At 32.9% G+C, this 66099-nt stretch overlaps 3 protein-coding genes across 3 annotated transcripts; all 3 read left to right on the top strand.

Annotated features, from left to right (window-relative positions):
- The first annotated feature begins 31667 nt into the window (after positions 1-31667).
- On the top strand, positions 31668-49560 carry LOC106713762 (ras-related and estrogen-regulated growth inhibitor-like protein). The gene is made up of 7 exons (XM_014506620.2): positions 31668-31880; positions 40740-40833; positions 42318-42374; positions 42613-42713; positions 46331-46519; positions 48438-48615; positions 48900-49560. Exons 2-7 carry the CDS (start codon positions 40761-40763, stop codon positions 49001-49003), a joined length of 702 nt encoding a protein of 233 aa, XP_014362106.1. The 5' UTR covers positions 31668-31880; positions 40740-40760; the 3' UTR covers positions 49004-49560.
- A 3902-nt stretch (positions 49561-53462) lies between these two features.
- LOC106713790 (class E basic helix-loop-helix protein 22) lies at positions 53463-55872 on the top strand. Its single transcript, XM_014506651.2, has 4 exons — positions 53463-53746; positions 55010-55106; positions 55290-55429; positions 55657-55872. Exons 1-4 carry the CDS (start codon positions 53547-53549, stop codon positions 55796-55798), a joined length of 579 nt encoding a protein of 192 aa, XP_014362137.2. The 5' UTR covers positions 53463-53546; the 3' UTR covers positions 55799-55872.
- Positions 55873-62681: 6809 nt separating this feature from the next.
- LOC106713839 lies at positions 62682-65706 on the top strand. The gene is made up of 2 exons (XM_014506722.2): positions 62682-63229; positions 63463-65706. Exon 2 carries the CDS (start codon positions 63467-63469, stop codon positions 65642-65644), a length of 2178 nt encoding a protein of 725 aa, XP_014362208.2. The 5' UTR covers positions 62682-63229; positions 63463-63466; the 3' UTR covers positions 65645-65706.
- The last annotated feature ends 393 nt before the right edge of the window (positions 65707-66099 follow it).

Below are 66099 nucleotides of genomic sequence, written 5' to 3'. Positions count from 1 at the left end.
TTACTAGAGTATCATGGATGCGGGTGGCACAGGACCGATCATCGTGGCGATCTTTGGGGGAGGCTTATGCCCAGCAGTGGGCGTTACGAGGCTGAATGGATGGATGGATGGATGGATGGATGGAATAGTACAACAATAATAAAATAACATGAAATCAAAATATCAAATTATCCGCCATTTTCCGAAATCGAATATTATAAATGAATGTACCGCACAATAATATAATATATATAAGTGGCAACTGTCACAATAGAATAACTTTACCATACATATTATATCTATTGCAAGATTTTACTATAAACAATACAATAATTTATACGTAACAATTCAGTGTTTTTACGTAAAGTCTTTACATTTGTTTTGCTTATTAATTAATGGTGAGTTAGAATACCGTCTAATTTTATTCCTGGAAAATAAACCAATAAATGAAGGACGCTTCGCACCTCAGAGAAAATTTTCCGACCACTTGTTTGTTTGTCTAAGGCCTGGTCGTATCCACTGCTTGGAACTCTATTTTAGGCTTATTTATGAAATCAAAGACATAAATTTCGCATACTTATGGAAAATTTAATGATCATCATTATGTCATATTCACTAAATTAGACTAGGTGTATGCGTAATACGTAAAAGCTGTATTAATAAATATAATGCAATGTCTACATTTACATAGAGCGTCGGTGGCTCAGGGGTTAAGCACTTGACTTGCAATCGCAGGTCCTGGGTTCGAATCCCGCCATGTACCAATGTGTTTTTCGATTTTCGATTTACATATGTACATTTATCCGACGTTCTTACGGTGAAGGAAAACATCGTGATGCAACCTGCACATATCTGAGAAGAAATTCAATGATATGTGTGAAGTCAACCAACCCGCACTTGGCCAGCGTGGTTGACTATGGCCTAGTCACCCCTAACTTGGGGTAGGCTCCGAGCCCCTCGATGGGGACGTATAGTGAGCTGATGATGATGATGATGAAGGTCTACATTTAATGTATATACGATAAATTGAATTTACATTAAGAGAAAATTTTATGTAATTAATGTAATATAACTTCATTGGCAGATAAATTTGCGACGTGGAAGGAATATTATCATTATTTCTTAACCATTAATTGTTATTGAACTGGAAATTTCAATGTCCCAAATAAATCAAATGCTGCTTAAATTTATTATTTAGTCATTTGTACGGTCTTTGATTTGTAAGATGTCTTCAATTATAATCTAGGTACCTATACGTTTTTCGTGGGTTATGTCACAATATTGGGTTATACGCGACAAACGTTATTATTAGAAGTTTCCGTTGAAACATACGTAAACTTTAATATTTATAAATGAACTTACCGCATCATTAATTCCTAAAATTAAGAACAGTACAGTTCAATAACAACCACCGACAGCCAAAATTAATATTTTGAAATTTATAAAATAAATAAAAGACGCCTGTAAGCGTTTTAAATACCAAGATTTATTTTTCGATTTCATTCTAACCTCATATCGTAAAACAACTCTAATAAAAATTTGTAATCATTGATGTTAATGCGTGTGGAGTGATTTGCGGTGAGCAGTGTTGAGTATTTCATAGATTTAATTTATTTAATAAGCTCAGTGTGGCGCCAAAAAATAATTTCGTATCGAATGTTAATCGAACGCATCCACCTAATATTATCTTAATTACACAGAACGAATGAACCCGAAAGTATATTTTAAACGTTTGAATCAGATTGTTTTTCTTAATTTTAACTCTTACATACTTCATTTCCATTGCCAAAACATAGTAGTATATTCACAGAACCAATTGTTAAAATCATCGTGAAATATCCTAACGATGTGGAATATTTTTCGGATACAAAAAAATAAATGCCCAACCAAAGAAAATACTACATACCTAATGAAATTTCAGAACAGAATATGGTAAACGACACCACATGTTCCCCGTATTTGTATAATATTTAATTCTCGGAAACAAAACCTGAGCGGTTTATTATTTCTTTAAATTTTACAAGCAGTCAATGTTTTTGTTGTACATTTTTGTATTTTGGCTAAAGAAAAGTCAATATACTCATGAAATAAATTTAATTAGATAATATATCAGGTGTTTTGCCGTACGAGTGCACGTGCATTATTCAATTGTAAAAAGCTGTTTACGATACGGAGACATCGACCCCACGCAGCTTTTCGTACATAAATCATCCATTTAAGCACCTATTTGCCTCAAACTCGGCTGAGAGTCGACGGACTGCTGCGAATCCTGTAGGAGGATCATTTGTTTGACATTAATCGAGTTTTCAAACTGGGCCATCAATCTCACATAATGTGTCCCAGAAACAAAAAAGTTTTCGGTACATCGACAAGCGAACAATTATTTAAAAAAGTGATGATTTCAAAACAAACATTCATTAGTGGTTTTTGAAAGAGTAAATCACTTGAAACATCGATCGATATATTTGTTGGTTTCAATTTAGTCAATGTGATTTGGAAGGAAACACACAAGCAAGCGATCTCTGTTGTTAGTTACAATAAGTTTCAGTTTCAGATATGGTATCAACCCATAATTGACCCATGAAGAAAAGATGAGTGGAATTGAACGGGAAGGAATTTTGTTATAAGAAATCGTTAACATAACTATGAAGAATTATTAGCAGTTAATTGATCCGATGGATAAGTTTTTATCATATATGTACGGTTGACTATTAATAAATATTAATGTCATGAGTGTTATTGATCAGACTGCCACATTTTCAGACTGCAAAATTTTCCTATAAACCTTCAAAGCCTCTGTAAATTTAAGATGTTTACTTGACAAATAGGTGAATTTTTTATCGTCTGCTCGACTGAAATAAATATTTAAAATAATCAAGGTACACTCTCGGCCTTTGGGTTGACCTAGAGACGTCATGTAATTTAAGATTGGTGATTTGCTACGATACAGTCGCATGCATCATCACTAGCGAAGAAATTGATCTGACTGGCTTTAAAATGAAAGAGTGAATGACTAATAATCTTCTATTTTTCTAACGGAACTACGGGTTTTGTACAATGTTGGCATCAATTGTGTGTTTCATATTTCAAGGTGCATAGTGATTGTCATTGGCCTAGTGGTATCACATGGTATGTGATATTTATGCCATGGAAACGGTATGCCCCAAATGAACAAGGACCAGGTTATTATCATTTAATATTTCTTTATAATAATCAGTATTAATTTCTTTGAATTTTCTTCAGTGTTTTTTTTTTACTTTATTTAATAAATTCCTTAATCCGTTGTCATAGTTGTACTCGTATTAATGTTGAAAAGAAACATAAAATTAAAATAGTTTTCTAATTTAATAATTGAAATTCAAAAATAAATAAGACAAACTTTAAACGTCTTTAAGAAATTGTCGTTATAATTTTACAACAAAAAAAGTGGCACGTTTTATAAACACTTTATTAAAAAGGGTTCTGAACGGTCAGAGATCGCTTGCAGGGTTCAACAACCGTCCCCGAATCCTTAATACAAGGCGCCTGCCAGTCGTGGCGGTTATACAATTAACAATTTGTAGAACAAACCCATGTTCAGTAATGAATTCACAGTCCTTTGTCCGACTGTATAGACCCATCTCTAAAACATACCGCATAGAAGTCATAGCAAACGATTATGATATCTCAAAAATAAAGTTTTTGGTTTTTAAAATAGTATTATTTGGCTGTATTTCAATCTAATACTGATAGATTCCTCTCACTATTGCGTATTTAGTTGATTTCATATAAGAAAAAAGCGTTGATTATTACGTACGCAACTACTTACCCGCTGTTTATGTGGTCGTTGGATTGTTTAAGAAATCGTGTTGCTTGCGAATTGCGGCGATAAACAGTTGCGTAAAAATAAAGTTTCATGCCGCACCGCCTCCTCTACGAGGCGAGGTTACGGTCATGATTAAACTAAGAGTTCGTTCCAACGTACATATTTTTAATAGCATGTATTTTTTGGCTATGATATTTGAGCTTAGCAGTTTGAGAAAATAGCTGTTAGCAGCTAGTACTGATTCGATTTCTAAGAGGAAACAGAAATATTGTTTTAAATAATAAAATGTTACTTCGAGTTTGTACTACGAGTTCAGTCTTTTTGACCTTTAAAGCTTCAGTTTACACACGCTCACACACGAACTTTAGAGTCTTGAATTGATACTAATATTAGTTCCATTTATGTAAATAAAAGATAAGGATTTTGTATCAAAAATAAATTAGGAATATGCTTGTACATAAGAGGCTTTCACTCTATTTTTATCCTTAACCATGTAAAAATAAAATGAACCCCGAATTGTGAGACCCTCGAGAACTTAAAAATCCGTCGTCTCTTTTGATAAAAAGATTTACTTATTTCTGACTTGCTGTACTATAGTTACAGGTTATTTTTTATATTTACTTCACTACGTATTATTGAAGTTGTATATTTTATTTATATAATTTGACAAACACAAGATTAAAAAGAGATGTCGATAAAAACATTCGTATTTACATTGATATGTTTGTGTACAAGTATTGTTATATTTTATACTGGATAAAAGAGGGATTGAGGGGAGGAATTTGTGTACGCAGCTGCCTCTGACAGCTAGTTTTCCGCTTCTATAAAACTGTTATTGAAATATTTTAACTAGAAACTACTGTGTAATATTATTTTTATGGCATCACGTTTTATTTTCTAGGAAAACGATTACCATATTCATCGTAACAATATTAAATTATACAAATAATACGTAACACGGACACAATCACATTAGAATGTATTTTTTGCCAGTAACATTTTCTGTTTGAAGAAACTGACATAAAATGCTTTATAATGTTATTTCAACAGTACGAGTATACGATAAAAATGATCAGCCACTAGAAAAGAGCCACATAAGAAAAGCCAGCAATTATTAATTTAAATTGTATCCAGAAAAGTTTATCCTACAACAATAAGTAATACGAATGCAACTCTGCTGTTGAAGATGTTTATCTGTTAAAAATCATTATGTGAGATACTCGTTTATATAAAAAAAATTGCTGTGCGCTCTATGTACAGAGTAACACAAAATTTGAAGTTTATTGCTTTTAAAATTGATCTTTTACTTCATAAAATACAGATACACAGACGTTCGATTCATCAAACGGTCATTTCTTGTCAGATATCGTTTAGCTATTATTATATGTTACTAGCTGTTGCCCGCGACTCCGACCGCGCGCAATTAAAAAATGGGGGGGGGGGTTATGAAAAATAGATGTTGGCCGATTCTCAGACCTACTGAATATGCTCACAAAATTTCATGAGAATCGGTCAAGCCGTTTCGGAGGAGTACAGGAACGAAAACTGTGACACGAGAATTTTATATATTAGATTCAGTCTTGTTTAAGCTTATTAAATTTTAAGATATTACATGAAGGGTGCTGATATAATTTGTACGCTTCATTCTTTATTATTCTTCAGACGTATTTGTTAGTGATGCAACGGATGTCTGTTTCGGTGCGGAAGTTCCGCGTGCTTTTCAACATCCGTTTCTGCTTCTGTTTCCGCAACTTTTATAACGGAGATAAAACGGAACTTTACGACGGCTGAGAGATCCAAATGCGCGGCGTGAGACGGGCAATCCGTGCGCGGCCTTTCGGCACTTGTCGCATTTGTTTGTTTACGTACTATTTTGTGAATTTAAGCGCGTAATATTTTCTGCTGCTGTTGGAAACAATCAGTTTCTCTTGCTGGAGTAAACTGTCTAGTTGTTGTCCATATAAAATTTGACAACTGGCAAAATGTGACTATTTTATACTTACGAGTTATTAAATGTACTTTTGAATAAGTGATAACCATGTAATATATCATCATCATTATATACATAGTTAGAAATATATTTGTCGTTTGTCAACACGAGTGGTTTGGCGAACTTTAATTTGTAAATAGTGTAATTTTGTTTTCTGAAAATAAATAAAAAAAAACGCGTATTTTAATTTATTGCAGCGCAGTAAAAATACATACATTGAAGGCTAAAAGACACCGATATCCAATGCCTTAATAAATTAAAAACGAATACAAACTGTTTTTACCGAAAAAAATATTTTTGTAAATATGTTTTTTATTATTATTTACACTTCTGTTTCCGCATCCGCATCCGTTTCCGTTTCTGCTAAAATTTCTTTTTGACATCTGTTTCCGTTTCTGGTTCCGGTAAGACACTTCCGTTGCATCTCTAGTATTTGTTGTGTTATATAAAATATTCTCGTATTTTAAAGATATTAAATTTGAAAAAGCTCTCAGGGTCGTTTTCACGAGACATTTTTTTCACGTTACGTACATTTAGCGCGACTGAAGGTTGTTTGACAATATTATTAGCGGTAAGAGAAAACGCATTCATTGTTTTTCTTTACAATATTTCCGCGAATGGTTTTCAGTGAGTCAGTGTACTGCGCCGTACACTCATACTTCTAAGAGCCATTAATAAACAGTATAGATATTTTTCTGTGAAATGTGAAACTCGTTATAACATTTCCATCTAAAATCAATAATAAATTAATAAATACATGACAATTGTAATTGTTTAATGTAACCTTAAATACAGTGTAAACTCTTTATAACGTTATCCTTAAGTGAGCCCAACTTGGTTGGTTTGCGTTAAAACCCACATATTGAAACACTCTTTATAGCGATACGCCATTCCCTATTACGTAGAAATGTGTTCATATTTGTAGACAGTAAATATTTATTATCGGTATTATTGTTTATGTTATATTATCTTGTTAATTTGGTTATTTTTTGTTCACTCCATATAACGATAACTCTCTATAACGACAAAAAATGCTCAGTCCCTTGAGTTTCGATATAAAGAGTTTACACTGTATATACGCTCATGAAGAAAGTTTTTAACCACTTTTACACTGTCATTGCGTCAACAACAAAGAAAGTTAGATATATAGAAATTGCCCATACATACATATATGTATAGGAAAGAAGTTAAATCAATGATATACGGATAAAATGATCTTATAATTCACGTACAAAAATTATTGGTAGTAAATCCATGTTCTATAAGTTTAAATAGCTAGTAAACATATTTTTGTTGCAAATATTTGTAACCTTTTGAAAGAGATTACATAAATTTGAAATAATTTGACAAATCAACAGTTCTTGTTATAAAAAAAAATTACGACTTTTGTATAATAAAAATGCGTATATAAAACTCCAGTATAACAAGGTTGAAACAATAAAAGAATTAAAGGAAACGCCTACGTCGTGACTATAAGTAATAAAACACCCTATATAATATAACAACACGGAAGTTATATACAGTCTGAATTAAAATCACTTATCCTTGAATGTGACTTTGATATTAAATGTGCGAATCAAAACATACTATAGTATGGCCATGTGTTCGCGACTCGGTTTATGAATGAACACGTAGAAGCAAGGTCCTTCTCGCAGACTGATCAAGGTAGACGCAGCATTGGCGCGTTTTTTTGTAAACATCCTATAAAGGTTAATCATAAATAGTAAAAGTCCGCTGTCTAAGTAATAGTCATAGTTAGATATTTTAATCGTAAATTTCCGTGGCAGATCATTTTGTAACATTATAAGATTATTAATATTACTTTAAGTGCAACTGCAGTTAAACAAAGAATATCTTGCCTTTTCTAAGAAAACTTCTAAACTAATATTCTTGCGTCGCAAGTCTAGCGTTGCGCGCGCTCTGTACAAACAATGTGTAATTGTCGCAAGTCGTCTATTCGATCAGTGCAGGCGTAGCTAAGAAGATTTTTCTCACGATATCGTTGATAAACAGGTTGCGATCGACTGGTTTTGGAGACAAAGGAAAAACACGGCGACGCGTGTCGGTGTAAAAACCTCTATGACATATAGTATTTAAAATGTCGCTTAGCGACTAATATCTCAAGATTTCGAAGATTTACGTTGCCTTTTGAATGGCCTTAAAGTATTGCGTTGCAGTCTGTCTATCTCAAATGTAGATAAGCGCTGTGACTCATTTTTTATTATTCGCAATGCATATTTTTCAGCTAAATGCGTGTCAAAGTGTCAGGCCCAAATGATCGTATCTGCAGCGTAAATATTGTTTGTTTTAAAACCTACGTCATAAACACTTATTATTTATTATTATAACTGTTGGGTGAACATCCTGTTTTTTGATCGAAATAAAATAGCTTCTCGATCTCGATGAAATTTGGCATAGAGGTAGAGCATAGTCTGGAAGAACACATAAGCTACTTATTAAGTTTTTTAATTACGCGTCTACGGAGTCGAGGATGACAGCTAGTGTACAATTAACTTATATACCTTAAAAGAAAGCCATTTCAATTTCCTATAAAATGGTTTTATTTCAAAAGTCTAAGTATATTGGTTTATAAGAAGACATTGCGATTTTAGACTATGAATATAAGTGTATAAATATTTTACGAATAAAAACTTCAATATTCCATAAATTAATTAAAGAAGCGGATGTCGCGTCTTATTAAAATAATCATCTAAAATTTTTCCACTTCCCTGTCACACTATCAATCCGTCATAAAGAGACGTACTAAAATAAATCTTTTTTCATCATGACTCAAACGTCTTTCTATCAAACATCATTACGAAATCCAGTTGCTAAGAGCAATTTATAATATAACTGGAAGAAAAATTAAGAAATATTTAATAAATTTTATATAAAAATTTAGTTTATTATTCATTATTTGATTACTGCTACTCTTGCTCAAATAATGCCTAAACAAAAAGGTCGTTTCGATGAACCACAAATTTTATTTAAAACGATCTTATTTTATGAACATTTTATATATGAGTTTCTATAACAATTTGTAGGCGGATTGTAAACAAGTAAATAATACACCTACTCTTTGAACTTTAGTAATTTCTATAAAATACCAAATCCTATACAGTCGTCCAGAGTTGGGAATGACTCCTACACACACATATAAACTAAAAGACTTATTAAATACACTCCACCGGAAGCAACTTCCCACTTCCTCATAATTTAAAAGTCTTAACGTTACTGGGAAATATAAATAAGAATTGCAATCCGTTCTCGTGCCTGGATTGTAAATTTATTACACAATAAAACTGTATCTTGTTGCCCAAGAGACACGTGGCGTAACTTCATTGAATATCACAATATAAAAACAATAGTGAAAAGATCAAAGACCTTTACACGATGAAGAAATTCTGTTTTTATTATTTTGTTACGAATCTACTTTTTGCAAAAATTTACGACATAAGTTAGTTAAGATCTAATGGAAATGTTATTTATATTTTGCATGATACAGTAAACGTTTTGAAGTGTGTATTCCAAAGTATAAATTAATTTAAACATAATATAATATATATGTCGGAAACAGTGTATATAGCTTAGAGAATAAAACATGGTAAAAGAAATATGGTTTATAAGGAGAAAATTTCTTTTAACCACTTTTTACTTTCTGACATTTTTTGGGAAGCCGTGAAATTTAAAAATTAACCAATGAAGTTTTATTATTATCAGTATTAATTGTACACTAGATAAATTTTATTCATAAAGTTTTTGAGTGCAAATTATGTAATTCCATCACAAGAGAATGCGGTCAGCGCGGACACCTATTCTCTCCGGAGTCCATCTGTAACCTCGTTTGCGGTGAAATGATTACATAACGTCGAAATATAATTCCGAATGGACACCACGAAGCATTTGTTTCCATTGCATATTTTAATTTTATGGAAGACCTATATTTCTTTGTAAATTTATTTTTGCATTAACACCTCTAAGTGGGACATTTGGGTTTTTATTTACAAGAATACTATCGGACATAAGATAGAAGAATGAGGTTAGGGTTAATGAACTTGCGTGCGACGAGCCATTTGAGGGTTTTTTGACATCGTACTTTAATTGGCTACAGGTATGTACTTACGTAAACGAAACTTATTTTAATTCTTTACGACAGGCGCCGGACAATACTTAATACTGATGAAAATGGAACAATAAACTAACAAAATTAATTAACTTTTGATGCATTTACGGAAATCTTTTTGATAAATAACATGAAGTAAATAGGGCGGGATAACGACTTACTTGGCGCTGTCTCTTGCGTGTTATTAAATGACACATGTATACGTATAATTTTGTATGTGTAATATCATAATGCTCATAAATAGTTCTGAACACTTGCAAACAATCAATGAAAAAACAACTGTCATGTTATTTATTTTAATTCTACTGATTCCGTTCAAACAACGTAGAAACAAAATAGCATCTTCCTTGTGTTGAACGGAGCAAAAGATCAACCACTATTTCTATGCCCTTAATTTTTTTATAGCTATGAAAAATTTTGCAAACTTACCATGAACCAGTGGTTCTCAAACATAGGAAAATTTGCATTTTTATAGCTTTTTAAGTGGATCTCAATGTATGTAGTTATAAGTAACATTTGAGACAGTAAATTCCCTTGCTCAATATTCTACTTTTATACGTGCACAATACATAAATTTTGCTTACTGAAGCATACTTTATTGTTATAGCAGATATTTCCTAGAATGCGATTATAAGTTAACGGAACATGAATAAATCGCATTCTTGTTTTTTAAATTAGTAAATATTACAAATTGTAAGTGTCAAGGTAAGTATTAAAATTCTTCAAAGGAACAGAACTGCAATTGAAAAAATATTTAGTTTTTTTATTGCTATGTCCAAGGCAAAAGATGGCGCAGTTACATTCAATGTCTGTTTTGAATCGTTCATGTATCTAAACATTCTTTTGACCTTTAGTATACAGACATTTTGACGGAATTCGTTTCTTTAGAAACATTCCTTGGCCGAGCTAATACGGAAGTAGCAAAAAAGGGTCAAAGTATTTCGTCTCTAGGACAACAAAGCACCATCGGACCCAAATTTAAAAGGTTTGGAAGAATTATATTTTTTCTACAAGTTCCTTTAGGTAGTATCAACATTGTAATATATGTTAACCGAGATTCGCTATGTTTTACTGTGACATAAATCGCTAAAGTAGTTTCTGAGATAGCCAAAATAAAGACAATTGTTACTTTATAGTAGATATTATATCTACAATTAGTAGGTCTTAAATAATTTCAGTTACTCAGTTACGGAACGAAGCTACCAGGTGGAAAACAAAGAACTTATCATCTATATACAAGGTGTCTCAAAAGAAATTTCACATTTAAAACTGCATTTTAAAAAAAAGTAAGGAGTTTCTTGAAAAAATGTTTATTACTTCTTAAAATACATTGTCTGGGAATTTATTTTTAAAAAATCACATCGTCCAAATGTAAACCGTTACGTTCACGGCATTCGTTTAATCGGAAACTAAAATTGCCTATGACGGCTCGACAGGTATGACATACGGTGACTTTAGGCGAATGTAGGGTGTCTGATGTTTTTGCTTTGGGTTAGTTTCACTCCAGTAGCGGCAATTTTGCTTGTTAACATATCCAGTAAGATGAAAATGAGCTTCTTCCGAAAAAATTATGTTGTTAAACGTTGGAAAACGCTCAATCATCTGGTTTACGAAGTCAAGCCTCTGACCAGCATCCTGAGGCTTTAATTCTTGCACCAACTGAATTTTGTACGGGTGTAGTTTTAAATCTTGATGCAAAATGCGGCATAATGATGATCTGTGCACATTTAAGGCCACAGCACGCTTCCGAATCGAAAGGTTCGGATCGTCCAGAATAGACTCGGCGACACTGTCTACGTTTTGGACCGTTCTCGAAGATCGTGGACGCCCGGATTTTGGTTTGTCCAGTGTTGAACCAGTCTCTTCAAACTTCTCGACCCATTTTGCAATGAGTCGAGTGCTTGGCGCATTATTTAAGTGACGAAAATGTCGAATGTTACAGAATTTTCTACGCGCTACAGTCGCTGAATTAACGTTTTTATAAAACTCACGTACGCACAACGCACGGTCCTCTCCCCAGAAACGCTCCATACCGATTAAATTCCCAAGAGCCAGACTACCGATTGTCACCCTCCCCGCGCCCCTCTGAATAGTTGCGTTCACGCAATGACCAAACCTAATGTGAACTTTCTTTTGAGACACCCTGTATATAAAAGAAAGTCATGTTAGTTACACTATTTATAACTCAAGAACGGCTGAATCGATTTGACTGAAAATTGGTGGGCAGGTAGCTTAGAACCAGGAATAGGACATAGGATAATTTTTACCCCGTTTTCTTTTTTTTTTATTCCGCGCGGACGGAGTCGCGGGTAAAAGCTAGTAAAGAAATAAATCAAATATTGTCATTTCTAGTACAATATATTAGGTCCTTACATATGAAATTGGCGTTTTTCGTACTGGCCACTTTAATCACGAATTTCTCCTCTTTGGTAAGGAATTCCAAATTCAAATTTGTACAGCTATAGACTCATGTATTTGTGGTTCGATGACCGTCATTCATTTGTTTTTTTTCTTCTGTTTTTTTCTGTTTGCGTCACTCATTTCACAAAATGGAAAACTTAAAATATCGCATTATTTACGAGTACGAGTTCCGCCGTGCCACTAGTGCTGCGGAAACGACTCGAAGGGTGAATGATGTGTATGGCGGTCGTGTTGCAAAAGAAAACACAGTTCGTTTTTGGTTCCAACGTTTTCGTTCTGGAAATTTCGATCTGCAGAACGAGCCCCGTGGACGGCCTGAGACTCAAGTTGATAATGAAGAGTTGAAGGCTATTGTGGAAGCGGATCCATCGCAAACCACGTCCGAGTTAGCTGCAGGCTGCGATGTTAGTGATAAAACTGTTTTAATTCACTTGAAGCAAATTGGGAAGATTAAAAAGCTTGAAAGGTGGGTACCTCACGAATTGACTGAAGCAAACCGGCAAACGCGCGTCGACTGTTGCGTTACATTACTAAACCGGCACAATAATGAAGGTATTTTAAACCGAATCATTACCTGTGATGAAAAATGGGTTCTTTACGATAATCGGAAGCGCTCAGCGCAATGGTTGGATCCTGGCCAGCCAGCCAAATCCTGCCCCAAGCGAAAATTAGCCCCAAAAAAGTTACTTGTAAGCGTTTGGTGGACTAGTGCCGGTATTGTTCATTACAGTTTTCTCAAATCTGGCCAGACTATTACGGCTGATGTCTATTGTCAGCAATTGCAAACCATGATGGAAAAGCTAGCGGCTAAACAACCTAGGCTGGTCAATCGCTCCACGCCACTGCTGCTTCACGACAACGCTAGACCACACACTGCGCAACAGACGGCTACTAAATTAGACGAGCTTCAATTGGAAAGTCTAAGACATCCTCCGTACTCCCCGGACCTTGCTCCAACAGATTACCATTTTTTTCGAAATTTGGATAACTTCTTGCAAGGGAAAAAATTCAACTCCGATGGGGCAGTCCAAATCGCCTTCAAAGATTTTATTGATTCCCGTCCGACTGGTTTTTTTAGTAAAGGGATCAATGAACTACCTATGAGATGGCAAAAGTGCATAGAAAATAATGGTTCATACTTTGATTAATTAAATATATTATATTAAAAAATATTCGACTTTTTGTTCCTCCCATACAAAACGCCAATTTCATATGTAAGGACCTAATATTTGTTTGTATTGACAGTTACCGCGATGACATGAACTGTCAGTCTACAATGATCGAAGGGCCCTTTGAATGAGAGCCAGAAAATGTCACCGAAATCATCGCTTTCTCACCGCGAAGGCTGTTTACATAACTTCATCTGCTAAGAGCATTCAACTATTATCATATGGTTACCTATTAATAAGCGTCAGAGCGTTTAAAATTAAAATTAAATTTATTTTTGCCGATGTCTACGTTAAAAATAAATGAAAACAGGAAACACTTCGCAAGATCAATCATATTCCAAGAAATAGTTCTATATTTAAATTAGTCAATGAATCCGACACAATATTAGACATCTATACACTTTCTCATCAAGGTCTATGATTGAAATGTAATAAATGGAGGGTAAGCGCGACAGTTATTGGTTGTGCGTTAAAATCAAACCAACGACTTAGAACGTTTTTAAACGTATTTAAACTCTGAATTACCAGTCTGCAGAGTAGATAATGCGTATCTAATAGTAGATACTTTAGTTACCTAGGTATAGATAAAATAAACAAGTCTATAAATTGTTTTTAATGTCAAATTATTTCTAATAAAGTTTCTCATTAATTTTCATCGAGCTTTTGATTTTGATCTAAAAGTTAAATATTAAGCAATACTACACTTGTATAAAGAAAGACAGGTGGTAAAGGTTAGTTAACGTTTAGAATCACAACTGAAATTATGACAACTATATTTTGCGAATTATAATCACATTCTTAAATATTTAGAGTACATTGATTAAATTAGGTCTTGTTTTTTATTTTTCCTTCGTATAAACAGTGGTCGTAAGCCCGACGTTTAATTACTAATATATCTGTTAACACCCGATCTGTCTGTTGTTTTAAATCAACATATGTTAATACGAGTGTTGTTCAGGTTTCAATAAAACAAAGTTTAAATAAAATATTACAAGGCAATGCCTTCAACACTATAATTATTTATTACTTAGTACAATGTTGGATAAAAGCCAGAACTCAGATACATTGATTGTTAATATGTTGTGTCAGTGCAATAACTATGTGATTTACTGTTTGATATTTCTTTAAAAATGTCCACTGTTCTTAGTCATTTTATTGAGCTAATAAACCAGCAAATAGCAATAGTTTTTGATGCTGTTAAGGAAATAAACTGCTACTTTTTACAGTTAAAACTTTAGTTTCCAAACAAATCTGTGTTTAAAAACATAAGCGTATCGGTATAGGAAGTTGATAAGTACAACAGTAAAATAAACATTGTGAAGTCTGTTATTATTTAATAGAAATAATCATCATCAGTAAACATTAAAAGTTTCAAAATACCAAAATATCGAGTACGTCCGAGTACATTTTTCCTCGAATATTAAATATCTATGAATCATTTTTTACTACTCAATGAGAAAATTTAACTTGTGCTACGTCATGATTTAACGATAGATGGTATTCGATCGATCAATCAATATGCTTGTCATTCTAATATAATGAAAAATTATTTTAATGTATTTCGTTAAAAACCGGATTCGACCGGAAACTGTAATGTACAGTTTCAACATGCCTACTGAGTGATTAGAAGGTGGGTTTCTACTGACATAGGGTGCACGAAAAAATGTCTTGAATAGTTTCTAATAGAATTGAATGGATATTATGATGTGTTTTCAAACAAGTGGTTCATTTTGTTTGCAAACAATTGAAGAAGCGTTGTATGGATCTTTATATTAAATTAACAACTACGAGTCAGCATTTAATGAACAAATCAGTTTATACTGAATATTATATTTATAATTCCAGCTACACGAAACAACAAATAATTACATTGTATCTCTTATGTTGACTGCAGGTTAATTTCGACGCAGTAAATCTTTAAATAACACTAGCTATTGTTTTAATATATTAAACGTACTTTGTAAATTACAACTAAAATTACGTCATAATAAAAAGGCGTAAAATAAAAATTCAGTTTAACTTATTTCATGACATGACATTCCTTTGTGCTACAAAGATTAGTACATTGTTGGGATAGACATTATAATTATAATGTTATTTCACTGAAACTGTTATATTTGAATGATTTTAACAATCGAATACAAAAAAATACATTTAGGTATCTTCAAACGAAGCTTACGACTTAACATCATTCCACTTATTTTTATAACGGTATTCAAAAAATCTACTAAAAATAGACAAAATGGATAAAGCAACACCAAACATCCATCGTCGCCACATATTTAGACTAATACCTGCGCTTAGTTGAAATGATAACTACAATAAATCGTAGACGAGGCGCCGCGTCGAGGAAAAGAAATAGTCAAATCTCGAAACGTCTGAGACCGGTGAGAAACATTCGGCTTCATTATATGGAGGAAGCTTTTTTAGATACTATATATACATTAGTGATGCAACGGAAGTGTCTTACCGGAACCAGAAACGGAAACAGATGTCAAAAATAATTTTTAGCAGAAACGGAAACGGAAACGGATGCGGAAACAGAAGTGTAAATAATAATAAAAAACATATTTACAAAAATATTTTTTTCGGTAAAAACAGTTTGTATTCGTTTTTAGTTCATTAAGGCATTGGATATCGGTGTCCTTTAGCCTTCAATGTATGTATTTTTACTGCGCTGCAATAAGTTAAAATACGCGTTTTTTTTTTTAATTTATTTTCAGAAAACAAAATTACAGATTAAAATTCGTCAACCACTCGTGTTGACAAACGACAAATATATTTCTAACTATATAATGATGATGATATATTACATGGTTATCACTTATTCAAAAGTACATTTAATAACTCGTAAGTATGAAATAGTCACATTTTGCCAGTTGTCAAATTTTATATGGACAACAACTAGACAGTTTACTCCAGCAAGAGAAACTGATTGTTTCAAACAGCAGCAGAAAATATTACGCGCTTAAATTCATAAAATAGTACGTAAACAAACAAACGCGATAAGTGCCGAAAGGCCGCGCACGGACTGGGCGTCTCGCGCCGCGCATTTGGATCTCTCAGCCGTCGTAAAGTTCCGTTTTATCTCCGTTATAAAAGTTGCGGAAACAGAAACAGAAACGGATGTTGAAAAGGGTGCGGAACTTCCGCACTTGCGGAAACGGAAACAGACATCCGTTGCATCACTAATATACATATACATCGAAATAGTTTTATTAAGACATAACATTGAAAAATAATTTTTGCTTGCACTCTTACCGATTAGCATTTGATAACGTCCTGATTTTTGTAAATAAATAAGTTGTTTTTAAAAACATTTTTATTTAAAATTTAAAATTCAATTATACTCGTATAATTTTATTTTGTAAATCGTTATATGATAACAACAATTGTATATTATTAGGTGCCAAATAGGCATTGCCAAGAGCATTGTCGATTACACAACTACACAGTACACGAGTAGAGTGTGTAAAATCACGGCTGTAAAGCGTCGGGGCGGATTCCACAGCGCGTTACCCGAGACTTGGCGTTGAGCCAACTGCAGCGGATGCCATTCGCTCTCAAGAATTTGATCGCGACGCCTGACGCCTGACGCCGAGTCGATCGGCGCCTCGCACCAACATTAGATCCGTTTATAGTGTTGTAATATTTAAAATATGTATCATGATTTAAAAAAAAATGTTTATGGTCGTTTAGAAGCTCTATCAAAACACATTGGTTAGATAATTTTTAATTATGTTTAAAATTGAGAAAATAATTACGATTATAAAATAAATATCTTATAAAAATGATAATTATTCGCATTTTTAATGTACAAAGCTTACTATAACCATATTTTAATTTCAATTCAAATATTATAAAACTGAAGTTGAATGTAAACAGACATTTTAGCAGTTGTAATGTTTTACAGTTGTTTTGATGCGGAGCTGCAAAGTTGCATTATGACGTCGGTTAGATATTTACGAGTGAACAATCTGTGCAGTTCACAAAACTCAACACTTTCTGTACAGGGGTCATTGACACTTATATGAGATCCTTCATATGCATTTCGATAAGTTAAACTGGATCATATCGAGTTCATAAAAGAATGGAATCTAGATTTAGAGTAATAATTCTAACCTGATAACTCTGTCACCTATATTTAGAAATGTCTGTTTCTCCGTTGTAGATCATTTCCCTCATTACAGGCTATTTTAATACATCTTCATATTTTTTTTTCAGTTATTCAGCCAATGAATAAAAATTATGTTTAATTAGTATCTTAGATTAATTAATTTTCATTTATAAACTAAAAACGATTTCAACAATTTGATACAAACAGTAAACAACTCGTCCTTCGAAAATCAACAACAAATATTTCAGCCACAAAGTGAAAGCTACGCACATTTTCCTGGTTGTCTACAGTGTTTGCACTGGTGACAAATGTGTTGGGTGACGGATAGCGGGTGCGACCTGCCTTAACCCGTCGACAGCGCGTCGTGACGGCCCCAATGCGCTTTATGTACACGAGGATATCTACAGCTTATAATCACTTCGCAAATGTCATCAGCACGTAAACATCGCACAAGGTCTCTACAAAAACACAAAGTATCTATTAATGGAAATATATTTACAAAGTTTAAAAGATTTAATATAAGATTGCCTTTCTCTGGTTTCGTTTAAAACTGTAAAAAATTATTAGACATCGAATAGACACTGCCTAGGTTGATACTAGATTATTAGTTTTTTGATATTGCATTATTTCAAAACGGTTCACTAGCTTCAGAATTCACAGTGCATAGACGACTAAATAAATATTTTCTCTTCATCCAAGTGTATAAGTAAAAAGATAACAATTAAAGAAGTATGAAACTGTACTTTTTAATTTTTGTATCTACTTAGTAAACATTGAAATATAAGTAGTGTGAATAACAAGGCGTATAATAATATGCAAACGTTATGCGGATACGACAAAAAAATAAGAGGTTATGATAACAGAACGTGACATTAGCTATTTACATTGAGCCCGGTTAAATGCAGGCCGGAGGTCGAATGCAGACATTCTTCTACATATCGCATTACCGACAATTAGCAGTATGAAAGACATCTGTTCAGCTCTGAGCCAACAATAAGAGATCACAATCTCACGATGCTACTTACTGACACTATTATATCATGATGTATGCAACATAAGAAAATAATGTAGACGAGAAGAGAAAGACACCCGACACTGAACTTACTATACACGAGTTGAACCTTTTTAATGCGAACTTGTATGAAAAACATTTCCTAATTCCTACATTTTCTAGTGAATGACATCCCTATGAGTGAGCATTTTCCTTATACAAAAAACATGCAAACGGGAAGTCCGTCGCAAAAACTCAATAACAACAATTATCTCGATTTTCTTTCCAGGTAACTTTTTCCAATTAGTCGTAAACTTCAGATATTAGCAATGTTTTTAATTATATATTGTTATTACCTTTCTAGTCGGATTTACATACAGAAATAAATTTTATTTTATTTTATGTTATTACCTTTATACATTATACAATCTTATTTTATGGTTAAATAAGTTATGCTGTTCATGGATAGTATTTATTTCGGTGAATTAACATTTCATAACAATTTAAATATGAAAATGTACGAGTTGTAACTTGAGAAAACGTTTTTAAAATCAGTTTAGTGGTTTCAAAGACTTCCATTAATACTCACGTTTTTCTTTATATAACTATAGTTAACAGGATACCAACTCTACCGTTATTATTCCAATCTGCATAACGTCGCAATAAAATCGATAAGATTTCTGCACTTCGCGCTGCGGTCTATTCTATTCAAAACAAGATGTTTCATAAACCGATAAAAGCTCTCAACCGATCATAACAACTTGCGATTAACCTTTGATGTTTTATTCTATCGCCAAGTGGCCGCGTTTACACATCTGTTTCTCGAAACGGCGAAAAACACAAAGTACACGTGATCTATCGAATTAATACAAAACCCAATCGAGTAAGTTCTACTATTATAGGCCTCTACTTGTAACGAACTACTTAATTTCAATCCAAAAGATGATTCTGTCAACTATATTATTTAACGTACGGAATTCGAACCTGTGAGACTGAAAGTTAACGATGTAACTTTCATTTTTCAACATACAAGTTTACTTTTATTTAGAAATGTATTCTACATTTATAGAAATGATGTCACTCAATAATTTTGTGGATTTTCCAGATGAGAGAATGTCTCTTATAACTATTAAAACGATAAAGGCCTATCACAAGTTAAACACTAATACAGAATTTACTGCACAAAAAAGGCTCTTAATCTCAATAACTATATCTACTAAAGTCGTAGATCTATAGTCGATTGTAAACCAAATCATATTTTATAAGTTACTGACGCATGTTCGTAAACGCTTGTCGATTTGTACGCGTATGCGTAAGGTGTGAACATCATCGACAACAAGTGTGGAGTGAACAGCTTGGCCTTTGTCGAGGCCGCGGCTGACCTGGATTGCGCCTGGGCCGGTGTACACAAATATGACTCATTGTTTCAGTGCGCAGCACTAACGTCTCCCTCGCCCCGTCTACCTCTCCTCTGTCCCTGTAACCTCTACTACGAGTCTAAACTCGTGCGCGTATTATGTTACCGCGTTCTAGATTAATTGCCTCACTCTCACTCGTTTAAGGATTACTTAAACAGAACCTTAATGTAGTTTTCTCAAACTATGTCTACTTTATGTGACGTAACAACTCTTAACGACTCTTAGTTTTTCATTTCATTCTTTTTTTTAAAAAAAACTTAAGTACGACTTTCCGACGCCGTATTTTCCGGAACTAGAAAGAGATAAGATTCATAAATTACTCCTTTATTACTCGATTGTTCAAAAGGCTATGCATGATTATGTAATGCTTCGCGGATCGTTTCCAAAAGTGACTATATGGATAAATTAAAAAAAAGTATTTCAAATTTATTTAGATTAGAAAACGTGGGCGTATTTAGTAGAGTCTATAGCCATAGATTTAATATATGTAATTGCTGAATTGAATAATACAAATAAACAGGCCTGTGTTTCGTCACGAAAGCTCACGTGACTGTGAACACGTGAAGCCAGGCGGCGGTATCATCTGCATTTGCATCAGGAATGCATGTGACCGTCAAACGCACGTGCGAATAGATAGCCCCTTTCTATTTCATAACGTTCCATCACGTAATATCGAACATGCGAATTGTTAAGTCACATTGTATTACGTCCTCGAGAACATAAGAACAATACATTAACGGGATAAAAATCGTAAACAAGCAACAATTTTCTATGATATTTACTTTATATGTTCATTTTAAAACCATTCTGTCTGTACGCCAATGTCATATCCGAAAAAAAAAATGAGTTGAATAATCCCTTCGTTGTCGATTCAGCCTTTTGTCATATTGCAGTTGAAGTACAAAACTGCATACGTTAAACATGTTCTCCTGTAGGTTGGGATAACATAGTTATAATTAGTTCGTTGCTCGTAACTTCGTCAGCGTGGACTTAAAGATATGTCATGTAATAATAGCCTGTCTCTCTAGCAAACATCAGCTACCTACCATTAAAAGTCCTGTCACAATTGGTCCAGCCATTTTGAAAATTACCCGGAACAAACACAGACTTGCGGCGAAACAGACCCAGACAAAAAACTAAATAAATTATTTTTCTTTAGAAGTAACGCAAATACATCACATGCAAAATATGATTTTTTATGTTACAGTACAACCATTTATATTTATTGTATCGATAAGCAAAAATATCTCTTAACAAATAATAACTAGAAATATTGTAAACAGAAACAAACTGCACGAGGCTTCAAACTATGACGCAGCTTCTAGTATCTTCTATTCAATTATAACTCTGTAGCAATCAATATAACGGAAATTTCTGTTGTAACGAAGCGCCGGGCGAGGGGTGCAGAGCAACGAGTTATTAGACAAGACACGTGCTTTAATTACTGCGCTCCCAATCAAAAACTGTTTATACGCGACAAGGATTTATTATTTCGAGTAGATAAAGAATTTTATTATTACTATATATAGAACATATAAATAAGCCTTTATACATTCTAACCCTTTAAAATTTTTATTTATTTATTACTATTTTATTACTGAAAATTGTTTTTGGTAATTTCGTTTAATTAATAAATTAAAATTTAAAAAGATTTTGAAAAATAAATATTTTAATGTAATCGAAGATAAAAAACAAACCTTCATTTGTTTGCCCAATTACCAAGTCAGCGTTAACAAGATACATATATGTACTTAAAATCGTAAAACCAGAAGGTCACAACTGCTATTAAAACTCTTACCTAAAATTTAAATCAATAAAAAAACATTACTGTAAATACATTAGATCATACAAACATAATTTTTGTATTAGAACGGTAGGTTTCCATAAAAACATTCCCTTATTCCCGGTAGACTTTCTTGTACGTTGTAATGAGGTTGGAATATTCCAATGTAATTTAGTCCAGATGAAATAAAGACAACAATAATAAAAGTATATAACAGTAATAAACAACGAAAATAAACTTATGATCATGACTCTAATCAGTTGCTAAAACATGACAATAAATAATTATTATTAATAACATTTTTTCATACATTTGTTTCGGTAGTGCTAACGGTAAAATAAGTGTCCAACATTATGTCGAATTGTTCTTTTTTTATGTTCTCTCGGTTCTTCTTCACGCCTTATAAGATAAATCGAGAAATTATGACATTTAGTTAGATATTATAAATGCATAATTTTCTCTGGGTTCAAACCAGAAAATTGAAGCACTAACGGAAGATGACTGTTGAAATATAGCTATTGTTTTGCTTCGATTAGTGGGCGATGTTTTGACCGAGATTAAACCGACAATTAGCGGTGAATGACACAGCCACGTGTACATGTTTACAAAGCAACCATTCTTTGTTCTATTCAGACGTTACAATGTTCGTATTAACAGTAGGAGCTTAACCTTAATCAACAGACAATGTGAACGTGCCGAGAATGTTCACTTTTGTTTTAATAGTAAAAAGAATCTTGTATATAACGAGATCTCATGACAAATAGACACTTACATAATTTTATTATTACACACAATTAAAAGGAATACTATCACTGACGAAGCGACATTAAAAACCCTGAATGATTTTGTCTAATCTTTATGTATCGTAAATTAGTTCCATGAGTATTTTCTATTTTTAATTTTATAATGACTAGACTAAAATTCGCACCGTAAAAAGTCTTTTTACAACTTTCCGAAACTTTTTACTTCGTTGTACAATTTAAGTGTTATTCCAGTCTATTAGTTTTTTAATAAATCAAATAAATATTAATGCAAATACTTTTAGTAAAATTGTTTGCCTAAAGCTTCTCTAAAGTCGTCAACACCGTGTCCCATTTCCGTGGAAACCTTTGGAGTGTGTAGACATGGCACAGAAACTCATCGCTGCAGGGTCTTTGAACCCCGACTGGAATCCGACAATTTAGAATGCTAATATGCTAACGGAAATCGGGTTGGATTCATCAAAGGTCGGATATAGGGTGCGGTTTGCTGTGAGGTTCTTGACCGATGTACATATACGGTTCAGTACAGCTTAAAGGCGCCGAAGAATTAAGGCCTGAGGATCAAGTCGTCACTGAAAAAGTCATCAGTGGAATGACCCGTGCCGGTGGCGCCTCGCTGTACCATTCCGAAGCTTCAACGAATTGACTGCATTAAAAATACACACGCACTTTTGTACAAATGTTCCATAAATAAATTGTTTGAGACACTCCGTACAATTAATGCGTGTTTTGGGACGATTAACTTCGTGCCGATTTCGTTTCAAATTGAATCAAGTAAAGTGTAGATTTGACTGCGAGCGATGTAACACGCGATTAAACACGCGGACTTATCTCTGACATCCTTAATAATTGACGTCATACCGTATTATATTATTTAGTGAATACAACAAATTAGTATGAAATATTAAATGTTTTGAACGTAAAATTATTAACTAATTTATATTCAGAGCATTTTGTAAATAACTTAAGTCTCTAATTTACTACTAAAAATTATTTGCCCCATTTTTTTGCCCCAGTTTTATAGCTTTTTTTTGACTTGTCTCAAAGAAATCTGAATTTTTAAATCGTACGACATTTTCACGGTAAGGTTATAAAATTAAAAAAAATATATAATAAAAGTAATGAGACTTGTAACTTGTGAAATACAAAAAAATACATTGCGATTCAACAAAGTTCACTGTATGCTAATTGCACTCTATAAAAACAAAATAAAATTTTAATAAAGCTCTGTATGTTTTACACAAGTTCCTTTGTTAGAGGAATTTTCTCTGTGTAACATTTCTCCGAGTTGAGCGTTCATTCATTCATCAATTTGCTTTCTTTGGCGAATACATTTCAGCTCATAATTATCGCATTAGTTGCAACAGAGTGTCGCATACCTGGAAGACATTAGTCACGGGCGAATCACAAATGACTCGCTGAATCACAACTCGGTTAAAAGAAGTGGGCGAGATGCAATACCGCTTTATTTTTATAACTTGTGATACAATTTAGGTAGCTAATATTAGATCTTTTAAATACGTCCATGGCATTTATTTGTATTATTCACAAGTAACATTGAAAGGGATTTCCTTAATTGTTGGTGGCGTGCGCACGCGCACTATTAAAATACCGACGGTGAGAAACATCACTGTTATCTGTCTAGTCAATACTAAGGATTAACTCTTCAATGCCGAGTTTCAAAATACTCTGTATCAAAGGACGTCTGTCAATCGTGGAGATATTTGCTTTCAAACAATTTTAATCAACCAAAAATAAATAGTTTTTTATTCTCATATAGAAGACAAATATGAATGTGGAAATGTGTACGAATAAATTTGTTTTCTACTGGATATTGATTTTAATAACGTTTTCAAACTATATGAAGTACATATATACATATACTGGTAGTTATGAGCTACGCCGTCCGTAACTAAGTTATTCAATGTGTGCTTCCTAATCACGGCCATGTTCCATCGCTCCGAGCAAAATTATATTATGCAATAGGAGAACATCCTGTTTTCCAGGTCACAAACAAATATTAGATTTGTGTTATAATTTAACTACGTAACATTAATAAGTTAGGGTTGAGTTTTTCAACTCTCTAAACATAATGTAAAGAACCAAAATTTTCTTAATACTAGCTATAGCCCGCGATTCCGTCCACGCGGAATTAAAAAAAAAACTTAATATGTTGCTTATGTGTTCTTCCAGACTATATTCTACATCTATGCCAAATTTTAAATCTCAAAATCGGTTCAGCCGTTCCGGAGATATCTTCAAACTAACATCCATCCATACATCTAAACTTTCGCATCTATATCTATTCTATCTATATATGTAAAAGAAAGTTGTGTTAGTTACACTATTTATAACTCAAGAACGGCTGAATCGATTTGACTGAAAATTGGTGGGCAGGTAGCTTAGAACCAGGAAACGGACATAGGATAATTTTTACCCCGTTTTCTATTTTTTATTCCGCGCGGACGGAGTCGCGGGTAAAAGCTAGTTTATAATATTAGTGGGATAAAAATCTTTTAATACTTTTATATTGTGTTGATTGACAACGAAAAAGAGTACTGCCAAACAAAATGTTTAAAATTGGGCCAATCAAAAGAGCATTAATCCAGTTTTCAACGTAATTTCAAACCAAAAACCCACATCCCTTTTTTAACGTAAAAGGAATTCACTCGTTTTCGATTTTCAAAGTTTATTTTAAAATAACAATATGCATCGTTAAAAGATGCAATCACTGAGCCATCATATTTCTTTCATGATGTTGTTTGCTTTTATTTCTCATCGAAATCAGCACCAACATTGTATTTATGACGAGCATTCAAGGTCACGTCGACAAGAAACCGCATGTAAACCGAACAAAGATGTTATAAATAAACAAAACTGATTAAATTAATAGAAATTTATGTTTTAAATTTGTTATAAATTAATTTTAAAATCAGAACAGAATGAACCTAACAAACTATATTTCCTTCAAATATAATCTGAGATACCATTTCCAAACACAGTTACCGAGTTATTTACGGCATTGAAACAAATAAATTGCTGTTTAATTAGACGTGTATGGAAACATAATTTAATTTAAAATTTCGAAATTATTAAATGACATACCTTTAATTATAATAACAAACACGTAGGATTAGCGACTCCGATAAATTATTTTGTATTAGTTCCGTGTTTCAAATCTGCAGAATCTTGTTCCAATTTCTTCTCATTAGTAAGTTTTTTTTTCAAATATAGCACTAATATGTTGAATATGTCTACTCAAAGTACTATAATAGCGCATTCGTACAGGCACTTATCACGCCGCCGTGTTAAAACTCTGCGTTGACAGCTCTCGAGCGATAAAGGCTCTAAAACCAGTCCTCTTACCGTCTTCCAGTTCTCAAAATTCAATACTACTTGATAAAAAAGCGTCACGTTTTGAAAACACTGCCGAATTTGAATTGAAAATTTGCATTAGTTCTCTTTGAACTATTTTTAGCGCGCGTTTAAAAAGCGCCTGTGCAAATGGGGGCTTAGGCCATTTTTATTTTTTATATAAATCACTATTTTGGTTCTATATATTCAATAGTTTTTATTATATTGCCCTGACAGTAAGCAAGACGTAAGTGCACTAGAAATAGCTTATTGAGTGCCCCTCAATATCGCGCTTCCACTTGACTTTGAGACGTGACTACGTACATATAAACTACGATTTAAATATATGAATAAATTTGAATTTAATTCAAACACTATATCAGACTTTATGTCCACGGTGTACAGTACAATATTTCTGACAATATTCAAACTATACGTTAAACACTGACAACATATTCACTGCAGTGTCATTGAATTCGAATTAAAGTTCATGGACAATGAAAGCAAAGAATGTATACAGGGTGATCACCTTTCAAATTGCATGAACTATAATATTTTAACAAACTAACTTTTAGAGTTATTTACTTCACTTAATCTGCATTTATTCTTCGTACTAACGTATTAATAGTTTGTATAATATTTCCTCAGCAATGCAAACTTAATTGAATATAGATTTATTCTATGGATCGCATATTTGTGAAAGGCATCGTATTTTAAAGTAACTACCTACACTCAATATTGCAAACAAAAATTCCATGCTTCGATTGGAGACAAATTGTGTATTAGGTTCCTTACCCAGTAACACGGTCAAGTGATAATAAACAACCTTTATTACTTTTAAGAGCAATCTGACGTCGCGACGGCGGTTAGTTGGATAATAAATAACCGAATGTAGAAATCCAGGATACGGCAGTTTATGTCCCGGGGGCGCGACACGCAATCTGTCCGCTGCTGGCGCAATTCGTTACCGAAACCGTGTCGTGTAATTGTTGATTGTGTGCTCTTAGCGAACGTCTTTATTAGGCCAGAACTATAATAAAATTGACATGTAATAATAGTACAGATAACACGAAGATGAACTGATTTTTCCCCCTTTTCATTTTATGTATTATAGAAAAAGGAAATAGACTTTTTCTTTGCACTTGGTAGGCAAGCCATTACCGACGCCTATTGGACAATCAATCAGGTGAATGAACAGTTTCGTACTATCTAGAAAAGAAAACATTAAAAAAAGAAAAGTAAAAATGTGTTTTTTTTTTTAAATTGAAATAAAAAAAACTGAAAGCTACGCTAAAAATTATATTTATCCAATTATCCGAACCACTTATACCCGTACGTAGTTGACTAAGGAAATTTATTTATTTCACGGTCATGATTCTTTTTATGTTTGAATTAGCGAAAAATAACATCGCAAATTGCTCATGAACGATTCCAATAGTCAAAACAGTTCAAAGTAATAAATACATTGATGACGGAAGTAAAAATATTTGTTGGATAACGCGATTGAGAATATAAACAAGTTTTCAGAAGTTTGTTACGTTCGTTCAAAAACTGAAATTTGTAAAAATTATCGCGAATATAATATTTATTAATTGGAAGCAATCTGACGTGAGTTAGTTCTTTTCCAACTGTTATTTTACTCGGTAAGATAATAAAAACAAACAATGAAACCAAATTTCTAAGAGCCTTGAAGCCAAATGTTACCATTTTAATACGCGTGGTAATTTTAACCGCTCAGATTGTTTTCGTTCTAAAGAAATTTATTAATAAAAAAACGCAATCTAAGCGTACATCTTTATTTTGAGCGTTACTTGATATAAAAATGCATATTAGTTATGTTATTAAAGTAAATAATGTAAATTGTTTTTACGAAAATTGTTCTACTCTAGTATGTTAATGATATGAAAACTTATTCCCCTGGCCTCTTAAAGTCAAGGCAAAGTACGATAATAATAATATACCAGATAATTTGATCTTTGAGCTCATGTTTCATTCAAATATTTCATGACCTTTTGCTTTGCTTTTTTAAAATATTTCAACATTAAAAAGAACAGATTATTTTTCTTAATATATAAATTAAAATAAAATGTATGTTATTTTTATCTTAAGATACGTAGGATGCGGAGGACTCTATAAACTTAGGAAGGCATTGGGGAAAGCCTATGTCCAGCAGTGGGCAGACAAAAGCTGATGATGATGATATTTAAAGTTAAAAATCTATTATTTTAGGTATCCAGTCTATATCGTAAAATTGTTGTCACCTAGTTAATAAAATAAATAAAATATATTTGTATATGTATAAGATGCAAAATCATCTTCCCAATATTGTAAATGTGAAAGTTTAGATAGACGGATGGATGGATGTTTGTTAGAAGGTATCTCCGTAACGGCTCAAAGGATCTTGATGAAATTCGGAACAGATGTAGGATATAGTCTGAAAGAACAAATAGGCTAATTATTAAGTTTTTTTTTAATTCTGCGCGGACGGAACTCCGGGCGACACGACAGCTAGTAATGTATAAAGTGAAATAAACAGGAATGATCAAAAGGCTAAAACTAACTTATTGTTAACGAAAACTGTATCGTAGCAAGGACAAAGCTCGTGTTACGATTGACGTCGTAGCATCGCTACGACGCTACAGTGCCTCATTGTCGCTACGACTCGTAGCTCCTTCCACATTGTGTCATACACAAAGGGGAGTCTATGAAAAAAGATGCGAGTGTTTACCATATTTTTATTTACTTACGAAAATTTAATATTCATGTGTAAATATTGAGCTAATAAGTTGTTTTATAACTTAGACAGTACAGATTTATGATGTTTTATACAATTGAAATGTCATAATTTTAAAAAATTATCGAATAAAGAGTTAAAAATAATATATATAAATATAAAGAATTTTATTTAACAGATATTCTCGAAGTCAATTTTAAGCTTTAATTGTTATAGGGATTTTACCTACCTTTAGTGAACTTACAAAAATATTAGATTTCAGACGATATTATTTGTCTACAATACACCACAAAGAGTTATAAACAACGGATCAACGGGGGTTAAGATACTAGAACAGTTCTGTATTAACGATACTCGTATATCTTTTTTTATGAAAAAAAAACAACACGATAAAGGAAGACGACGTCTAAAATATAGTTATTCTTATAGGTCGTAGACCTCTTCTGTAATATAAATTATCATACTTTATATTTGAAAATTATATTTTATGTAAAAAAATGCTAAAACTTTATTTTTTATTATTTTTGTAATCCAATTCGAAAAAGCAGAAAGTTCTTAATTCGTCTGTATTATTTGTTATATATCTTTATTGCTTTTAAGTATCGGTGTTCAATAGTCAGGATTTCTTTCATATTCTTGATTTTAATCCAATTAAAAGATAATTTTAAATAACATTAAATTGAGTGATTGATGCTTCTGTTTTTTTAATGAAATCTGTCATATTTAGGTTATCCAATTCTATGAAATAGTCCCGAAATAACACTTTTGTATCCAATTATGCTGATTTTTATAAGCAGGGAAAAAAGAAAAAAAGCTTCAAGTAAAATTCATGTTGTGTTTATAACTTACGTAAGTTCCACTACATTGCACATATACTCATTCAATATGTTCAGTTCCTAAGGTTGCAGTATGTTAAAATAACTTGACCTTTAATACAATACGAACTCTACAAATCCAGTTGAACTGCGCTGCTTCCGAGGAAATTGGCTTAGAAGTAAATCGCAGACTGAACTTATGGTTTCCTGGTAATATGGGCTATTTTAAGGAGTTTTCCCGATTTAATTCCGCGCGGACGGAGTCGCGGGCGACAGCTAGTTTATAAATAAATGAATTCGAAAAATAAATTCTGTGCGTGTTTCCAGAATTCACAAATTTATATTTATACATTTTTTGTCCTGTAAAAGATCTATAAAGCATCGATTCCCTAGACAGAGCGTACAAAGAGCATTTTCTTAAGTTCAATCAATAGGTATTTTTATTCAAAGGAAATAGGAATCCCACATCCGGACCGATGCTACTTTAATTTGTCTACCCCAAAAACAATGGCAATGTCTTTGATGTACAATCGTTTCCCACCCACAATCTGATTCTAGTATTATTGTTTATTCGCGGTATGTGGGGCACGTACTAATTTTCTCTTGTCATATAACTCTCAATAGTTATTATTATGAGACCTGTTTTGAGCGTCAGCGGCTCTGTGTTTAAGCACCGAAGTTATTATTTACAGATCCAGGTTCCAAATACAAATGTGTTTTTTGACTTTTTAATTTCTTATGTTCTTAAGGTGAATGAAAATATCCTGCAACCTGTACATATCTGCAAAGAAATTCAAATATGGTTGATTAAGGCCTAGTCAACCTTGACTAGTGTAGGCTCCGGTCACCTCTGTGGGGATGTACAAATGAGCTGATGATGATCTATTTACTATAATCAGAAATAACACATCGTCCGTACACAACAGCGACAAATGTCAGAGTGAGTCGGTGTATATGCGAACGGAGTTGTGTATGAGTTATACTCGTGTGTTGTTCACAGATGCGTTTCCCGGAAGCTGTCATTTACCGTCTGTTCTATTGAAAGGTAGGCGGAGGTGCGTCGCCTTCAACTTGGCTTATTTACACGACATTGAAAATTGTTGATTGTTTCTGAATGTGAATGCCAATGAATATATAAGTACATGACACGTTTCAACGAATACTTTTACATCTGTATATACGGCGAATTTTGGTAATGTCAATATGTGACTCATCAGCATTTGTACCTAGTCAATAAGAGATTGGTTATAAAATAGCAGTCCCAAATTAAATTATTAACTGTTAGACATATTATGTTTGAGTTATCTCTATTTATAATAAATTATAAAGTCGTATGTTTTTGTAATCCACAAGATTTTAAGCACTTGACGCGACACATTTGGCAATCCTTGCAAAAGGTCATCGCCCTGCAGTGAAAGTCTTTCAGTTTACATCGATGACATAATTCATGGATTTCTCATTTAAATTCAACTTTCAGAGGCTTACAGTAAGCCATTGAACGAAATACTCTAGTTCACAGAACAATTACGTAACCGATAATTGGTTTATATAAACGCGTAAATTTCAATGTTTAGATTATCGTCATGTAATAGAAGTGTTAAATGATTATAATATACATTTGAGATATGATTTCTAAGCGTCATAAAAAAGAAGAATGTAATCAAGAATCTGCCAAAACCCATAAAAATCATTTAGGAAAATCAATGTTTATTACATGTGAACAATTGCATCCTTGATCTGATTTTTTTTTCGTACAAGCATTGTGAGGCTCTGTGCCGTTGTTAAAGATAAAACAAAACACAAGACATGTAATTTCGTTCGCATTCCAGAGAGCTTGTGCTAATTTCTTAATGTCGAGACATTAATAAGAACATCAACGATAATCATGGTCTTAACAAACTTATTTATACCAAAATGAGGTCTGTACACAGCACTACCAAATACGGAGTTCAAAAGTATACGAGGGTTTGTAAAGTCGGTCATCGGACGATGAAATTGAAAGAATCTGGTCAGCTGTGTCTCGCTGCACGCCTGTCAGAGATCAACGCTCCCATTGTGTCGGAGTAAGTAGTGGCAAAGAAAATTAGGCTCTGGATTCCACTGATATTTTCGTGAAAACGAAAAACGCTCGCGGGGCGGGCGGCCGTTGCTAGCTACGCGCGTATATATAGAAGTGCACAGCTGCGCGCCGCCCAGTCGTCCGTCGAAGCTCCACGGGATAACACGACCAACTCGCTGTGAGCATTCTGTCGACATCAAATTAACCAATTGTTTATCAGGAACAGTATTTAATAGCAGTGATAGTTTTCATTCATAGTGTACAGTGACCAGTACGCCAATAGTGTCTAAGAACTGACCGGCTTCCTATCAACCTACCAACTTTGAACCCGGTTTCTCTAACCATATTGTGTCACAATCAGGTGAGTTTGAATAATATGAAATTTCATTGTTTTTCATATTTATTTTCTATCTGTATTTTGAATTAGCTTGTATTTTTATGAAAAGATGAAGGAAAAACTAGAAAAAGTTTACACATTACTCATGTGTACATTGATCTTAATATTACAACGAGTCTTTTGTTTGACAGCGCAACGATATGTTGTTTTTGATTTTTGGAAATGTAACATTCACACGTAAAAAATATTTCAGGTAAAAATATTCACATTGTATTTGTTTTTCATATTAACCAAAAAGTAATAAGTTGTGAATATCTCTTATCATATTGTTTTGGTGATTTCGACCATTTTCAAAGGTAGATATTTATACACCTTAGAGGTATTGGTTTCTACGTAGAGCATTGTGTTCAGAACATTTTTCATACATTTAAATTTGATATTTTGTTTTAAAGCAATATTCTAAATTATAAATTATTTTAGATAAAAAAAAATTATAAACAACAATACTAATGCTACGAGCATTTGCTACGCATATTTACATGAGTTGCAGCGATGAAATACTAGTAAATAGTTGTGTGCTCCATTTCTTTGCGATAAACCAGTCTTTTGTTACATTAAATAATATTTGCTTAACATTGAATTGGTTAAAAATATAAAGTGGTTGTTGTATTAATGTAGCACTTTATGTTTACTCCTACCTAACTGCCTTTAGAAAGCATAAGGAAACATCCTGAAATCACCTTTTAAAGATTTTATTAAACATAAGTACTATTAAAAAGTAAATAAACATTGTAAGTACTAAAGTAAAAAAAATGAAATAAGGTTTAAAAAATTATTATTTATTCCAGTCTGTATTTATAAGTTTAAAGGTAATGCTTTAAAACTGAATAATTTAATTTTCGTAAAATGAAAAATATTTTTCTGACACGTGCCGACGTTTAACCTTCAAACGCAATAATCGATATTGCACATTTGTTGTTGAACTTTGACTTCTGGAAGATATAAATTTTATGAAGCACTAGGTTTTGACTGCGACTGCATCGGAATTAAAAAAAATAAAAATTAAGCAGTCTACACACTATAACAAATTGTAATATATCTCTGTACTAAACTTCATCCCGGTCCGTTCAGCCGTTATGTTATAATATTAGTAAAATGTATGATGTACAAACATATGAGTCAGTTCTCTCGTACGCAATATTATGATGTAGAATCTCAGAGAAAGCTACAAAGATTTACAGACGCAATATGATATAAACAATCAAAGCAAACTCCAGCCTAAATCTGTTGTAGACTGCTCGGACCATGAGTACACAATGTCTGGCTTTGTTATACAATTTCTTCGTCTTGCTTTTAGTTTGACGCATTTTTATTAGTTTAATTAAGCCAAGAATACCTTCGTATATATTCAATTTCAATTCATATACAGAGCAGTGTGGTTTTACCGTCAACATTTTCAATAACATCCGTTGCGATTAATGAGTTCCGAATTCAAAAATTAGAACATAAGCTGAGTCGTCGGTCAGGTATAGTTTATTTAAACAAACAAGCGATTCAAAACTGCCACATGATTCGGCGACGAATTTAAACGCCGAGAACATATTTTCTCAAGTTTAAGCAAAACTTGTTGCTCCAATTAATTTAATATTTACTTAGCAGTACCTTAGTATTTATTACTGCCACTTAATCTAATTAATAAATGCTATGCTAATTAATAAATATTTTCAAAATCCTTTATCATACAGGAACTATTCTAAAAAGACTCTAGGTTAACAAAACGTTTAAATATAGATCGTTAGCATTTAAAATTAATATATATTTGTATTATGCGGTAACCAAATACCGCGGCATTTTCCTAGCGCTGGCATTAGTACAGCGTAGGCACCCCGCTGCCCATACATTTCCATTATCAACGTAAAGCGCGGACAGAATAAACTCCCCAGCCACTTGTACTGATAAATAGCCGTCAAGTACTTTTCCAGGCACGTTAATGGAGTGATTAAGCTTACCAGACATGGTAGAAATAATTTAAAATAAAAACATTGAAACAGAATTGAATTGAAAGTTCTCTGTTGCCAAAGAAGGCGGAAATAAAACGTGTTATCTTGACTTATATGCTAATCATAAATTGCAAAATTTTAATTTCATACATATACCATTTGACTCTTTAAATATTACATAGTGTCCATTGCATAGTATACAAGTAAAATATAAGTATGAACACCTCTATTACAATTTAATTTATAATCACATCTAATAAGACGGGATTGTAAACATCTCTTGATTAGGAATTCTTATCCACAAGCGATAAAGAACGCAGTGTATCGAAGCCAAGGATCTTGACATTGCCAACCACATGATGAGTTACAGCTCTCATCGGTTGTAAAATGACGTAACGTAACCTACGCGACTACTCCACAAGTGTTCGTTGTGTGCAAAATATTTGAAACATGTTTCATTACAACAGATAACGTTTAATTTTTTTAATTTTAATTAAGTATTTACAAATCGATTTCAGCTTTACAAATCAATTAAGACTACTCTAATTAAATTATAATAAGAATTACAAATTAATAAAAATTTGCTACGTAAGGAATTTGCCACGTTCCATAATAGTTTAGAACGATAAGCATTTCAATATCGGTTACGTAACAGACTCAATAAATTATTGAGAAATATTCACGCGTACAATCGAAACAAAAACCAAGAGTTCTCTTTTATAACAGTGAAATAGTACTCCGTCTGTGGAATTTGTCGATAAAGTTATTTTTAAAAGTATCGCCTCTAAGAATATCAGTTGATTTGATTTATGAGTAATGCCGCGACTTCGTAATGATTTTAGACTTCCATTGATGATATCAATCACAAATCAAATCATTCGCTTTTAAAGCTTCTTTCATCTTTTTTTATTTCTGTTAAAATTGTTATATTGCGTAAATCTTTTTGTATCAAATGAACTCCGTCCATTTTGTGATGCAAGTTAAAAATATTTCAACATCGTCCCGTGTGGCTTGTGCAGATTATTTTTGCCACTAGAGATTCACTATCCTATTCCATAATAATACTAATAAACTTTATTTATTAACAATCAATTTATTTCCGTTTAAAATAAAGTATATTTTATTGAAAAAATAGCATTGTATCGATTAAATTCATCTTCATAAATACACCAGTTTGCAAAAATAATTTTGGATTGATCTCGCTATGTATATCTAAATAAAATGCATATCACTGATGTATTTTTAAGAATGTTCAAGTTGGAACAGTTTTATGTATCCTCTATTTGTTCGACTCAAGCAGAAGTAAGCAAACGTCTAAGTATCTGTAACTCAGTCACAATTGATGGGTACAAATTGTTTTTATACAGAAATACATTCTGTTTCGTATCGATCGGAAAATTTTCAATGAATTTCACAGTCGACTTTGCAGTACGCCCACTCCGTTAGTTTATATTCTATCCAGTCAGTTCATTAAAATAACTGCGGGCATGTTTTGTATAACACTACTTTATAGTAGCCTACTTTTTATTGAAAACTTTGTAATCTGAAAACAGTGAGGTAGACAGAACTAAGTTGGAGAAATTGAAGAGAATTTGAAATACCCATGGTACAAAATTACTATGGAGATAGAATGTTAAAAAAACGAGTTCCATATTTACTAAACAGTTTACCTGAGGACATAAGACGTGAGCCTAAACTTGGTAAATTTAAACAATTATTAAAAAAACACTTGTTAAATTCATTGTAACCATTTAAGTAATGTAAAGCGAGTGACCTGCAGTCAAACTGCGTAAGCAGTTTTGCGGGGCATGTAATATTTGAAAGTATAACTGTGTAAGTGTAAATTTTCCAAAATAAATAAATAAAATAAAATAAACGATGTGTAAAATTATATGATTTCGATTGGCTAAGAATTGTTTGCTCGTATTTATATGTATTATTATGCTTATTGTTTGTTATAAGAAGAGCCGCTAAGGGCCGTTAAGGGCTTTCTTTAGTGTGCAAGTAGTGACTGTTAAACATATAGGCAGTATGACTGATTAGAGGTTTCTTCAGAAATGTACCACAGGGCAGTAACTACAACCGTTACTCTACAAGGTTACATTTTTATTACCCATATAAAAATGAAAACGACCAAAGGTATTAGGGATTTCAAATAGAGTTATGTAAAAATAACGCGGTTACACATTAAAGCGGAGACCTTGAACAGTGTTTAGAAAAAAAAATTAAAACACTTCCGCATGAGCAGTCCGCAGACACTTAAACTTTTAAAATACTTTTTTATTTGAAATTCCGCGATAATTTTTAAAACTTCAATAGACTTACATCGTCACGGTGTTTATTTTATCTTGTTCATAAAGCGCCACCTAGCCTTTTCGTTTGCCTTTAAATCAATGTTTAAAATAATAGTAAAAAATCACAAATAAATTTAAAATTCAGTTGAAAATCAGAGTGTACATATTTTCTCTGGTCATTTCAAAAATTTTTTTCGCTTGCAAAGAGTTCAATTGGTTAAATATAGAATTGAAAAACAAACTTAAGTAGGTTCCAGCGTTTTAAGATCTATATTTGCTTAAAGCTATGCGGAAATGGAACCAACAAAGCTTGCGCTGGGATTCCGGCCGTAAGACGGCAATAGAGGTCAATGCACTTCACTAGTTAGCAGCTACTAATGCCCGAAACACATGTTATAACATTGGCTTATAAAAAATGTTGGCTAATAAAAATTGAATTTAAAAATAACCCGATACTAAATTATAAAATCGGTATGTTAAGGATATAGGTGAAATAAAACCTTATTATCCTGTGAATATAAACAATTTTAAAACTATACTTTTATAAAAAAACAAGAACACGAAATTAAAAATAATTTGTTGATTTACATTCTCTATATTTTTATAGGTGCAATAAAATCTGTAACATGGCTTTCGCTTAAATGAAGTCGAAACATGTGGTGAGAAATTCGCGAATTGCCTCCGTGGTTTTTGTGTTGAAAACATAACGTAAAAATTGTTTATATAGGCGAAGGACGACAAAAAAACGATACGACACTACACGAGATTGCAGTCGAAAGTCCTCATTAGCCCAATATCTCAGCCTAACCTCACATGACTCGGCCAAACATTGTGCAATCAAAACTGGGTTAAACCGTATTGTTAGGTCCAAATCTAGGTCAAGTTTACAACCTTAAAATCGACCTACATCTCCTTGTAAATCTTTCATGTATATTCTAATTTTTATCGGGAATCCACCGGCCCTTAGTCACAACATCGTGTCTTTGACCTACTCTTCTAAAAGGTTACTTCTACACTCAGTGTTGTGGATTCCGAATGAATAATGGATACATAAATACTCAATCAAAAAGAACAAGATACAAACCCATGGAAAAGACTTGTGTTTATAATAATTATTTAAATTTAGTTTGATACTGTTAACATTGAACTTTTGTTTGTCTGATCGTGAAACAAAGGTTCCGAGGCGTGATGGAACGCAGGGCCGGTATCGCGACACTGAAAAAGTATTATAGGTCAAGCTCAGGTGTATATTTGAAACTTTATTCTTTTAATACCTGTTAACTGTTTTAACCTCGGCTATATTAATAACTTTATATTTTTATGTATCCACGTATAAAGATTGATAGCAACGTCTGAGTTTATTGAGTTGATTTGAAACAAAAAAAAATATTAATAAATTGAATTAAAAAAAGGCTGAAACAAAGACTTGAATATGTTTAGTTTATATCTATGAGAGTAAAATAACATAACACTTGCAACCGTATTCCATTTGTGATAGGCAGAGATTACAAAATAATTACATTTAATATTATTATTTTGATATTTCTGACGTATAAACAATAACATACATAATTATGTGCTTACATATCAACTTTATCACCTAATATGTTAGACGTAGCTGCATTTATCTTATCAACATATAAAGTTATAAGTATATAACAGATATTATTTCACGTCTATAAATAAACAAGTTGACCGATGTCATGTTTGAACCATGGACGAATATTTTTTGCTATAGTTAATAGTGCAAAAATCCTATTACCTTCGTATTAGATTATTAAACTTACTCTTTCTAATTATGATTGTTTAATTTGTGCACAATCCTAGTCTTTTACATATAACATCTTAAGTCTTTATTTCATGCATTCTAGTTTTCAATGTTGGCTGTATCTTTATTATGATGACGATCAGACCGGTCTTAATCAAGTAAAATAATGCTCAATAAATAGAAATGTATGGAAACAATAAATTTTAGACTATTATATTTTTTTTTACCCATGCATTCATAAGTCGGATTCTATGTCGAGTATGAGTCAAGATTAGTATTTATAATATATAACGTATACGTAGCGTACCGTCAACAAAATAATCAACCTGATCCATAGGCTACGTCACAACCTTGCAATAATCGATATGTTGACATTAGCGTAGCGATATCAAGGTCCGTATACTCAAGCAACAATCTTCGGACCTTGATTGCATGGGAAACACTCGGTGTAGACAGACGGCGTCGCAAGGGCACGTCCTCGAAGCGAGCTTCCGATACTTACGGTCTCTAAGGATCGACAGTCAATATAGCTAAGCCTTATAAGATTGCACAACTAATACCAGACCTTGTATCAGATGGAATCGATTAAGTGCCTCTTATTTCTCGAATTTCCTTGTAATTTGTAAATTTTTCTTTTAATTATGATTTAGTGACCGAAATTTAAAATATACTTGATGATGTTTACATTTAATATTAATAATTTAAATGGAAATGATGTTAATTTGTCTACGTTTACAAAACACAGTATTTATATTTTGGCTGCCACAATCAGTGCGATCAAATGGTCACACTAAGGGGCTTCCTTAGTCTACACTAAGGCTTCTTTAGTGTAGTTTCGTATGGGAAATCTGCACTAAGGTACTGCTTAAGTTACCATTTAATGATTTAGAATGTGACAGTTATTGTATTATATATATATATATAGTTAGTTATAGTTTAGCTTTTTGTCGCAATAAAAAAATATCTCAAATTAAAATTCTATATATTCAAAAATCTTCGTATTTGATGGGACGTCACCGACACTTTTTATAAGCCGCATTCAGATGCCACCAAAATATATTTATATTGGCGCCAAACGTAAATAAATCCCTGTTCCGTCGGGCGCGACAATTACGCAGTGGCTGAACATTAGGGATCCGTGAGCAATAAAATTGAGAAAAAAAAATTGATTTGAAACAAGAGAAATATTCTAATACTCCACATTAAAAAGAAAATAAATTATCTTCAAAGTTGTGTGTTGGCGATATTAATGTACAGGGTTTTTAACACCTTCTATTTCCTTTATTACAAAAATATCGTGTTTGAAAATAACGCAGCAAACGTTATATAAAAAAGAATATAATTTTTTTAGTGTTGTTTTTAAAATATTTTTCTTCATCACATGCAAACAAGATTTTGGCGGCGCATGCTTTGCACCGTTTTAAGTTTATTATTTATTTTTCCAGTAAACAATCTGCTTTATTTCTTTACTTAAAAAGACATCTTCATACAGTCAAACATGTACTTTTGCCAAAATTTTTTTTTGCATTTTTATTCCTTTTTAAACGAGAACAAAAAGAGAGCAAATTTTTAAAATGAGCTGCTAAACTCAGCACTTAACTATAGTTCATGATTTTCGATAACTATTGCTCTCTTGAGATCGGTTAAATTACTTAATTTATTAAAAATATCAAATAAAAACAACGCGGAAAAGCAAAAATAGTTCGAGATCGAATATTGATTTTGACGGTTAAATTTTGACCTAGAAAGGTTAAAGAGAGCGAAACATCAAGTACTTTGCCCATAAAGTACTTGTGAATAAAAGAAACTCGTAGTGCTTCCGAATTGTTCGTATGAAGAGAGTAAATTAGTCACATATAGGGTTATTCAACCTCAGGTCAATCCTGTGCTGACGCAAGACGGCCATATTCAATTAATACTCCGCATGACCTTATATGTCATTCAATACAATCGCGTATTGTTTTGTCGCTAACGTCTATTTTTATTACAAATAAAATTTTTCTTTCCACATATAAAAAAGAACATACACAAGAACTAACATTCTCTGTGGCTATTGGTGACTACACTAGTTAAAATTATTTTAAAAAGAAACTCGTCAAAATTTCATTCAACGCTGCTGTAAGAAAATATTTTAACGAATTCTTGTTTAAAATTTTCTTCTACATTATTTTAGTCTTGGCATGTAGTCGCATATTTGAAATACCTACCCATTTGTTACGATGCACCTAAAGTCATTCACAGTTTCATCCGTCACTTCTTGTTGTAAAATTACTTTAGTGTTCACAAAAATAGTAAATTAGACTGTCCGGTGACGCTCGCAGTTCGTTCATAAAGGGATGTTGACGTCATACAAATCCAATTGCACCCAATAAACGGAAGTCATGACTGCCAAAACCACCGTCTTCATTGTGATTTAATTCTTCAAATGTAATTAAATGGCTAATTGCAACCACATGTGTGGAAAGCTCATGGAAATTACACCCGAAATATACAAAATTGATTATCACATTACCGTTATAAAACAGTGTTAACTGCTTTATGAAATAAAGTCAATCGAGATCGCCACACCACGCTTATAAATTTTATTTCTAACAGACAGTGAAATATACAAAAAGAAACAAACAATATCAGCCACGGTCCAAAGAAAAACGGATAAACAACCTATGAAATATATCTCGAATTGACTATCGCATTTCCGTCATAAACCATTTTTATTATATTAAATAAAATAATCTAGGCGGCATCGGCACGTGTTGGTGTATAAATTATTCCAGGCAGGTAGCGAGATAAAAAAAAACTCCAATAAGTTTTATCGTTCCAGAGTCAAGCATAAATCAGAAGCATGAGGGACGAGCGCGCCGGGCCGCCGCGTGTTCGCATCGCCGTCATCGGGAGCTCTCGCGTCGGAAAGTCAGGTGAGACACATCACAAACGAAATAACTAACACTTATCTCCCATTCACTATAATTACTACCACATTTACTTCACATTGTGCTGCGTTAAGAATTGTTAACTTTTGACGTCATCACAATTAGAAGAATTGCGTATTTTTACTATTTTATTGTCTCGCTAATTTATGTTTCTTTGCTCTCGGTTAAAGCTTTGGGATGTGAAAGTTATAGCTATAAATACGATAGCATAAATTTAAAAGTCAGTTGCCAGGTCAACAGACTCTACTGCTGTTCTACAAGCTTTCTGTCTTGACAATTGGTATCCATTAGAGAGAGGACTATAAGTATATAAAATCAGTTATGTATTTCCATAATTTGGTAATACGAGATACATTTTACATTTAACACTTGAAACTGAAAGTATTTGGGTAAATCTTTTAACGTGACATAAATTATTTTTCTTTTAAAACCTTCCGTCTTTTTATTGATTACATCTCTCGACCCAAATGGCCGTGAGTGCCTATCATAATGTGAAAGGTTTACGGTCGACGGGAAGTATTTTCAGTTTGCTCTCACTTTATTATAATTTTATGAAACATGAAGCCGCGTTCAATTCTACTTTCTTTTACGTTTATGTTAACCCGTCTGGATATTTGTACAAATTCAAAAAACATTTATTTAGGACTTCGGTTACAGCTTTTTGTTTGGAATAACATTATTTGCTACTTTGTACTTTTGTTTTCATGATTTAATGAATATTTAACTACCGCTAGTCAAACTTGTTAGTCCATTACATCAGCAGACGAACGCGCGCCGTAGCGATTAACGAACAAAAACTTTTTTAGAAATTACGCTCAAAAAAATAGTAATTTAGGAGATAATGTTATAGCACAATGCGTTTTACCTTAAATAACTGCGCATATTATATATTTACATTTCAATTTCCTTTGCAATTGACTCACCTAACCTAGAAAATGGAACGTTCGAGATATGCAAAGGAAACAAAATGGCTGACCTACATGAAATTACATAAACCATAACAAACGGAATGACCGAATCAACGAATGATGTAACACGAACTGTGACCGCAATTTCTTAAACAAACCAAAAACCCAAAACAATCAATCCAGTTTCATATTCGCGAATTGTAAATGTCAATCAGGATTGCCAGGTTTAAAAACAATTAACAATAAGCGAAATGTTGTGGCTTATAGGCGGAGTGTACGCCAGAAATATAAAATGGGGCTTACCTCTATTGTTTGAAAACAAAAAAATCCTTGGCTCATCTAATGCGGGTAACAGATGTTTTAATATTGATTCACCGGTCTCTAGTTTGGATTAGGAACTATTAATATTTTTTACGCTTGTAATATTAATGATACAAATTTAAACATAACATAACTTCCTTGACTTTATTTATACGTCATACATCATTACTGCGTAGTCATGTAGTCGGAAATTATATGAAAATCAATACATATTGAGCTTAAAGTTATGCTTTGTTACAGCTTTGATCGTCCGATATCTAACAAGGAGATACATTGGAGAATATCATTCAAATACAGGTTAGTATTTTTGAAATTAAGTGTATTAAAAACAAAATAATTTCCGAACCCAATTCAAAATGATACATTTTTAATTCCGAAAAAAACACTAAATAATTATAATTAAAAAGATAATTGCTTTAATGATGCTGAAAATATTTTATAATTCATTTAAATAAATTTAATGCAATAATTTTTTTGTTTTAGTCAATATTATTTAAAGTTTCTTACTTTTAATTATGTTTTTTTTTTTCAACAGATCTCCTATACAAACAGACAGTCCCAATTAATGGAATGCCAGTCGAATTGGAGGTCATTGACGTCTCCGGGTCCAACACTGATAAATTTCCAGCGGAACAGGTAAAAAGAAAAACCATTTTTTCTGACTATATTCAAGCAGTAATCCTAACGTTTGTGATATAGGAAGATTTGGTATCTTTACGATGGTCCATTTGATTCATAACGCAACATAAATATTCGTATGTAGGTTAATCCAGTTCAAGCCGGGACCTTGTTGAGCAGTCAATCATCTTCACCTTCACAAAACAAGCGCAAACTCGAAACGTTGAACGACCTTTTAGGCCGCTCTAAACAACAACACACTCACTATATCACACAGTCGAGAATAACTGCGATTTCCCCAAACTCATTCCCGAGGCCATGTTATTGCATTTTTATTTTCGCAGCCCATCACAACACGGGCTGGATCGCGTTTTTATCACCTTCGAACTATTACAAGTGTAACAGTTTTCGCTAAATATCGCGTAAACATATTAAAAACATCAGGAAACATTTATTGCGTATTAGTTACGCGCTGATATGCGCTCAAATAACAAGTAGCCTAGTTCCGGATCGCTTCCCGAGTTCTTTGATTTAGCTAACCCAGTTATCACTGTAATATTTTTATGTCTCAACACTCGTAGTAATAAGTCTGGATCGATTCTGAAGATATGTTGTAGTGGTCCCTTCCGCAAACTAATCAAAGATTAAACGAAGTCTGAAACTGTTTTATATCACTACAACTGGGTTAATCGCCACCAATAATACTAGCGCTGGGAAAATATGCTCCAACACTATACGTTCTAGTGACCGGGCCACGCTCTGACTCACACTGTTTACACTCCTACTATAATAATTGTACTCTACGTTTTACTCTTTGGAGATTCTAAAAAAATTATAAATGCGAATGTAACATCGTATGTTTTGTTACGTTTTTCTTTCTCGTAAAATTTGCGTTGTTCAAACGGAACCGCGTGTAAAGGATAGTTCGTTGTACTTTGATGTATAAACTTGGCATATATTTTTCACCGTACGCAATCACCTCAATCCTGTGGAATTAGCGCTGCCAAAAATCGCAAAACGTAAAAGTTTTATTTCTGATTCGAACCTCGGCTAACGTCAGTTTCTAATTACTGCTCGTATCTAATAGAAAAAAATCTAAACCGATTCAACTGTTACTTTTTTTTTGTAGACGGAACCGTCAATTTTTTTTGCTTTTATTAATTCAAACAAAAAATAGATTTATATTTATTTTTATAATTTAATTGATGTAACGGAAATTGAGAATGTAAAAATAATTTTATCTTTATTTTATTTTTATTATTTTGCATTATTGTCGTTATAAATCAGTCTGTATCATAATTCTTGCTGACCATTATTAGGCGCCAAAGAGAAATAAAATTAGTTTTCGATTCTTCGTAATATAACAGTTAAAATATTAAATTATCGGTTTGTAAGTTTATTTTAATTGTTTTTTTACTTCCGCGAGAGCTCACAATAGATGTTGTGGAAAACATTAATTCTTATGTATAGAATTTATACTAATTTACAAGTATCAAATTGAAAATATAAAATATCACTTTCCAAATGCCCGTAATTGTAACAATCCCATTTATTAAAAATGTCGTCGAAAACATTTGATTTATTCTTTCGTACTATACAAAGCTCTCATTTAATTTACTAGAACTGATGAATAACAATATGGCGGAAACAGTTTGTATTCTACTATTCAGGGTACGCCCGTGACTTGCTCTAGAGCTATATTTAAACAAGAATGCTGACTCCGACACAGTAATTATTCATCGAGACCAGATGTATTCGAATACTCATTTTACATATATCTAATCTCATGTCACTGTAAATCAAATTAACCCTTTTTTCAATATTAAATTATTTTAAAATCATATGGTATATACGAGGCAATAATAATAATGATTATATGTTTTCTGATGTAAAAAAAAAACAATTATATGCGATGTTACTAAGTATTTTGTTTAACAGTGGTTGCAAATCATTATTGGTTAACTGTGTTAGTTTCCACTACCGAAACATATGTACCAAAACATATAACTATCCCTCTCATTCTGTTCTTATAAATGGTGATAGCAATATACTCGTAATTCTGTATATTTCTTAAGACGGTGCAAGTTCACTGCAGACGAAATATAAATAAAAATCACGTAGTAGTTGTACGTAGCAGATCTTTAAATCCCATACCGGAAAAAATTTACGCGCACATTATTATATTCTCCAGCTTCAATAAAACTACGAATCATAAGGAAGACCGTGAAACTAAGAAAACATAAGAGGCCATTAAAGTGAGCTACCGATTTCATATAACGTATCGTACGTATAGCTTTCGTGCTCAACAATAACATTCAGAAAAGTCAGAGCGGAATCGTAACATTTTATGCGCGAACATTATACATCTCGATTAATTTACGCAACCATAAAACGTAGACAGCCATACTGAATCTAGTATCTTTATATCATCATCAATCTATATCAATACATTGGTGAATCTCTATACAGCAATTGTGAACTGTCAGCAAATAGTTTGATGAATTAAGAACGGCTTAACTCACGTATGATTGTCCGACGACCGACTACTTCCGTACTAGTCGGTACCGTCACCGGACGATAATACAGGATTTAAGCTGTTCTTAATTAATTTATTATACTCTCACGAAAGTTTAAACACTTTAAATAGTTTCATACAAGTCTGTCCAATATTAAAATCCGTTTGACGTGATAAGTGCGATGCGTCCTATACCGACTTGTGGACGCTTAGCGTCTTTGTGAGATTTTTTCACATATAGATTTATTTTAAAAGCACCATAAAAAACAAAACAAATATAGCGTGGGTAGAGATTTGTAGTTTCCCAGTTTCAAATCCTGGCACAATTATTTTGTTATTTATAAATCTACGTTAAAACTAACTTATGTTAATTAACAAAATTTACACATCGCCAAGATATTTTCAAACACGGATGTTATCCGATATCTTTTTAAACACTGAAAATTTGAATTAACAAGGTCATTTCTACATACGAGGGATTTATATAGGAATATGTATACGCCAACACTCTTGTTATTGTTATTTTGATATTGTAACTAATAATAGTTGTAACGTAACTTCACTTGCGCAAGACTAGACAAATAGCACAAGTATCCATGACGATGTTTCTATTACTTCAAGTTTATTCATATAAATGTATACATAGTACGTGTACGTGCCAAAACCAAAATAATAGTTACTACGATAGATTTTCCATTTATTACGTCATTATAATCCGTCTTTTTGGACGCACAAGAAAACCAAGAAATCGTTCTGTTAACCATTAGAAATATCTTACAAAAACAATAAGCATTTTAAATGAGCAAAACTACGAGTATGTAAATAAATTGTGTTTTTGTTTATCATAACACAGTACGTTTTCTTGAAGTGAAATAAAAATTAGTCTATACATTCGTAGCTACAAATACCTAGTACATCATAGCCTCCTGTCTGTCTAGCTTCTATTGTTTTTCATCGCTTTGTCGGTTTGCATAAAAAACTTACGTATTGTACTCAAGTTTTTTGTTTCCAACTTTTACCTAAAACCTAGATATACGAATGTGAAACTCTCAAAAAACGTGGACGATGAATCAAATGTCTACATGTAAATATATTAAATGTTGACTTATTATTGTTACAGATACAATGGGCTGACGCGTGTCTCTTAGTTTACTCCGTAACAGACAGAAGCAGTTTTGAATACGCTACAGAAGTTTTGAACACATTAAAAAAGAACCCGCCCCAAGGCAGTCCCGCGCACGGGTCAACCTCTGCAACCATGCCTCTCGCACTTCTCGGGAACAAGACTGACTTGGATCACTTAAGACAGGTGAGGAACTTTTAAGATTCTATAAGATACTTTGCCTTTTGAGGAGAGGGGATACGGTACGTGTGACTTGACTCAATAACAAGTGACTAGACCCTCAGGGGCCAAGTTCGAGTGCGATTGAAGAAGGTCCAGGGATCTCTATTGAAAACAAACGTGACTTAATTACAAACAGCAAATTCATATTACTTTTTAAATTATTTTATTTTAATCAACATTTAAGTTAAATAATTTTCCCCTCCCTTTTAAGTTCATTTCAACAACAAGTCTTCTTTAATTAGATTAAATTCCCAGTACTTAAATGTCATCGCGTAGGCGTCGATATTTCTTAATTGTTTCACGAGAAAATAAATATCAGGTTTCTAGACTTTTCTTGACCGTATTAAGTATTCGTCTAATATTAACATAAGACAAGGACGAAGTACTTAATATTTACTTTCATTGCAGCCAGTAAACGCTAAGTGCTAATCAAGGACAAGAACACAGATTAGCTTGAATATATTACTTAATGTACAATTGTAATAAAATAAAGTATCAAGGCAATAAAAGATTTATATTTTGAGCACAAGTGAACATTCATTATCGTGTTCAGACTCATTCTAAAATATGTTTAAAATTAAGGGAAAATTATTAATAAAAACAAAGGACAGTAAAACTTACAGTGTCTAAAAACAAAAGAATGCATGTAGCTACAATATTGTTTACATTTTCAGTTCGTCTTTAGTAACTAGTAACATATGTACACGTGCTGCATACCGCTGAGCCAGACAATATTGCAAAACTTTTGACACGCGGAGACAATAAGCGTAGACAACGTCCTTGTCGGCTCCATTGAGATTTGCTCGCTAGACTACGTTGAATATATTCAAAGCTCGACATGAACTACTTTATTTAAAATTTATTTTTGTGTTGTAAAACCGACATATAACGAATGATCTATACAAATAAATAATATTTATAATAAATAATATCAAATAGGAACAGATAGAAGTAGACTAAGAAATACGTTTGAAAACTAACAAGAGTAAAAGATTTTATTCGCATATATGTGATAGTGTCCAGGTTAGTGTAAAAAAAAATGTACTAGAACAAATTTTATTTTTGCAACTTTTTCCTTATGTCTGTTGAGTCAATTTTGCTATCGAGTTTAGAATGCATCATGAAATTATATAAACACTAGCTTTTTCCCGCGACTCCGTCCGCGCGGAATAAAAAAAAATAGAAAACGGGGTAAAAATTATCCTATGTCCGTTTCCTGGTTCTAAGCTACCTGCCCACCAATTTTCAGTCAAATCGATTCAGCCGTTCTTGAGTTATAAATGGTGTAACTAACACAACTTTCTTTTATATATATAAGATTTTATATATCATACAGAATTGTTTATAAATTTTAATGTAGTGTTGATTCATATATTCTGAATAAACTTGTGCACTAGAATTTTCCAATTTGTTTGTAAACGAAAATGAGTAGTTTTTGAATACAAAAATATATTTTAGTGTCTCGATTCTTATTTAAAGATTTCGATTCAAATCAATTGCTACTTTATTATCGATGAAAATTATGATCCCAATAACGATGTCTGATCGAATACAGAGAATTTTCATTATGTTTATTTGTGCCGCTCTCGGCATTTTACAAATAATACGCCGTATTTTATCTTTATTGTCTGATATAATCTTTATTGTGACTTTCCGATATTAAGGACACCTCAACATCAAACATGTTAATATTATTTATTTATAGTTTATTAATATTACATATCAAGTACTCATGTCGTATATAGTATTCAATATACACGGCTGCAGGTTTTAAAAGTTCACTTATATCTAATCATTATTAATATTCTTTAAAATTATGACACAATAATAAATACTATAAGCTTTTTTATAACTGCCATACTTAAATCTCTTTCGTTTCCAGGTGCCAACAAAGGAGGGTCAGGCGATGAGCCAGGCGCACGGCGCGTCGTTTAGTGAGGCGAGCGTGGCCGACAACTCAGGCGACCTCTATCGATGCGTCGACCGCCTGCTCGCCGACGTGCGCCTGCCCCAGCGCACCAGGAAATTCTCAGTCACCAAGATGCTCGGCTCGCTAATAGGTCAGTAGGTTTAAAGAGCCTGTGTTTGACTACATCAGACAACACACATCACAAATGTGTGGGCTTCCTCTATGAATCTTCATAATATATTTACAATATCCCGTCCAGTGTGTTTCTTAACCCCTTTGCACTCAAGGCCCTCTATTCTACGAGAATTGTTCCGTGTATCAATGACTTGTGCCACAGCCACAGCTTATTCATTTACCACATGCTATTTTTCTAACAACTTTTTAAAAACACTTCTAAGTGTCACAATTACTTATCAACATCTTCTCTATCTTCAGGAACTACGACGAACTCCAGCGGCACGAGTCGCAGCGGGTCTGTTGTGGCGTGTCCACGAGTGCCGGCGCCCTCGCGACCTCCTCTGGCCGCCGCCGCGCCCTGACCGCGCTGATGCCTAGCCGGCGCCTGGCTGGCCTGCCTCCCAGTGCCCTCGAGGTTCACCTCCCCCACACCACTATCAGCGGGAATTTAAACAAACTTTTGGTGAAGAAAAGACGAAGTGAGACACCAGTTTATTGGCTAAATTATGGATTAGTAAACGTGATAACAGGCATATTGGTATCTTTTCTAGAAATATCGATGTGATAAATATTTAATCGTGCCGTATTTCTACAGACACTGGTGTATGGATAATTCAACTCATTTTGGCGCCCAATATGATATTGTGCGTTATGTGCGTCTGATACAGAGAGTGCTTACTTTTACGCGCCAAGTAGAGTTGAATTATCTATGAAATGATTTTATAGGAAACAAAAGATGATATGAAATGCATACTATAAGTGAACGTGACAAGGTAATGTTAGTGGTATATGGGAAGGAGACGAGGGCTTTTGTTTACCAACAACAATTTGGTAACTAGACATTAAGATATGAACTCTAAGTGTCGGTGCAGTTAGTGCTTTATTGTGTATCGCTTCTATTGGATTATAAATGTGAATGTATTACCAGATATTATTGTCTCTGTTTTTTTCTAAGAAAATAGAAGGGGTGATAAATGTGTCTATGATAACTACAGACGAAACCGTAACATAGTTAATTGTGTTTACTATGAATGTGTAATTACGTTCAATTTGGTAGTTATGACAATAATTTTGCAAAAATTAATATAAACGTAAAATTGTAAATATCTCATTCATCAATAGCTAAATGAAATTAAAACGATGGAAATAGAATCAATTTTTTGCCGTAGAAATATTTTCAAGTGCTATAATTGTTGCAATTACAAATGACTGAAGTCATGGAGTTAAGGAAATTATGTCTCAAGTAATTAGTAATTAAAAAAAAATTATAGAATGAAACTTTTTAGGTTATATATTTGTGACACGACTGTGCTTATATTAAGCTACAAATGTACAGTAAGCTTCGCTGGTGGTACTCTAACAATAACGATTATGATCGTAAATATTGTAACAATGCGTATTCCACACTATTTAAGTGTCACTGACCTCTATACATGTACAAGCAATAAACCGTGACATTTTGTACCTATTTCGCTATTTTAACTCTGACGGTTCTGGCTGCTAGTGGTGATTTGAAATATTAGTAGATATAGAATGTCTGTAAGGAACTTGAACAGGCTTGTCAGAATGAAGCAAAAGGTGTAATTTCCAAGCAATGGCCTATATGTATTTGTAGAGATCAGTAGTAGCGTTACAATGCATGTTATAGTCGGCTGTTCTTTTTCATCCTGATTGTTTATATAAATTGTAAGTTTCGAAATACATATTGTTGTCTCTGTTTTGTCAAAGATAATGTAAGGTACGACAATACGTATCAATACTAGTGTCACTGCAGTGCGATTTCGTGAGTAAGAAGGGGTGAAGTTTAAATTCGGTGTTAGGTAACTTTGTTGTTACTTGGAACACCGCGAACGATAGTGACTGTACCTATGCATGTGCCAAAGATTTATCAATGTGCGTTAATATCTTTCTAATTATACATTTATAATTTATTTTCATTGAATATGAAATACTATATAGTTATGGAAATTACCCTCTTTATATACCAAAGATGTAATTATTTTTTCTTTATATAGATATAAATTACCTAGGTAAAGAGTACAATGAAGTACAAGAAAACGCAATAGTACAAAAAAAGAATTTTGGAATACTTCAAAAGCTATTTCCTATACATAACAAATATATAATCTACTGTATATATAGTATAACCGCTGAGTATTGTTTTTAAGATTGCATGGTATTAAATCTAAAAATTTGAATCCACAAAAGCGGTTAGCATCTATATCTAACCAATCTTAATAATACCTGAAAGAGTTAAATTTGTGGTACTACAATTTTATTAGTAAAGATTTTGATAACCTTTCATAATTTTTCAAATTAACGTAGAACGTTAACAATGCCTAGGTAAACTTTATCTATCATAAAATTTTTCTACTTTTATACAGTATTATTATTATAAATATTAGTAGGTAAAGTATTAGATTTTGGTTGAACATTCTGTAAATACAAATTTAAGGTTTCGTTATAGCAAATTCATAGATTTATTCGATTATAATAGCTTTTCTTTTATTCCGTCTATCAATTTTTGACAATCGTGTTTTAAATAATAATTATATCTTAGTGCCACACTACGTTTTGTTAACTGGCAAAACAAGGTGGCGGCATTAAACCAAAAATGTTGTGAAATTTGTATAGCATAATTGTGCCAAAGATAAGTAAGTTGTAATTATTAATTCGTATTTTTGTGTTGCGATTGTCAACGAATGATTTTGTTTAATAAGTCACCGTCTAGTCATTAGATGTTAAGGCTGTGAAAAGACATTTGAAAGAAGCCGTGAGGTTTATTCTGGTCGTGTTTGTACACTGGCAAAACAGAATTTTACATTATTGACTTAAGATTCAAATTCAAATGTATGTATATAAATGTCGAATAGAGAAATTTGTACAAGATTTTAAACAATTATTAAATAAAATATATCTGTTATTAAAGTATATAAAAACATTTTAAAATGAATCGGTACTATCAGATTGTATTTGTGAGATAGGTTATAACGGGTAAGAAAGAAATTGGAACTGATTGATGTAAGCTGTAAATAAAATTATAAACATATCTAAGTTATAAAATAAATGTTTCCTAATATAACTACGCATCTCGTTTTAATTTACAAAAACCATTTTACTACTCTAATTCAAATTTCGATTTAAAATGTGGTATAGTAGGGGAGCCCAAGCGGGGATTTCGGGATTTCCTAAAGCACGGCAGATTAATATACAGGGGGATACTTTGTACCCGGTTAAGTACCTCCACAAAACATGAGGCCCATGTATAAGGCCGAACCGTTTTTCTAATATTTTTTTGTCAGATCAGTTGAATCCCTCTAGATAATCGTCAGATTATGAGACAGTACGTTTAGAACATAAAAATAAACCATATATATCTTAATCTGACGCGCTTGAGTATTTCAAAATGGCGATTTTTTTTGCACATTATAAAAATGACCGCGAGTTTGCGTCCCATCGAAATCGTCACATTATTGAATGAGAGCTTTTTTTGGTGCACTTAACACTCCCTTAGAAAATCTGACGAGCTCGATTAATTTTTTTTTTTTACATTTTTAAAAATCTATAGCCGCTTCCCCCACTGATGTAAAGGTATATATCATATAACATTTTTTTCTTCTTATCATCTAAGCTTTGCATCCCAATAGGTCTCTACGATGCTCGAGTAAATCCCCATTTAGCCTCGTGGGCTCCCCTACTAGTATGTGAAAACATATTATAGGCAATTAATGATGGAAAAATACACGTAATTATAAAAAAATTCAGTCGAATTGATAACCTCCTTCTTTTTGAAGTCGGCTAAAAATAATTGACAGTCAGAAAATATTTTAATCTTTCTAAACAAAGAGATATAGAAAATTAGTAATCATACATACTAAATATCTTCCCATTTTATAACAAAAATTGAAGAAATGCTTAAGCTTAAGAGTGTTTCCCGTTGGACCGATCGGTCCCGATTGGCCCAACAGGAAAAACCCCGAATTTGACTTAGAGAAAAACATCGAAGTGGAATTTGCATTATCAAAAGACTTTACATCAGACTTTCCTCAAATAAACGCTCGGGAAAGTCCAGACATACAAACATCACAGTAAATATCGATGCGGTCTATATAGCCGATACAATTTGATTTACACCGACATTTGTATCTCGAATCCAGTTAACCCAATTGCTGTATCATCGAATAAATCTTCTGGATATAGCATAAGGCCGTGTTCATAAGGACGACGAAAATATACAATGAAGGTTATATGCATTTCTATGCAATTTTTGCGAAACATTTTCTCGATACTTATATTAGACGTTTTTATTTTTTCAAATTAAACGACAATAATTTAATAAAAATGGAAATTAAATGACATTTTTAGCAAATAAAATTCTCATAGTACTGTGGCATTTCGAAATAGATAAACGTCCCACTTCCTTAGAAACCAAAATAATTTTTTTAGAATTCCTTATTTGGAGAAAAAGAAGTGCCTCTATACATTTTCGCATACTTTTAATAATAATATATGTACTACTATCGAGTTTCAATCATCAATTCAATCTTATAGATATTTCTTTGGACTCAAAACTAACAATAATATATCGAGATGACTATTGAATAATATTAAATGATATTGATTTCTATGATTCGGGTAATGTGTTATCGTCGAAACGCACACGCGCTCTCCGCGAAACAAATCACGATCGCGTCTCGTAACAACGCTCGAGATGAGAGGGGTGCGCACCCCCGCCCCGTCTATCCCCGCGTCGCAGCTGCGTGCACCAATCGATCTGTGGACTGGACCGCTACGAACTTCACTTCACGATCAACTGTCGCTGTCAACGCTACTGTCCCAAAAAACGTCCCATTAAAAAAACATCGTAAATTTTTTCTTGTAATGTATTAAGTCTAAGTTAGCAGTATGGAGGGGCGGAGGAGCTGGGATGGGATTCCTCTGGGGGAGTCCCACTCACCGCCGCAGTCGGTGCCGGGGCGAAGGACCCCGCTGGGCGCCGTGGGGCTCGGCGGGTTCTACATGCAGGGCGGGCAGCCTCCGCCTCCCCAGCACTGTTATCCCACGGATGAGAACCAGCCGGAACCGGGAACCAGCTATGCTCAAAGGTTAGTTTACTTAAACTCTCATTCAGGCTTGTGTTTATATAAAAAACAATTTACATATTGCCACTCATCATATATTTTGGGGTTTTCAAATTAAATTCTATTTAATTTTTATTAATCTCATTATAATTTTATATTATAGTTTTAAATGTGAGTATACGTGAAAATAAAATTTTAACTTTATTTTTATATTGAACCTGGAAAACCTGGTGGTGATGTGGTCGAAGGTTACGTGCTAAGCTACTCTCTAGTCCCTCTTGCTCGCTCTACTTATAAAGCCCATACTAAAAAGTGGATTATAAATTTTTGAAAATACACTGTTTTAATATTCTTTGCAAACAATTTTAACCTTACTATAAGTCTTTTCTTTTTGCAATGAAATTTTATTTAATGATTTTTATATTTTTTTGTGATCGTTGTCATATAGCCAGATTTACATCAAATGCAACATCTGTGCGTAATTCGCCAATAAGTGTGCACCCCACATTCATACGTATTTTACTTGCAGTCTCCATGATTTCCATTGATCACAACCATAGACTTACGCGAAGTATAGATAGGACACAGTAAAATGCATATTTACAGAGATCGAATCGATCGATCGAATCGCTATAAACTAAAATAATGATAATGATAACAAGTTTTCTTTAATTTAATATTTTAAGGTAAAGTTTTATTTTTAAGTTATTCAACGTTTTCATCAAATTAAGTATGTTATGTCTGTTAAAAGTATTAACAATTAACCAGTAATAACTAACTGTACAGAATTTGTGGATAACTCGATTGATTAAATTTCGATATTTTAAAATAGGAAGAAAATCGTAAAATATCGTAATATTATATTGGCAAGTCTATTCTATTTATTGGTTAAATATCATCCCTCTCGGTCGTTAGCGTTGGTACGAACAAAGGCCGTCCACAGGGAGTTAAGCACTTGTTCCGACGCGCGACTGCTCTCCCTTGCCTCTAAAGCGAGGGCACTATTGTTAAACTACCCTACAGACGATATTCATTGCACCAAATGTAATATTATATTCTAAATCAAATTTAGATGACACATGTACAAAATTCTATTGTTTTGATACATAATAGTTAAAATTCTTCTAATTAATAAAATGTATGTTTATATTTATATTGTTTAGTTTTGGACGTTATATTCTGGTCAAAAATCAATAAATTTAATCTTATTAAATAGTAAATATGAAGCTGAATCTTTGGTGTTAATAGATGTTATGAAATTCTAAATTAATTTGTAAATGATTTCAGACCGATGGGAGAAGGAAAAGGAAAACAAAAGATGCGTCAAGGGAAGACAGTGAGACTCAACATAAACGCTAGAGAACGGAGACGAATGCATGATCTGGTAATTTTTTTATTACTATTAAGTAATAAAAAAATTGTCGTTTATTAAAACGACAATTTTCTTTGTATCTTTATTACGAAATGAGTTAAATTTAAAATCAAATCAAATACTTGCTTATTCAAAGCTGTATACGATAAATAAAATAGAAAAGTTAAGGTTTTATATTTACTGGTAAATTTTCAGAATGACGCGCTAGATGAACTCCGTGGTGTCATCCCTTACGCCCACTCGCCGTCCGTGCGCAAGCTGTCCAAAATAGCAACCCTTCTCCTCGCCAAAAACTACATCCTAATGCAGGCCAGCGCTCTCGATGAGTTACGAAGGTAAATAAGTTTAAACATTGTGACTCTTTACTGATACACTGTTTTTCTTTCTTCAGAAAATGAGCAAGACTTAAAAATTATAGGATGGTTTATTAAAATCGATGTTGTACAGTCAACTTCGTTCGCGGTGTTACAGTTTTAGAAATCCGATTTGCACTTGCGACACTGACCAATCTGACTAGCTTGGTTCGGGTATTTGTTATTAACATCTGACTACCATTTTCCAGACTGGTGGCGTACCTTCAGAGTACAGCGTCCGCTGCTGGTATCGTGCCGCCGCCTGGGTTCGACCTAACCAGCTTCCCCGCGGCCGCCAAGCTGTTGCAGCCCCCCACTGGGCCTCCAGCGCCCCCTGAGCCGCCATCTTGAGAACCAACTGTCAAACTAGAACCCTAAGTATTTTGCTATAAGTATAACTACCTATATATTCACGTATAAATTAAAATGTATACCATAAGGGTACTTTTTATAAATTTGACATGATATTATAGATACTATAAGATTTGATGATGATTGATATTGGAGTAATATTCTCCGTCATCATGACATTTTATTATTTTCATAATATTTAGATAATACTAAAACTTTATGTTGTTTCAAGAAAAGGACTATAGTTTTTAAGCAGAAACTTAGGACCTAACCATAAAAATTAGTGTTTTAGTTACATTTTAGCTTGAACATATTATAATAACCCTTTTATGGTACACTGATTGAATATCTAATATTACCAGAAATCATGATTATTAAAATATAATTATGACTAACGCTGCCGAAATGCGATCTCGAAAAATAAATAACAATGCGTTTACATCGGAAGCAGTTTTGGTGATCCATATTTAAGTGTGAAACTTACTATTATAACTACGTTAAGGTTCATATTATCAATCATCAGCGCTTAAAGGATTTTAATTAAAAAGAGTCAAACTGTTTTTTTTTTTTTGTAATAACAGTAATTTTTTTCAGATAAAGTATAGAATAAGATTTTATATACAGAGAATCCTAGCGACATGGTAAATAGATAATTTACTTGATAAATAAGATAATATTAAGTCGTTTATATTAAATAGTTTGTTAATCTTATTTAATTATATAATGATTATCGCCATTATGGCGATTAAAATAATATAAAAAATCTATTATAGAATAGAATAATAATAATAATTAAGGATGTACTGATTTCAACGTTTATAACTAATTTGTGACTTTTCAACTTTGATTCAACGACACATTTTAAAATCCTGACTGACTGAAAATTACGAAATGACACTTGAAGTTCGATCAAGCTTATTTTCATTGGGCTTAGTATCGAAATCGGCTAAATTTGTATTAATCTAATACAAATTTAGCCGATTTCGATGTTCGATGTCATTGTACTTTCCGCGCAATTTATGTCGACACGAATACTTTCTCGCAATTTTTCACAAAAATTACCGATAGACAACTATTTTTTAAATATAGTTTAGCTACTTATTTACAACAAAAGGTTTTATTTTTATTACCAATGAATTAACAATAAATATTAAGTTATATTAAAATGTAGATATAATACAATATGTTACGTATTTAAAACTATGATTAAATTATGTAATAGTTGCTGTCCAAGTCTCAAATTGAAGAAAGTGTATATATGAAAGTAAGATATAGCATATAAATTATTATAATCTTACTAATATTATATTGTAGAATAAATTTTACGTGCGTCAAAGTTTAAGATAAATATGCAAAAGAAAGTTTATCTATATAGCTAATTAGATATTTGTAACTACAAGATTTATAAATTTAATTTTTTAACGCAATAGATGGCGTTAGAAGTTCCATAATTAACTGCCACTTTAGTTTGTATATTAACTATTCAGTTTTACTAAAATCAAATGAACTTTATTAATTAAACTACAACATTAATACTTACTTTGATATTATTATTAATTTCTCTATACAAAAACCTGTATACTTATAATTAAAGTTAAAAGCATTAAAAATTTAGTTTCTTAGTACAGCATTTGTTATTTTCTTATTGTAAATGACATATATAGGGATAGATCAAAAAAAATTTACTTCTGAATCCAAAAACTCATGGTTAATCTATTTAGGTATTTGATTAGAACTAACATTATTTGTAATCGTTGTAAGTATTTTAAGTGACATAATTTGTACCGACATAATTACGAGCTTAGCGCATGTATTATGTCGGAACAGATGTATGGTTATGTAAATATCTCAATGAGAGGAAATAGAAGTCCATGTGCCAAATCAAGTAGAGTCTGTAAATATGCTTTTATGTTAAGCAACAATAGACGTATATAGTAGAGTAATAATATAGTACTTTAGTCATTCAAGTCCGTATTTATTAGATATGATGTTATTTTAAATAACTTTGTAGATTATATTTGCTCATATTTTAACATTAAGTAGAAATGTAATTTAGGATTTAGTGAAATTACAGTAAATTTATTATTTTTATTAAAAATATACTTGTAGGACATTCAGCCAACTGTAAATGGTAAGTTCCATTTTTTCGCTGCAATAGCATAAACCCAGTGACTTATTCGTTCTGCTTTTATTTTAAAGTAACTGTATGTGAAAAATTATCAAACGTTAAATGTCATCTAACTTCTATCTTACATCTTCGCAGACTTTTTCGTAGCAAAACTTTATGGCTGATGTGCAGTACGTAATCTTTAGTCTTTCATTTGCAGTTTTTAAATGAGTTTTTCATAATAATTTATACGTATATAAGATAAAATGAATTGCAATTTTTAAGCTCAGATTACGCTCGTAATTAATTTTAATACAGATAATGTATTATTGTAATATTTATTATATTGTAATATTTATATAAATGATTTATTATGCCAAAGTAAATTGTGATTATTTCTAGGGTAATTTTTAAATAATAACCATTATTGTGGAATTCAAAATAAACATACAAAAAATGTACTTTGTGATTGTATTGTTATTTTTTTCTTTACTTCACCTTCCTTATCTTTAACCTTTCCTCGAAGAAACTGCAAAACTTTTTGTCAGTTACGAATACTTTTTCAAAAATTCGGCTGTAGTGTTGTAGTTTTAAACGGTTTTGTTCTGTTTATTTGAGTCAAACCTAGTAATTAATATTAGAACCACTTTCTATTGATAGATCTGAAATATGGAACACTTCTATCGTTGAAGATGAAAAGAACATGAAAAAAAAAAACGTTCGATGCTCAATATTTTTAAACTTATTTTTTTTACATTCAACGCCTTGCAGTAAAAAAAACACTTGATAGGTGCTTCCATGATGTGTCCGCAAACGCATAACTGGACCGTATGCGACACTTGGCACGTAGTACCTATACCCAATGAAATTTTAACATCAAATTTTCAGAAGGCCCTTAAGAAAAGCGCCCTCTGTAGACTGTTTCATAAAGCCTAGCTGAGAAAACGTCGACATGAACGTCGTCAACGAAAGATGTCAAAAAGTCATAACAATAAAACTAATGTATTGTATAAAAAATACAGAAGATACAAAAGACGTAGATGATATTTATATAACTCTATATTCTTGTACAAAGTATGAAATTTTTTCAAGTACAAAAATATTGAAAAAATTTATCTGTCTGAATTTAAAGAACAATTGAATCATTGGATGAGTTTTATTCGAATGCATGCCCTTTTATTTTTACGTAACCGTTCCAGTCTATGTAACCGTTTTCATAATGTGACAATAGAGGGCGTCTACAGTGCAAATAAAAGTTGAACCACACCCATGTTAAAGATCAGTTGTGGGTACAGTGTTCACAAATTAAAAAAAAACTCATAAAAAGATTTTAAAAATCAATGGTTTTATTTAATTGCAACATTTGTAATAGACACTTTAAAATAAGAATAAATAGACATTTTGCATTGCCATCTAATCTTTTGAGAAATTATGTTACTTATATCAATGTTGCAATTGCAAACAAGTTTCTCGTTCACCTGATACTAGTAGTTAGATTAATTTGATAATTTTATAACAATGACAACTTTTTCTATTACCGTAAGCTCTTAGACAGAGGTGTTAAACTCAATTTTGCAGAGGGCCATATATTAAATATTGAATTCGTAGGTTGAAAAAAGATTGAAAATAAAAAAAAATAACTGAAGTATTATAACATCGAATGAAGTCTTAAAGCTCTAAAAAAAGCCTTATTGATACGGCCCGCGATTCGTATCTTTGACATGACTGTCTTAGATAATACGTACTACATTTCTAGATGTTCTAGAACATTTAAAATCTTATTTTATAGAGTCATTGGTAGAGATCCACAAATTAATATTTCGTTGGATAAATCATTTTTATCTTCATCAATAGAAACGAGTTTATTCTATTGCTTCATTACTTTGTTTATTTTAAAAAAAAACTGCGGCTTCTCTGTACGTATTACAACGATCAATTTTATTTTGTAAAATAATGAAACGATTTTGTGTCTAAACCATTAGTAGATATAAATATCTACTATTTATTAATATTAATTACCACTATCATATTGCACAAGAACACTACGTATTTGAAATAGAAATTCACCGAGAATTGCAGCCTGTGATGAACATAAGCGAACTTGAGGCGGGGTAGCGGTATAGCACGAAATTTAATCTTCCCCCGTCTACCACCCCAGCACCCCGACCCTATCCAATTCTCCCCACCGTCCCCCATCCATCTAATGCCTACACAACCACCTAGCGACAGCACAGACTTACATTATATATTATTCATACTATAATTCTTGTCTCTGCTTATCGTAATAACACCAAGCAATTCTTTGTTTTACAAACGTTACCATGACGTTCACTATGCAAACTTAGCTATATATAAAATAGCTAGTACCTAGGTACGGCACGATACGCACGGCACACTACAACTCTGTATACAATGTACAACACTGTATACAGCGTACATTGCAGTACAATAAAATAAAAGAGATAAATCGTAAAATAACATTTTATTTTCCAAAATTGTTAGTAATGAGTAACTCTCTGGAAAAAAAGACCACAGCACAATATGCTTAAAAATTAATTAATATATTGGTGTACGGGGACGGTTACAATTATATAAGTTATGACAGCAAACTTATGTAACACCAGTATCGGTTCTGATATTTCAACACTTGGTAATTTAGATAATTTTTAAAAGTTACGACAGCGAGAAAGTCTTTAGAAACACGTCGCTAAAACACCAGCGATAAAATATTCCTATGGCAGTTTCAACTGCCGTTGCTAGGCGACATGACGTATCGTCGAGATTCACAACAATTGCATAAAAACGTAATCGTAAACTTTACGCAATTTAAATACGATGGTTGATTTTAAATTATTGATAGTACGCTTAATTCACAATCACAGGTCTATGCTCTTCTCTAGGTAAACTGGAAAACTGTTCTAAAAAGTTGCTTTGAGTTTTTAACATTAAACTTTAAAATTTATTTGACCGAACTTATAAGACAAAATCAGCAGTATCTCCTTTATTTAGTTATACTGTAAAAGCTAAATGAGTGAGCGAGAAAGCTCTATCAGTACATCGCCTTCGCCCTCCGTGAAAGCCTCCTGAAAATATCTATTGATTATCGTATATATGCGGGTTGGTATGTACAGCTCGCCCTATATTATGTAGACTGGCGTGCTGTCGAGTGCCAATTTATTTGAAGAACGTTCCTATATTGTTGAGCAAATTCACTACCTCATTAGCACTTGATGGTAATGCCGTTAGTTAAAATTCTAACACTAATCCAACCTCCAAAACGGTTAAATTAAAAAAAGAGTGAATTCTTTAATTTCAGCTAAGGCTTTTTATATCATTAAAAAAATGCAGAGAGTTTTCAGTAAATGACAACATTTACTCGTATTTAAAAAGTTTAGATAGATGGACGTTTGTTAGAAATCTATACATGTCCGGAACGGCTCAACGTATCTTGATGAAATTAAATATTGATGTAGAACATAGTCACGAAGAACAAATAGGCTACTTTTTAAGATTTTTTTATTCCCCGCGGATAGAGTCGCGGGCCACAGCTAGTAATACATAAAATTATAATTCAATTGTGTTGCCCTTTAATAGTACCTTTCCCAAGGTTTTAATAAGTTTTCAAACTACTTAACGAAGACTAATCAATGTCCTTAAATGAAGCGAATGAATTCAGATATGACGGCTGATAGAGATGTACGGAAGAGCACTATATACTGTAATGATTCTTCCTAGAGAAAAGAGCAGTTTGATGATGTTGAAACAATGTACTTCCGTGATAGATCAATATTTTTTTAATATTACTAGTAGTCGACCGCTACTCCGTCCACTTAAAAACAAATCTTTGTATTTGTGTTTCCACAATGGAAACACGGCTTTTTATTAAACGGAGACGAGTTGCTTCACAAGTTTGTGTAATGTTGCCACTGTATTTTTTTTGCAATACAAATGGCAAATGACTGATAATTAGCTATGAATATACACATAAACATGACAGCTATTAATAAAAAAGAATAGATATTTGTATTTTTTAAATAGACCCTAATGCAACTAGATATTAACATAAAAACATTATATGATGTATTACTGAATTTCATCTGAACTTTACCGTATACTAATTATGAGCGTTGATTGTACATTTACCGTTACCGTGTACGTGCCGTGTACTCGTACTAATAAACATAAAAGAAACATTATCCAACTGTATCCAACGAATACGAAATTAAAAAAAAAATTGCTAATATTATTAACACTTTCATACAACACTTCCACCGCCTCCCTGTGAATTTAAAAAGTTTTGTAGAGTAACTCTAGTATCGTGCTTCCCGGGACATCGCAAAAGCGAATTTACCAATTTAAAGAAATCAAATGCCCCCTTACATTTAATTTATTCAATCTACCATGAGTCTCGTGGCCAGCACTATAAGTGATCTTATAAAGAATCTGATGGTGATGTGCCTTTTTAAAGGTACTTTATGCAGGCATTCTGTAAGAAGGAATTAAAATATTAATTCCTTAATTATTAAAATAATAATTAACATTAGAGGGAAATTTATTAAAACATGGTACTCGTATAAAATAGTACTCGTATAATAATATTAGTTATAACGAAACGCGCTTGCGCGAACTCCATCAGTAAACGAGACGCGGAGTGGGGGTCGCAAGGCCGGGGTGAGGCGAGACGGATAGAGTGAGGTAACGTCACATCGAACAACGCAAGTTTTACACTACCAAGTTCGGTAGGTTCGCCGTTGTACTTTATGTTACACATTAAAAGGACAATTGCACAAGGTCGTATATTACTTGCCTGCGTCGTCGCCCGAGAGTCGTCCAAGTCCAACACGGTTACGCGAGTTGAGAACTGCGAGAACGGTGCTGTTGTTAAAAGTGGAATTTTTTTCTGTGCAAGGCGTAAGCGGTTATTTTTACTTCTAATAATAATTTTAACGGAATGTGGCAATAAGTGACAGGAAAACTGACCATTCACCAAGTAGTTGTAAAACGTCAGAACATAAGATAAAACGTTGGTATCAAAATAAGACAAAATAAATAAATAGGGAACAGAATACACGGCCGTGGAGTGATAAAAAAGACCTTATCTCTATCGCAATAAAGTGATGTTCGGGTAATAAGTGTGACGTGATCTCGGACTGAGAAAATATGGAGTTTTTGTTGTCTGTTTGGTGGCAACGCGAATAACGCATCATGTGCTGGGATATTCAGCAAACGCTGCAGTTTTGAAATAATCATCATGGATTGGAGAATTCGATGGCGCGCACATATGCGCCGGTGAAGTTTGTCGAGGCCACACACTTTTGAAACAGGTACCGGTTTTGAATTATCATTTTGTTTGATTTATAATGCTGCTCCGTTCAGGTCAGGCGCGTGCAGGTGTGTTGCATTCTACTCTCACAACGGTTTTCGGTTGCGTCAAATTGAAACCAAATATTCAAAAGAAATTATGGTGTTTAAAATATTAATTACATTACATGTAATTCTACAATTTATTTTATTGGATGCTACTAAACAGTTATTCTATATGTGTGTTATATTACAGAACAATGGACGACATTCCTGGCCTATGTGATCAAGACATCAGCAAAGAGACAGGTCTGGCTACAATGGAAGATGGCAGACAGGAATGTTTGTCAGGTGTGAGAGATGAGAAGAGTAGTGACAGTGATGCTAACAGTGAGGACCTCAGTTCTAATGATGAACAAATCAATATCAATAGCAACTCTCAGTTCTATGAGAGCAGTGATAGTAAATTAGATTATGCTGTAAAAATAGATGACAATGATACTTTAAGTGATATAGATGATATTAAAACTGATACTGCCTCTGCTGACAGTGAAGACTCAGCCCTTGGGAGCTTGCCACCAGACAGTGGCCCTAATGATGATGATGATGCACAAGACAGATCAGATGGTAGTGACTGTGGACTAGGACCAGACACAAGTGACAATTCTGAACAGCCCAACTTCGCTTTAGCACTGCCATGCAGTAGTGGCTTGAATTCAAGTCAGATCAATAATTCTAATGCTGAAAATTCTGATGTTAATGATTCTTCAAGTAGTTTTAACCATCAGTTTTCTGATGAAAAATCTTTCAAAAGTAATATCAAGCGCAAATTTGAGCAAACAGATAATGTTGAAGGCCCAAAAACAAAAAGAGCAAAACAGGGTATACATTTTGACAGTGTTACTGTATTTTATTTCCCAAGAGCTCAAGGTTTTTCATGTGTCCCATCACAAGGCGGGTCCACTCTGGGTATGGAATGGGAACACACTCATATGCAAAAGTTTACATTATCAGAACATGCTTTGGAACAAAGAAGGTTACATAGACAAATTTTGCAACAGATTAAAAATGAACGTCACAATATGCAGGGGGTAACTGTATCATCAAGTGAGGATAGTGACACAGAGGAAGAGACAAGTGATATTTCTGAATCTGAGTTGGATCTTGATAGTTACTACTTCTTGCAACCTGTGCCTACTCGTCAAAGAAGAGCACTCTTACGTGCAGCAGGAGTTCGAAAAATTGAAGGCTTTGAAAAAGATGAATGCAGAGATATAAGAACATCCCGCGAGTTCTGCGGTTGTGCTTGCAAAGGCACATGCAATCCAGAAACCTGTTCTTGTAGTTTAGCTGGTATAAAATGTCAAGTTGACAGATTGAACTTCCCCTGTGGTTGCACAAGAGAAGGCTGCTGTAACACCACAGGCAGAATTGAATTCAATCCCCTTAGAGTAAGAACTCATTTCATTAACACCCTAATGAGGATAGGCCTTGAAAAGAAAAATGAAGAAAATCAAGAAGCTGCTAAACGGCAATGGGCAGAGGCTTATAATGCGAGTAGCTCTACTTGCCTGAACACAACTTATGAGAGGGAACGATGTCTAAGTCAAGAAGATGGCTTAGTGCGTGATGTGAACTTGACTCCCAGGGTAGAAGTAGAGTCATGTGTCAATTCAGGTAGTTTCAATAATGTCCACTGCGATATCAACACAACCAATAAAGAAGATGCCACATATAGTTACAGGAACAATGTAGGAGGCCATCTTTGTGTCAACGATAATGCTGTTAGACATTTTGAGGATAAAAGCAATGACCATCACCACACTCCTTACACATCCAGCATGCTGCAGGGCAAAGGCCCACCTTACTCTACCTCTAGTACATTGGCTTTCAATACAATGTCAAACATGCAAAACTTTCCATGTGATCTCAACTATGTTTATGAGCAGCATGCAGAGAGTCATCATTTTAAAAACCTTACCAGTTTTTCTGCATCTAGTTTTGAAGAATTTGCACATTCGTCACAAATATCCATGTACAATCATTATGGTCATCTATACATGCCTGACTACATGCACAAACCAAGTCCAATCATGTCTGGCCACAGTTCTATGCCATACCATGTCATGGCACAGAATCATTATGATGCTTATAAAAATAACTCTGAATGTGTAAATGTGGATAATAAAAACGGGTCTCATTATACAACTTTAATGACATATCAGAATAGCAATAGACTGCAGCCAGTTGAGAATGATGAAAATTGGTTCAGTCACAATACATTAATGAGTTTAGATAATTGTGACCACATCACACAGGACAGTGTAAACGCTCAACTAACTCCTACTGAGGCTACCACAGAGACTGACACTGCGGAGCCTACGGAAAATTTTGGTGAACTTATAAAAAAAACTATGGTAGAATCTGTTACAGTGTAGTGAATTTCTTGTTGTCTTTTAATTATTACAATTAAATGTTATTAAATTTTTAATTATATTGATTGGGGATGTCATACCTACTTATTTTTATTATGACCAGTGATTTATTTTTTTAAGACAATTTTACATTTATGTATTAATTTTTTCCAATAAATTATAACAGATTTGATTGCATTAGTCTTATTTGCGTTGTTTTCTTTCTTGAACCCATCCCACCTAACTGTTTTAATAAGGACGAGCCGTCGCCTGCGATCGTCAGCGTTTAATAAAAAATGAAAAAAGTAACCTATAATATTCCATGCACATATTAGGTACATACCAGTCAAAATCAGCCCAGCCTTTTCGGAGATTAGCCGTAACAAACGCGGACTTTCAGACAGACAAAAATTTTAGAAACCGTTGTTTCGTTTTAAGTATAGTTAAGTACATCATCTTTTTTTATATCATAAGGTTGC

The sequence above is a fragment of the Papilio machaon genome, chromosome 1 (assembly GCF_912999745.1).
Source record: "Papilio machaon chromosome 1, ilPapMach1.1, whole genome shotgun sequence".
Classification (NCBI taxonomy): domain Eukaryota; kingdom Metazoa; phylum Arthropoda; class Insecta; order Lepidoptera; family Papilionidae; genus Papilio; species Papilio machaon.
Note: the sequence above shows the minus strand (reverse complement) of the source record. Positions and strands in the feature narration are given on the sequence as shown.

Coding starts and splice junctions, on each gene's coding strand:
- LOC106713790 (XM_014506651.2), top strand. CDS start 53,547: ATGGAGGGGCGGAGGAGCTGGGATGGGATTCCTCTGGGGGAGTCCCAC. Junction 53,747..55,009: donor GGAACCAGCTATGCTCAAAG/GTTAGTTTACTT, acceptor AAATGATTTCAG/ACCGATGGGAGAAGGAAAAG. Junction 55,107..55,289: donor GGAGACGAATGCATGATCTG/GTAATTTTTTTA, acceptor GTAAATTTTCAG/AATGACGCGCTAGATGAACT.
- LOC106713839 (XM_014506722.2), top strand. CDS start 63,467: ATGGACGACATTCCTGGCCTATGTGATCAAGACATCAGCAAAGAGACA.
- LOC106713762 (XM_014506620.2), top strand. CDS start 40,761: ATGAGGGACGAGCGCGCCGGGCCGCCGCGTGTTCGCATCGCCGTCATC. Junction 42,375..42,612: donor AGAATATCATTCAAATACAG/GTTAGTATTTTT, acceptor TTTTTTCAACAG/ATCTCCTATACAAACAGACA. Junction 48,616..48,899: donor GATGCTCGGCTCGCTAATAG/GTCAGTAGGTTT, acceptor CTCTATCTTCAG/GAACTACGACGAACTCCAGC.